Source organism: Saccopteryx bilineata, chromosome 5 (assembly GCF_036850765.1).
Source record: "Saccopteryx bilineata isolate mSacBil1 chromosome 5, mSacBil1_pri_phased_curated, whole genome shotgun sequence".
Classification (NCBI taxonomy): Eukaryota; Metazoa; Chordata; class Mammalia; order Chiroptera; family Emballonuridae; genus Saccopteryx; species Saccopteryx bilineata.
Window position 1 is genome coordinate 34,742,527 of NC_089494.1, and position 68,827 is coordinate 34,811,353.

The window sequence follows — 68,827 nt, forward strand, 5'->3', positions numbered from 1 at the left end:
GGGAGGGGGAAGGGGTCTTAAGTGAATGGGGGGGATTGGGGGGAAGAGTGTAAAGAGGGACAAATATAAGATGACAGAAAATGATTTGATGTTGGGTGATAGGTATACAACATAATCAACAATTCATATACAGTAGAAATATTTACCTGAAATCTATGTACTCTTATTTATCAATGTCACCCTGTTAAAGTTAATTTTCTAAATAAAATTTTTAAAAAAAGATGGATCATATATTTGCACCCAAGTTCTACAGAAGCATCATCATCAATCAAAATTGCATCAGTATGTTAAAAAGTCTCATGAGGAAAGAGGACTTAATTCACCTTCAATGACCTGATCAACTGATTGAAATGCCTCTTCAAGGTTTTCTCATTCTCCTTTTTTTGCAGGTCCTATGAATGATTTGCATTGTATTGCATCTTATGGGAGGTAACAAAGGAAAGTTACTATCAATATAGTGCAATTCAAGAGTTTTGACTTTGGTCTCCTCCACATTCCTCACACTGAGTATGTGATATTAACCATCACTCTTAGAATTCCCTAGGACAGCATAGATTTCAGACACCATATCCTAGTGTCTCAATAGGATGGCTGCCCTTCTCAGATCATGCACCCTGACCTGTTCAGAATAGGTGACCACCATATAATAGAGTCCCTCGCATGCATATCTAATCTATCTCCAACTTTCACTGAAATTGGGACTCCTCTATCTGTTTGAATCTTCACCAGAACAAACAGACCTATTCTAGAGGGTTATTTTAGATTAGTTTAACCCCCGCAAGCAGGCAGGTGCTCTTTAAATTCTCCACACACTCCCAGCCAGAAATTTGGTGGGTATGTTACAGGAGAATGATTTCAATATCCAGATACCTGCATGGCAGCTTAACTTTGGTTCTTTATTTTAGTCAAATTGTGTTCAGACTTTATTGTGCATAAACATTATGGATATGATAATATATATAAAACTCTGTGCTCTAGACTTTATGGACAATTTAAAGGATATTTAAAGGTTTTATGTAATTTTTTTTCAAACTTAGGCAACACAAATGATTTAAAAATAAAACCATTATAATGTATTTGATGAAAGGTCTTCTTCTTATCCCTAACACTCTGTCTAGGGTTAACCCACTCATGCCAAAGGTGGCCACCATGGTTAGTTTCTTGTATGTTCTTTCAGAGTTTCTACATGCAAATACAAGCAAATATAAATATATGTGACCCTTCTTTGCACAAGCATTTTTTCTTTTGTGTATCAGTATAAGTTGGAGATCTTTCTATATGTCTGCACAAAGAATGTCCTCATTCTTTTATATATATATATATTCAGTGGTGTGTGTGTGTGTGTGTGTGTGTATACAGATAAACAGAATTCCATTGTATAAATGGATGGACAGTTATTTCCAATATTTTACTATTGCAAACAATGCTGCAATAAATAATTTTGAAAACACATTACTTTGAATATATTAGAGCTAATATGCAAAATAAATTCTCAGGGCAGGATTGCTGAGCCAGAAGGAAAATGCATTTGGAATTTTGATAGTTCTATATTTCCCTTCATACATTGTTCCGTCAGCAATAGAACACCTATTTTCCCACGGCTTGTCAATTGGTTGTGAAAGTTTTATATTTTTTCCAATTTGATAGGTTAAAAATGGCATTTCATTGTAGCCTTTAATTTGAATTTCTCTTATTAGTAAGAAATTCAAATTATTAGTAAGAAATTTCTCCCAATACACAAAGCCGTTTATATTTTTTCCTCATGAACAGTTTGCATCCTTTGACCAGTTCTTTTAAAAGATTTTATTTATTGATTTTAGAGAGTGGAGAGAAAAAGAGAGAGAGAAGTGGGGGAAGGGCAGGAAGCATCAGATGTGCCTTGACCAGGCAAGCCCAGGGCCTCGAACCAGCAACCTCAACATTCAAGGTTGATGCTCCATCCACAGCACCAGCACAGGTCAGGTCTTTGACCACTTTTCTATTGCCTCTTTTTTTCTTGATTTCCAGATATTTTGAGGGGAGATTTTTATACGCTAAAGAGATTAGCTTGTTGTCTGTAGTATTGCTTGCAACTATTTTTCCCAGTTAATGCTTATTGTATTTTTCTTTAATGTGAAGTGTGGTGTATTATGTAATTAAAATTACTAATCTTAGCCCTGGCCGGTTGGCTCAGCGGTAGAGCGTCGGCTTGGCGTGCAGGGGACCGGGGTTTGATTCCCAACCAGGGCACATAGGAGAAGCGCCCATTTGCTTCTCCACCCCCCACCCTCCTTCCTCTCTGTCTCTCTCTTCCCCTCCTGCAGCCAAGGCTCCATTGGAGCAAAGATGGCCCGGGTGCTGGGGATGGCTCCTTGGCCTCTGCCCCAGGCGCTAGAGTGGCTCCGGTAGCGGCAGAGCATCGCCCCCTGGTGGGCAGAGCGTCGCCCCTGGTGGGCGTACCGGGTAGATCCCGGTCCGGCGCATGCGGGAGTCTGTCTGACTGTCTCTCCCCGTTTCCAGCTTCAGAAAAATACAAAAAAAAAAAATTACTAATCTTTTCTTCTATGGAATTTAGAGTTTGAGTCAAAGATAAAAATAGTATGAAGAAAATCTCTGGTGTACAGAGATGTGTTGTAGAATTTGGCACCTGCAATCTGGGTAATGATGTTAAGTAGTGTCACCCCAATAAAATTCAATTAAAAAAACCTAATAAAATATATCTTTTAAAAAGGTACTTTAAACTTTATTTCTGACATTTTCATTTTTACTCCTTTTCATTTTGGTTTATCTTGATGTAGGGTTTGGTATGTTAAGGTTAATTTTGATCATTCCATAAATATATTTATTTATTTATTTATTTATTTATTTAAATGTTTTAATAAGGACCAGCAGGGGAAAAGGAAGCATCAACTCCCATATGTGTCTTGACCAGGCAAACCCAGGGATTCAAACTGGCAACCTCAGCATTTCCAGGTCGAGGCTCTATCCACTGCGCCACCACAGGTCAGGCTATGTTGATCATTCTTGATTTTCACTTTGAACCTGATGCCAAGTGAGATGCAATTTTACTGTATTCATTTGTGGACAAAGCTTCAGTTTCTGTCCTTAGGGAGAGAAACAGAGGGTCCAACAGGCTACCTGGCATGGCCAGTGTCATTCAAACACTTTCTATCACTGTGACTCCACTAACAGTGCTATTTTCCTCCTCAGTGTAGCAATCAGGAGTGCACAAAACAGCAACAACAACAACAAACCCATTGTAGATGTACTGTGGGACCTGATAAAAAGTGCAGAAAATCCCAGAAAAAAGGACACTCCTCACAGTTAGGGGAGAGTGAGCCGGTTCCATGTGGAACAAGAGAAAACTTGTGGGAGGTGAAGGACCAGGGCAGGTGGAATACGGGACAAGAGCTGAGGGAAACAAACTTCAAATTTAAAAATGTCCCTTTAGTAAGATGACCAACATTTTTACAATGAAAAGGAGGACAAAAATAAATTGAAGAAAATAATATCGTAAATAAAAGAAACATTTTATTCATTGGAACAATAATACAGTATAATATGATAAATGGATTGTTGGTCAAATAAGTTTGCAATATGATGTATATGTTTGCTCGCTTATAGTTTGCATTAGGTGTGGGAGACGGGCTGTAAACTGGCAAGATCCTTATAGCCTAACACTTAGTTTTAAGACTAAGCCTTTCTCTCCCTTTTAATACTAAGATCTTTTCAAAACTAAGCTTTTCCCCACGCCCTTGACTGTTGCATGATGTGGGGTGGTGCACTCTTATGAGGAATCCCATTTATGCCTCAGATAAGTGGCTTTGTATCAGAGACTTTTTTATTTGTATATTGGTTTAAAGGCTTTACTTTCTACACTATTAAATAAGGCAGATGGGGGGCTCTCTTCCTCAGATCCTGCCATCAGCATTGCAGAGGAAAGGCAGCCCAAATGGCAGAGTGCTGAAGGAGAAGCCAGTTTGTGCAGAGTTTGTGCAGAGAGAAAGAGATGGGAAACAAAAGTAAATAAGGCTGGTGGGGCCTTTGATTCTAGGAATAACAGTGGCTTTGGGAGCCCTGAATGGAAAGGGAATTGTTTTCCTACTACTGTGTGTATTTCTCGCCCGCCGGGTGCAAACTAGGGTTAAAGGTAATGGTCCACCAGTTCTTGGCTCTGTTGTTTCATTACTGTCTGAATCAAATGCAAACCTGCGCGGGCCAGGTGGCTGGCTGCAGCTACTGGCCTTACATGCATAATAAAAACATTTGTAATATTTTATATTGTAATTATGCTCACATGCCTACTAATTTTTAATAATAATTGTAAGAAAAAGTACTCATTTAGATACAAATATATCACATCACACACAATGGATCTACTCTGCATCGATCGAATACAGACATTTACAGATTAGTGTTTCAATATCAAAAAGGAAGACATGTAGGAGGACACTTTTTGAGGGAGTGTTGTAAATAACCCGTACCTCAGAGACACCAAGTCCAGATGAATTTTGAAGGGTTTTATTAAAGGAGGAGATGTATTAAACATGTCGGCCTCATATGGCTGACACGGGGCATTGCAGTCCCAAATCATGCGCACCCAATACATCTCAGAGGTTGTTTATATACCCCTGATCACACACAGGTTGGGGGGAGCACAACATTATGTCACAATTGTTAGTAAGCTTACAACATTTGTTTAGGGGGTTCACAAAAACATTAAAACGTTCAAAGTAATACAATCAAAGATATTTACAAATCTTTTAGTATCTATCTCCCCTGCTTTGCCTAGAGGTATGTTACTCTCAGGATTCCAGGAAGGGAGGAGGAGCCAAAATCAATGTAGGGTGGTATGTAAATTTTGTCTCTTATTGAAAGAGAAAAGAAGTTCCTCAGACAACCTTTTTCTATAGTTAAAACTAAATGACCCATTGTCCTTGTAAGTCAGGAAGCTTCTACATTCTTCTTCCTCCCCTCCCCAAAAGAAGATGGGACAGGAAAGCCTGACCTTTCCTCCTAGAATATCAATCTTAATTTTGCAACTTTTTGGTACCTTACCACAGGAGGAAGGAACTTACAAAAGAAAGACTGTCCTCCTTAAAGGAGGACGATTGGTCACCTAACCTTTAGGGAAACTAGAATCATTTCAGGTCTACTTAAGGGCAGTGGGCGTGATTAGGCATACGTGCATATATAGCTGAGAGGATGCATTTCCAGCTAGTAGAAAGAAAAGTAGACCAAAACATTTAGAAGAAAACATGTTTTTCAGTCTGTGTTCTCTGTGGCAGCTGGGAAGTGCCACACAAGATACAGGGATTTTACAAGTATCGTGATAACAACATGCTTTGAAACTTCTAAAAGATTCTTGACCAAAAGACAGATTGGATTCTACTGAATGCCAACAATCACAGCCTTCATGAAAATGTACTCCACAAGGACCCTGTCAGCTGGGGTGATGTGCCTGGGATAAAGTTTCTGGGGTTATGTAAAGCCAGTATCCAGGGCTGCCACTACAGCAGCCTGGCCCATGCAGGTTCGCATTGGATTCAGACAGTCGGTAAAGAAGCAACGGAGCCAAAAACTGATGGGCCATTACTTTTAATCCTAGCTTGCACCCAGTGGGCAAGTAAAACACACACTGGGCTCCAAAACCCACTCACATTCAGTGCTCACAAAGCTACTGACTTATCCGAGTTTCCTAGAATCAAAAGTTTCTAGCTCACCAGACTTATTCACCTCTGTTCTCCATCTCCTTCCTTCACTCTGCACAAACTCTGCACTAACTGGCTTCTCCTTCAACACTCCGCCATCTTGGCTGCTTCTCCTGGCCTCTTCCACGTGGCCTCTCTCCCCTCTCCTCTTTGCTCTCTGCTCTCTCCTCTAATGATAATCTCAGGAACCGAGAGAGCAAGCTCCCAGTCTGCCCCTATTTTATAATGTAGAAATCCAAACCTTTAATCCAATATCCAAAATAGGGAAGTCTCTATTACAAAGTCACTTATCTGGGACATGATGGGATTGTAACACCCCACATCAAAGAAGGGTGGGAAAGGCTTAGCCCTAAAACCAAGCCCCAGGCCACAATGATCCTGCCTGCCCACAGCCCACAGAGACACACATTAATATCACCTGGGCAACGGCCTCCAGGTGGGCAGCACCATCTTTAACAAAGTGAGCATAATATATTTTATCTGCCCAACAAGTTACTTGTATGGTAGAGCCTAAGGCTGGTTTCAGTACCGGCTCTGCCACCACTAGCTCTGTGACATTATAACTATGCAGAAACCTTATTTTCTTTCATCTGGCCTTTTATTTTTATTTGTTCTGCTTTGATTCAAACTGGCCTTGCCCAGCAGCCTGACTCACCCACCTCCCTCTTTCTTGCTTAATCAGTAAGCCCTCAGGACCAGTAGTCTTAAAAACATGGTCCTGAGTCTTTTGACTATAGAGACAGAGTTCTCAATCCAAGAAAAACAATGTCTTAGCCTCAGTTTTGTTTTAGCTCTGCACCCAGGAAAGCAGAACAATCCCACAGAACAAATCCTTGTAAAGTGGTACAGAATAATTTCAGGGCTGAACTCAGGATCAGATGCAAAGATCAATTGCCCTCTGCCCTAGCACCAACCAATAAGTAGAGATCACAACCCTAACTCCTTTAGTCACTATGGTTAATGACCCCACCCACCTACCCACCCACAATCCATTCCCTGGAAGCCATCGGGAGCCAGCTTTGAGCCTTAGCTCCCCTGTGACTCTGGGCAGGGTACCATCTCCTTAATAGATCCTTACTTTTGTAAGAGGTTAAATTAAAATAATTTCTTGTAAGGACTGAGTCACAGAATTTCCTGCAAGGAGTTAAGGCACTGTAGATAAATAGGAGCTTAGTTCACAAACCTAAATCTTTATTTTGTTGTCTAAGAATAAGGGAGTTCTCTTGGAGAAGTTCCCAGAAGCATCAGGACTGGGCTGTTCCTGGGAGATACTGACCCCTGCTGCCTCGAAGATTTACCAAGGACACCAGATAAAACCCTGCGGATTAGGCCTGTGCCAAATCAGAAGAATTTGCAGAGGAGTCGTTCCTGCAAACCAGATCTCCACCTCTCACACACTGCTATGTGACTAACTGCATAGACTTTTCCCTTTTTCTCACTTTTTTTTCCTTTTACCCCTTAGACCATTACTAACAGCCCCTGAACCCTATAAAAACTGGCAGCACCAAGAGAGTAGGGAGGCAGTTCTCTTGGACAGGAGTCACATGCCTTAAATTGCTGCAATTTGAAATTAAAGACACACCTTACACCCACTTGTTCCTCATCTCTTTATTGGGATGACAGGGAATCCTGAGTCCAGCTTTCCTTTTCCCATTTCACTTTCTCGGCTGCAAACCCCTGTTCATATCTCACTGCCCGATTCCACAGGACATATAGGAAAAGGTGTTGTGAAACTCCCTGAAAACTATTCTGCAATGCTGGATAAATGCAGGTTAAGGCTGATAAAATCCATTTCCACTTTCAGTTGAGCTGATCCTAGAACTGACTTCTTTAGGGGCAGCCCAACACAAGTGCCTGAGTGGGCACTCCCTTCATTAGTGGAAGCTGGGGTCTGAGTACTGGGTGAGTGACTAAGAAGGGCCATCAGGTCTGAAATGTGGGGCCCAGAGGAGGGTGGAGGCACCACAGGAAGAAAGGGGTGGCAGCGTGGGAAAGAGCCTGGAGACATCAGGCTGGTGCGGGAGTGTGCGGGACCAGGTGCCCCCTGGAGGCAGGGGGTGTGCGGGACCTGGTGACCCCTGGAGGCAGGGGGTGTGCGGGACCCTGTGCCCCCTGGAGGCAGGGAGTGTGCCGGACCAGGTGCCTCCTGGAGGCAGAGAAGAGAGCTGAATCAGCCAAGGCTTTTGCACTGATCCTCTGATTTTACCTTTCATCCTCCCCTACCACCTTCTCCTCATTTCCAACCCCCAAAACCATGCAGATAGTACGACATGATTGCTGATATTTGCTTAAAAATGCAGTTGAGAATTTCTGACAGTTACCTAGTTTCGTTACTCTCCTTTGCCTAATTTACTGGCTGTTGAAAAAGATTCTCAGTGAAAAAAGCCAGATTTCAGCGCCAGAGCTTTACATGCCAGCTTCCCGCGGAGACGGCTGCCCAACTCAATAACCTAGGAACAGAGGTCCTGCCATCCACTGGGCTCTGATGGTGTGGGATGCCAGGGTGCTGGATTGGAGAGAAGGCCTCAGAGATACCGCCTTCCCAGCGACCCCTGATTACCCACTGTGCCTAAGAAGATGACAAGAACTGATACAACATGTCTTCTTGCTGCACTTCAAAACCTCAAAAACTGCCTCAGAGAAAATTCCGTTTTCCTAACACTGGAATATAAAATCCAGGGACACAGGACAGACGGCCTCTGCTGTCCCCTGTTGGTGGACTAGAGCTAACCCTATATATTTTATTTAAAACATTTAAGAATATATTTTTGTATTTCAGAATTTTTATCCACTTTCTGTCAGTGAAGGGAGTGCCCACCCAGACACTTGTCCTTAAATCCCACTAAAGAAGTCAGTTCTATGCCCAGCTCAGCTGACGCTGGAAATGGATTTTATCAGCCTTAACCTGCGCTCATCCAGCATCAGAAATTAGTTTCCAGGGAACATCACACATTTTTCTACGTGTCTCGTGGAGTTTTGATCCTGGTTCTGCTATCCATTCACTGTAAAGCCATATTGAAATAATTAATTTCTTTGGGCTGCGATCTCTTTACCTATACAATAGTGTATTAGTCTTTGTCAATGATGTGATTTGTGATTCCGAGGATCCTAGGTTTTTTATAGTTTAAAGAAGGATAAGAAAATAATGCACTGTCCTGAAGTATTCACATCAATCAGGTCAACATTAATTCCGCTATTAATGGTTGCATCCAGGAATGTATAAAATATTTGCTGTAAATTCTATTTTTATGATGTTGAATTTCATTCAAGATAAAAATAAAGCAACTAAAATAGAACAGCTGAAAGTAGACATCATACACTTCATAATCTTATACCTTTCTGGAGGCAAGAATGAAAACAAAAACTAGAACTTGTTTTGGTTTAAAGTTGGCATTTGTTGCTCCAGCAAGAAAACGATCACGGCTAACTCATGTACCGTGTCATCTGCTGGTTCTAATGAACTTTCTACTTTGTTGTTACCATCCAAAACACAATCATGAACATCTATGATTTTCGTACAGCTAGTTGTTGGTCTCACAAAGATTTTGCGGTTTAGACAGGACCTTCTCCCATTATCTGAGATTGCAGAGGAGATGTAGAAATAGTCTCTGCTTTGCCTAAATTCAAATCCTAGAGAAAAGGGTGTGAAGACCTGGAATTTTTCAGAATACTTCAGTAATCCATTTGCAGAGTGAGACCGGTTACATTCCCAGTTCTTGAACCCTTTGCAAGTGTGGTCGCAGACACTGTAGCCATCAAAGTTCACCACGCAGAGGACATAACGCTTGGTCTTATTATCCAGGACCGAGTCCTCACAGTGAGGGCAGAGAACGCCCAGGGAGTCACTGAGACAGACGTCCATGTGGTCCTCCCTCTGGAATCCTGGTCACTGCTATTCCGGTAGACAGTGTAGGGATCGGCGGCCTTGGAGCCCGAGTCCCAGCTGAACACACACATTCAGAAACTCAGCGTGAACATCTCCGCGTGGAGCATCACGCACGCTGGGGAGCGGGAGGAGAGCGAGAAATAACGAGACAGTGGAGTGAGGGGAGGGGCTGAATTCAAACTCGGACCTTCCAATGGAGAGTTCAGAAGGAAAAAAGAAATCACAAGATGGAGAGAAGCGTTCGAGTGTGCGGCGGCGGCGGCGCGGGCGGGGTGAAGGGTGCGGGGCTGTGTCTGGGGCGGCGGGCGGGTCGGGCAGGCGGGGCGCACGCTGCACAGTCACGGAGCCCACGCCGCGCCCGCGGGGCGACGCACACTGGCCGCCCCGCCCCGCTCCGTGTGGGCGCCGCGGGCGCACAGGTCTCCGCGCCCAGGGCCCGCGCGGGCGCCTCGCTCCGCCCCGAGTTACTTTGGCGGCTGGTGGGAAACCGGAGGAGAGCTCCGTGGGGTGGAAGGCTTCGCGCCTGGAGCCTCCTCGGGGCGCTAACTGGGCGACCCCCGGACATCTCGGAGGAGTCGTGGTGTTGCGTGGAGTCGGTGCGTGGAGAGGGTGGAAATCCGGAGCCGTAGACCCACCCTCGCCGGCATCCTGGAACTGGTTAAGCGGCCACTGGGCTGGGGAGCAGCGGTCTTGCTTCGTAAACTATAAAGCACAGTTTGGCTCTCGGCGTCTTCCAGCAGGTCCCCCACACACACACACACCGGGTCCCCCGCGGGGTCGGTCTGCGGGGGCGGCGGCGGGAGACAGCACCGCAGACGCTGGCCTCGGGGATTTCTCACGCGTGCTTTTCTCCACCGGGTGTGGATGCAATGGAGGGAATGAAAAGCGATGTCTCAGCCAGCCAGCCAGGAGGACCTGGGATGCCCAAACCTGCGGGACGACGCCAACCCAACAGCTCCGCGGGACGGCGGGAGGGAAACTGTCACTTTCCTAAGGAATCTGTCAACTCCTGGATGGGCTGTCAGTGTCTGATCGCCTCCTGGGAGCAAGAATGAGCCCCAGACACGGTGTCAGGAGCCCTGATTGAGCTCTCAGCAGGGTCAAGAGCCCTGATCGAGCTCTCAAAAGCGTCCCTGTGGCTCCGATGGGTTCTGCCCCAAGACCAGCAACCTGTAGAGAGGCATCAATCAGTTTGAAACGGAGAGAGAGGAAAAAGAGAGAGCCTGCACGAGCGAGAGACGTCTCCTGGATGACTAATTAGAAAACCTTTCCGATCCTCCCGCAGCTGCCCCCCTTTCCCTCCCTGGACACAACAGCAGCAAGAGGTGAAAACCACCAACTGAATCCTAAAACCTCTAGGAGACAGGGACATAAACTTAGCAGCGGCGGCGGCGGCGGCAGCAGCACCGGCAGTCCCGGAGGGTTGCAACGACTGGACAGTAGAGGAAAGGGTTAAGAGTCAGTTTTGCAAGCGTTTACTTGAGGGATGGAGCCAAGAGGGTCATATTTCTGTCCCTTCTGCAGATGTCCCATGTTTATGAAGGATGTGAACCATGACAAGTATGACAGCTCCCTCAAGATTGTCAGCAATGCCTCCTGCACCACCAACTGCTTGGTCTCCTGGCCAAGGCCATTCATGACAACTTTGGCATAGTGGAGGGACTCATGACCACAGTCCCTGCCATCACTACTGCCACCCAGAAGACCATGGATGGCCCCTCTGGGAAGCTGTGGCATGATGCTTGAGGAGCTGCCAGAATATCATCTCTGCTTCCACTGGCGCTGCCAAAGCTGTGGGCAAGGTCATCCCTGATCAACTCTCTGGCTTTCTGTGTCCCCATCCCAAATGTGTCAGTTGTGGATTTGACCTGCTGCCTGAAGAAAACCGCCAAATACAATGACATTAAGAAGGTAGCAGGTTATGGTCAGTTGGCTCAGGGGATAGAGTGTGGGCCTGGTGTATGTATGTCTTGGTCCGGGCACACAACGAAAGCGACCATCTTCCCCTCCTGCAACCAGTGGCTTGATTGGTTCAAACATTGCCCTAGATGCTGAGGATAGCTCCTTTGGTCTGAGCAATAGCCTCAGGCACTAAAAATAGTTTGGTTGATTCAAGCATGGTCCCCAGATAGAGGATGCCTGGTAGATCCTAGTGGGGCACATGCAGGAGCCTGTCTCACTATCTCCACTCCTCTCAAAAAAAAAAAGAAAGAAAGAAAGAAAAAAGAAAAAGAAAAGAAATAAAAAGGAATAAGGTAGTGAAGGCCCTGGCCAAGTGGTTCAGTGGATAGAGCATTGACCCAGCACACATAGGTCACAGTTGGACGGTTGGTCCTCCACTCAGGGCACATGCAATAAAGCAATGAGTGAGTCTACAACTAAATGGAACAACTAAGTGGAATAATGAGTTGATGCTTCTCTCTCTTGCTCTCTCTCCCTTTCTCTCTCTCTCAAATCAATAAAAAAAAATTAAAGAAAGTAGTGAAGCAAGCATCAGAAGGCCCCCTCAAGGGCATCTGAGGCTATACTGAAGACCAGGGTGTCTCCTGCAGTGACACCCACTCTGCCTTTGTTGCTGGAGCTGCATTGTTCTTGACCACTTTGTCAAACTCATTTCCTAATTCAACAATGAATTTGGCTTCAGCAACAGGGTGGTGGATCTTATAGTCCACATGGCCTCCAAGAAGTAAGAGCCTCCTGGACCATCAGCCCCAGTGAGAGGAAAAGAGGTCCTCAGCTGCTGGGGAGTCCTTGTCCCAAATTGATCCCTGAACACAATGAGAAACTCCTAACCTCCACAGTTGCCATCACAGACCCCTGAGGAAGAGGAGAGTCTTAGGGAGTCTTTTCTTGTCATGCCCATCAATAAAGTTCACTGTACTCAGCCTAAAAAACAGAGAGAGAGAGAGAGAGAGAGAGAGAGAGAGAGATGCAACCATTTTAATCTAGGCAGCCCAGAATGTAAACATTACAGGACACAGAACAGGCCAGTAGAAGTGTAAAGCCATAGTAGTAAAAGAAGAGGATTTAGACTGGGCTGCAGACACAATTCCATAATTCTCTTAAACAGAGAAGTTGAGAGTTAACAAGGATAACTCTGCTGTGTTACTTACAGTTTATAGTTATTTATATGAATACTATGTTTTATAGTTAATATTTTATAGTTATTATAATATAGAATTACCCAAGAAATTTTAGTAAATTGTGTGTCTCATTCATATTTGTTACCAGGTCAGTTATCCTTTAAAAATCCATTATCATCTTTGTTAGGTAACAGTTAAAAGAACTTCTTTGGAAGCTGTTAAATATAGACTTTTCTGGACCAGATAGATCCTCATCAGACAATTTCAGACAAGATTTGGGTCATGGATGGGGGCACCAGGAAGGTATTAATGACCCTCCCCCATTAAAGCCTGGTCATTGAAGTTGCTTATGCCACAAGTATCTGAAATTAGGCAATCTATACGATTCAGCCATGTGAAAAACACAGATGGATAGAGCAGGAAACAGAAATACTGGACGATACAATCTTCTCTTACTAAGGTACCCACACCCAGATGTAGGGAAGAGAACATGCCACAGCTTCCTGATCTGTTGTCCAGCTCTCTGATGATTTACGTCAGATTCTTCTCCTTCAGAGTGTTTTGGGGTATCGTCCCCCAGGATGTCCTGCAGTTGGGCTGGCTGAGGCCAGCACTTAGGGACAGTCCTGAGAGGGAGACACCTTCATTAATAGTCTGTAAGCCTGGAAAAGAATAAGACACGTGGGGAAAGAAGGCTAGAGTGGGCATATAATGCAACCTTTCTCTTTCTTAAATGTTGCATATTTTTCTGGTTGTTAAAGTAACACATTTGCTGTAGTAATTACATATTTACTAGTTTGTAATTACAGAAAAGTGGGGTAAAGAGAGTAAAAATAACTTAGAATCCTTGAAAAACTACTGAAACCATTAGGATCCTATATTGCTTCTGGGACAGAGAGAGCGCCCCTCCCCGGGTGCTGTGTGTCCACCTGCCTTCTCTCCTCACTCTCCAGCCTCAGCGCTGTTTTCCATCTCGGCCACTTGGCACACTCTGTGTCCACCATCTTGGCCTGTTTACTGCCACTGACCCTGTGATCTCAGCTGAGAGAAGCCTGCCCTAACCCCCGCTAAAGTCAGGTCATCCCGTTCGCTGCTCCTCTAACTTCATGTACCTCTCCTCTCAGCACTTGTCCCAGGTGCAGTTTTACAGTTTATCTGCGTGATTATTTGTTTGAGATCTGTCTTTGCTATGAGATCATAGGATTCATGAGGGCAGGGTCCCCCCACTAGAACAGATTGTATTTCCAGTGTCTAGTACAATGCTTGTGTTTTTTTGTTTGTTTTGTTTGTATATTTCCAAAGTGAGAAGTGGGGGAGAGGCCGCCAGACAGATTTCCACATGTACCCAAATGGGATCCACCTGGCATACCCACCAGGGGGCAATGCTCTGCCAGTCTGGGCCGTTGCTCCACTGCAATCAAAGCCATTCTAGCGCCTGAAGCAGAGGCCATGGAGCTGTCCTCAGCACCTGGGGCAACTTTGCTCCAATGGAGCCTTGGCTGCTGGAGGAGAAGAGAGAGGTAGAGAGGAAGGAGAGGAGGAGGGGTGGAGAAGCAGATGGGTGCTTCTTCTGTGTGCCCTGGTGGGGAATCAAACCTGTGACTTCCACATGCCAGGCTGATGCTCTACTGCTGAGCCAACTGGCCAGGGCCAATGCTTGTGTTTTGTTGTTGTTGTCGTCCTTGATTTTTGGTCTAACTTGAGTAAACCCACCCTACCTTTAAGCTTGGACTTGAATTCCACACCTCTCCCATCATGCTTTCATTAATTCTCTCCTTTCACTTACTACTAAATTTGTATCCAGTTCCCTATGATTGGTACTGAATCATTCTTTAAATGAATCATAATCTTTCTCTTTTTTTAAGTGAGAGTACAGGAGATAGCCAGACAGACTCCCACATGTGCCCCGACCGGGATCCACCCGGCAAGCCCACATGGGGCTCAATATTTCAGTAATCTGACTCCAAAAAAATTAAGAAATTGTAATTTATTCCTATCTTGAAATTTGCTACAACTTGCTTTTAAATGTTCAAATCCATTAGTCTTTTTAAAAAAATTGTCATGATGTTTTCTAACAAAATCATCTGACAAATCGATGATTTTCTACAGATTTTATATTTTTGAAGGTTTCTGAAGTAATTAATTCATCAGCTTTTTTTTTGTATGGATCCTTTTTTTCCCCAAGCATTTGAAGTGCTTTAATAGATCTTACATGAGTTTTTCAGCCTTTATTATGTCTATATTTTTTGCTTGAAGCACATTTGAAAGAAGAGTAATTTTGTTTAAAATATCAATCATCAATGCCAAATCAGTTATAAAATATATACTTTCAAGACGGGCAGCCATACCTAAGTACTTTTTATTTGAATAAAAATAATGATGTATCCCTGAATAAGCACAGCTAGGCTTGACCTTAAACTATAGGCAGCTCATCTTGGTCCCAAAACTCAGACAATCTTTATAATTTCAATTCCAAGTTATGGATATTTTGGTAAGTTCTATTTAGTTGTCATGAGATTGATGAAAAATAGTATATATTTATTAATAAATATTTTTAAATGATATACTTGCTTTATTCCCATTATTGAATCATCTAAAACAAGATGGAGGCGATGGTTTAAACAGTGCCATGTAACTATGTGTGAAACTCTTTTGCTATCCTGGTGCTCACTCCAGGTCTTCTCCCAAGCGTAACGCTGGCACCATCGGAGCAAAATCCTATTAAACATTTTTCTAGGTAGTTCTTAGTAAGCCCAAGATTATTTAAACTTTCCATAACTGAAGAACATATGGTCTCTGCATCTTGTTTTCCAGTTCAACTAGCTCAACAAAAATTGTTGGTGATGTAACTGAATCCTCAACTTTTAAGAAAAGTATAATAACTGGTTTGCAAGATGTCATTGAGGCTTTTCAATAATCAAACATATTTTCAGATTATTTTCAATAATTTTAGTAAATATTTCCTTTTAAATTTCTTTTGCAATGAAATCAGCTACTTTCACAGCAGCTTTGCGTGAATGTAATCCTATTCCCATATCTAACCCATTTTTAATTTGCACTTCTATCTCATCTTCTGTGTCTAAAAATGGTTCACATCATTTTGCCAGACAGTAAACTGTATTAAGTAGTCTACAAGTAGTACTTAAATATTTTTCATTCATTGTATTTATTGCTTTTGTTATTAAATCCTGCTCACAATTTTTTAAGTTCTCTTTACAAATGTTATAAGATTTTTTTTTTTTCCGAAGCTGGAAACGGGGAGAGACAGTCAGACAGACAGACAGACTCCTGCATGCGCCCGACCGGGATCCACCTGGCACACCCACCAGGGGCGACGCTCTGCCCCTCCGGGGCATCGCTCTGCCGTGACCAGAGCCACTCTAGCGCCTGGGGCAGAGGCCAAGGAGCCATCCCCAGCGCCCGGGCCATCTTTGCTCCAATGGAGCCTTGGCTGCGGGAGGGGAAGAGAGAGACAGAGAGGAAGGAGGGGGCGGGGGTGGAGAAGCAAATGGGCGCTTCTCCTGTGTGCCCTTGCCGGGAATCGAACCTGGGTCCCCCGCACGCCAGGCCGACGCTCTACCGCTGAGCCAACCGGCCAGGGCCATGTTATGAGATTTTAATGGAAACTGTTCTCTCATTTTTTTCTTAGAGAAGCTTGTGCTTGTTGTGCCTCTTTGTTTTTCCCTGATGCCTCAATATGAACACATTTCCATTCTTTTGACACATAAACACTTACTTTCTTCTTTTATAAAGTCATATTTTGCACAATATTTGCAACCTTTTTGTTAGAAATTACCAGTCTGTCATATTTTTCTTTAAAATCGTTATATTGTTGCACTGCCCAGCATTCAGGGAGACTATATTCAGTTTTGGAGTTGTTATCATTTTTTATTTCAATAACTGACATGCTGTTTTCTTCACATCGGAGTGGTTGTGCTTGTGACTGTTTTGTACCATCCAAGGCCAATTCTGATATTATAGATTCTGATTTTCCTTTCTTGTTAAAAAAATCTGTCAAACTCTGTTGCCTTTTCTTCCTGTTAAGGACTACTGCAAATAAATCCATATGTTTTACTTTAATATATTATAATAATAATATTTATTTACAGACAATATCTTTTACTGAAGATTATAAGATATTGTACAAAAACTTATTGAAAAATGCATGCATCAATAACCAAGTAAGGACATGTAATAAAGAACACAAAGTTGTTTTTGTTTTTTTTTATATTTTTCAGTTTTATTAAGATATAAATGACATACAGTATTGTACTCATTTAAGATGTACAACATAATGATTTTCTATATGTACACATTGCAAAATAATTTTTTTTTTATAAATTTTTATTAATGGTAATGGGATGACATTAATAAATCAGGGTACATATATTCAAAGAAAACATGTCTAGGTTATTTTGTCATTAAATTATGTTGCGTACGCCTCGCCCAAAGTCAGATTGTCCTCCGCCACCCTCTATCTAGTTCTCTGTACCCCTCCCCCTCCCCCTAACTCTCTCCCTCCCTCCCTCCCATGTCCTCCCTCCCCCCACCCCTGGTAACCACCACACTCTTGTCCATGTCTCTTAGTCTCATTTTTATGTTCCACCAATGTATGGAATCATGTAGTTCTTGTTTTTTTTCTGATTTACTTATTTCACTCCTTATACTGTTATCAAGATCCCACCATTTTGCTGTAAATGATCTGATGTCATCATTTCTTACGGCTGAGTAGTATTCCATAGTGTATATGTGCCACATCTTCTTTATCCAGTCTTCTATTGAAGGGCTTTTTGGTTGTTTCCATGTCTTGGCCACTGTGAACAGTGCTGCAGTGAACATGGGGCTACATGTGTCTTCACGTATCAATGTTTCTGAGGTTTTGGGGTATATACCCAGTAGAGGGATTGCTGGGTCATAAGGTAGTTCTATTTGCAGTTTTTTGAGGAACCACCATACTTTCCTCCATAATGGTTGTACTACTTTACAGTCCCACCAACAGTGAATGAGGGTTCCTTTTTCTCCACAGCCTCTCCAACATTTGCTATTACCCGTCTTGTTGATAATAGCTAATCTAACAGGGGTGAGGTGGTATCTCATTGTAGTTTTGATTTGCATTTCTCTAATAACTAATGAAGCTGAGCATCTTTTCATATATCTGTTGGCCATTTGTATCTCTTCCTGGGAGAAGTGTCTGTTCATGTCCTCTTCCCATTTTTTTATTGGATTGTTTGCTTGTTTGTTGTTGAGTTTTATGAGTTCTTTGTATATTTTGGAAATTAGGCCCTTATCTGAGCTGTCGTTTGAAAATATCAGTTCCCATATAGTTGGCTGTCTGTTTATTTTGATATCAGTTTCTCTTTTTGAGCAAAAACTTTTTATTCTGATGTAGTCCCATTCATTTATCTTTGCCTTCACTTCTCTTGCCATTGGAGTCAAGTTCATAAAATGTTCTTTAAAACCCAGGTCCATGATTTTAGTACCTATGTCTTCTTCTATGTACTTTATTGTTTCAGGTCTTATATTTAGGTCTTTGATCCATTTTGAATTAATTTTAGTACACGGGGACAGGCTATAGTCGAGTTTCATTCTTTTGCATGTGGCTTTCCAGTTTTCCCAACACCATTTGTTGAAGAGGCTTTCTTTTCTCCATTGTATGTTGTTGGCCCCTTTATCAAAGATTATTTTACCATATATATGTGGTTTTATTTCTGGGCTTTCTATTCTGTTCCATTGGTCTGAGTGTCTATTTTTTTGCCAATACCATGCTGTTTTGATTATCGTGGCCCTATAATATAGTTTAAAGTCAGGTATTGTAATGCCCCCAGCTTCATTCTTTTTCCTTAGGATTGTTTTGGCTATTCGGGGTTTTTTATAGTTCCATATAAATCTGATGATTTTTTGTTCCATTTCTTTAAAAAATCTCATAGGGATTTTGATGGGAATTGCATTAAATTTGTATATTGCTTTGGGTAATATGGCCATTTTGATTATATTTATTCTTCCTATCCAAGAACAAGGAATATTTTTCCATCTCATTGTATCTTTTTCAATTTCCCTTAACAATGCTTTGTAATTTTCATTATATAGGTCCTTTACATTCTTTGTTATGTTTATTCCTAGGTATTTTATTTTTTTTGTTGCAATCGTGAAGGGGATTATTTTTTTGAGTTTGTTTTCTAATATTTTATTGTTGGCATATAGAAAGGCTATGGACTTTTGTATGTTAATTTTGTATCCTGCGACCTTACTGTATTGGTTTATTGTTTCTAATAATCTTTTTGTGGAGTCCTTCGGGTTTTCGATGTATAGGATCATATCATCAGCAAAAAGTGATAGCTTTACTTCTTCTTTTCCGATATGGATGCCTTTTATTTCTTTGTCTTGTCTGATTGCTCTGGCCAGAACTTCTAGCACCACGTTAAATAAGAGTGGAGAGAGTGGACAACCCTGTCTTGTTCCTGATTTAAGGTAGAAAGTCCTCAGTTTTATGCCGTTTAATATGATGTTGGCTGATGGTTTATCATATATGGCCTTTATCATGTTGAGATATTTTCCTTCTATACCCATTTTGTTGAGAGTCTTAAACAGAAAATTGTGTTGTATTTTATCAAAAGCCTTTTCTGCATCTATTGATAAGATCATGTGGTTTTTGTTCTTTGTTTTGTTGATATGGTGTATTACGTTAACCGTTTTGCGTATGTTGAACCATCCTTGAGATTCTGGGATGAATCCCACTTGATCATGATGTATTATTTTTTTAATATGTTGTTGTATTCGGTTTGCCAGTATTTTGTTTAGTATTTTAGCATCCGTATTCATTAGAGATATTGGTCTGTAGTTTTCTTTCTTTGTGCCATCCTTGCCAGGTTTTGGTATGAGGATTATGTTTGCCTCATAAAATGTGTTTGGAAGTATTGCTTCTTCTTCAATTTTTTGGAAGACTTTGAGTAGAATAGGAGCCAAGTCTTCTTTGAATGTTTGATAGAATTCACTAGTATAACCGTCTGGGCCTGGACTTTTATTTTTGGGGAGGTTTTTAATAGTTTTTTCTATTTCCTCCCTGCTGATTGGTCTGTTTAGGCTTTCTGCTTCTTCATGACTCAGTCTAGGAAGGTTGTATTGTTCTAGGAATTTATCCATTTCTTCTAGATTGTTGTATTTGGTGGCATATAATTTTTCATAGTATTCTACAATAATTCTTTGTATATCTATGATGTCTGTGGTGATCTCTCCTCTTTCATTTTGGATTTTATTTATTTGAGTCCTGTGCCTTTTTTCCTTGGTGAGTCTTGCCAAGGGTTTGTCAATTTTGTTGATCTTTTCAAAGAACCAGCTCCTTGTTTTATTGATTTTTTCTATAGTTTTTCTGTTCTCTATTTCATTTATTTCTGCTCTGATTTTTATTATCTCCTTTCTTCGGCTGCTTTTGGGTTGTCTTTGTTCTTCTTTTTCTAGTTCCTTAAGGTGTGAAGTTAAGTGGTTTACTTCGGCTCTCTCTTGTTTGTTCATATAGGCCTGAAGTGATATGAACTTTCCTCTTATTACTGCTTTTGCTGCATTCCAGAGATTCTGATATGTCGTATTTTCATTTTCATTTGTCTGTATATATCTTTTGATCTCTGCGCTTATTTCTTCTTTGACCCTTTCATTTTTTAGAAGTGTGTTGTTTAGTTTCCACATTTTTGTGGGTTTTTCCCCCTCTTTTTTGCAGTTGAATTCTAGTTTCAAGGCTTTATGATCAGAAAATATGCTTGGTATAATTTCAGTTTTTCTAAATTTGCTGATATTGTCTTTGTGGCCCAACATATGGTCAATTCTTGAGAATGTTCCATGTTCACTAGAGAAAAATGTATACTCTGTCGCTTTGGGATGAAGTGTCCTGTAGATGTCTATCATATCCAGGTGTTCTAGTATTTCGTTTAAGGCCACTATATCTTTATTGATTCTCTGTTTGGATGACCGATCTAGAGCCGTCAGCGGTGTATTGAGGTCTCCAAGTATGATTGTATTTTTGTCAGTTTTTGTTTTAAGGTCAATAAGTAGCTGTCTTATATATTTTGGTGCTCCTTGGTTTGGTGCATATATATTAAGGATTGTTATGTCTTCTTGATTCAACTTCCCCTTAATCATCATGAAATGACCATTTTTGTCTCTGAGTACTTTTTCTGTCTTGTAGTCAGCATTATTAGATATGAGTATTGCTACGCCTGCTTTTTTTTGGGTGTTGTTTGCTTGGAGTATTGTTTTCCAGCCTTTCACTTTGAATTTGTTTTTATCCTTGTTGCTTAGATGTGTTTCTTGTAGGCAGCATATAGTTGGATTTTCTTTTTTAATCCCTTCTGCTACTCTGTGTCTTTTTATTGGTAAGTTTAATCCATTTACATTTAGTGTAATTATTGACACTTGTGGGTTCCCTACTGCCATTTTATAAATTGCTTTCTGTTAGTTTTGTATCTAGTTTGATTCTTCTCTTTTGTTTTTCTATCATTTGTTTTTGTTTGTTTGAGAACACAAAGTTTTATAACATATTTCTACAATCACCAGAGGAAATTACAGAATAAAGAGTAGGCAATAATTATAATTGGAAGAAAAAGAAAAAATCATAAAAGATAAGCCAATAGCTGGGACAAGACAAAAATATTACAAAAATAGGCTGGTATTGCTCACATAGAAAAAATATCGTGATTCAAACAATATATATAAACAACATCAGTATCAGTGTTTAGAAATATGTTATTCCAACAATAAAGAAGAAATAAAAAGGGAACAAAAGAATATATAATCACAGACCATGCGAAAAAAATAAAACAAAAATATAAAGTATCAACAATGGAATTTACATGGCAACAGATACATAGAATCACAATAGGAATTAAATTTAAATGAAGGCAATAAAAGAATACAAATTATTAAGACATTACACAGACAATAAAAAGTAATAAACAATAAATATTATAAAAGCTGCATAATGATAAATTATTTATATTGATATCAAGAGGCAGTTTGTTATATTCCCTCATCATTCTCTTTATGGCACTAAAATAACCATAGTTTCTTCTACAGAAACTCATGTTAAAAACTTTTTCTCTTGTTATGACTTTAGGAACATTGAAACACAGGGTCTCAAGGAGAGCAAGACACCCAACAGGATTATTACACAGTTTTTATCTGAAATTTAAGTCAATGATCCTTCTCCTATGCAATAATGTTGTAGGTTAAGTACCTGAATAATATCATCATAAGGTACATCATAAGTAACATGGCCACGTTTATAGAATACCAATTTTAAGAACTTGTGTTGTACTCTTTCGATGCTATTTTGATGATTCTTGTAATATGGGTTCCAAACTCTTGCATTAAATTCCGAGGTAGACCGAATCAAGGTACAGTACAGGATTCTTAGTACATTAATGTTACAAAAATCCTTTGTGAAGTGATAAACAAAACCTAACATTTTGATGCTTTTGTTAACAATGCCTTGAATGTGCAGTGCTTTAGAGCATTTCAGCTTGATCTTTATGGGGTACATTTTGTTTGCAGCTGGTTTACCAGTCGATGACCTGTAATCTCAGATCAGATACATCATCAGAATCGATCTTAGAGAGCAAAAGTTTTACTTGTTCAGTGTCCTCCATTTGATGTGATGATTTCCAAAAATTAAAAATTATTACCTTGTTTGCTCTCAGATGTCTGACTTCAAACTCTTAGGAGAACATTTTATCTATGTGTGGTCATATCATAAACTTTTATAAACAAAGCATTGTGCTTATACTTTTGATAAACATCAATCAGAACATACATTATCTTCATTTTATTGATACAAAACTAAATTTTCTAGGCTGAATTAATAAATGACACAGGCTATGCAAATTAAATAATATCGAATGATGTGTATGATAAACCTGTTTCCTGTACCTGTTTGCTCACGGGAAAGTTGTGAGCATTCATCCATGGCTTCCAAACTGGGTGATAACCCTTGAAATCTATATTTCTATTGGCTCATTGTTTCCTGGCTTTCTATTGATTTCACGATTCAGGGAACACCAGCACACTCATAATATCTCAGGGGAATTTTGAACATAACACAAAGCTGAAACAAATGACAGCTTGTCACCTGCCGGTTGCTTGGCACCTTTTGTCTTTATGTTATATGTTTGTCTACGGAAGTAACAAATATGAGGGAACTAAAATGCAGTATTTCATCAAAGATATAAGGAGTTTTATGAAATGAATAAAAAAATATTACAGGCACAGTTCTATCAGATTTTTTTCACCTATGGACAGAATGAACGTTACTATAGGCACTTAGACTACACTGTCACACAAAAGAATGTTAAAAAAGAGTAAGGAATATAAATTTGTGATTTCCACATTGGGTGTCTGCCCAGGCACCCATCTTAGAGAAAACCCTGATTACAAGTGCCATTTTAACAACCAGTTTGCTGAACTCAACAATACATTAGGTATTGGTTCTGCCCAGCTGGTGCAAACTTGCTAAATCTCACCACTGGGTGTAGGGAGCTCAGGGATGAGGTGATAATGGAAAGTCTTTCCCTTTTTTCAAACAGAGCTGTAGCAGTGATAATGAACTACTTGGAGACCAGATGACATGCTCGAGAGGAGGCAACAGCCCTGGACAGCAGATCCAAGGACTGAAGCCCTGTCCCCAGCCTTACTCAGATATTTATTAGCCAGTACAAATAACTCAAGGAAGCAGACAGCAGAAGTTTTCAGGGGGTAAAGGACAAGCAACATGCTTATTCCTAATCTCTCTTCTGAGAGCCTAAACATTTCTGTTACTGAATCTTATCCTGCTATTTTGCTGTTTCCAGCAGAGGGTCAGGGAGGCCCCTGGATTCTAGCCCACTCTGGGCTTTTTCCCTAGGACACCTTGCTGTCTCTGATTGTTTACCTTAATTCTGCAAGTCTTTACAGCATATTCCTACATATCCCCATTTTTTATTTTGGTAAAGATTAACAGAGAGTAAGGTGGTTAGGTGGTTGCAGTGGAAGGTGAAGGGCAAACATAGAGAGAAACAGGTGTTTAGGGGTTATAGGCATGCGTGTAGTTTGCAAAACTTCTTCAGCAAGCCTGGTTAGAAGTTTTAAAGTATTCCAAGTGATGTCAGGCACACCCTGAGTGCTTGGGAGAGAGTTAGGTCTCCTCCTTTTTTTTAGGTTCATTTCTGGAGGTGGATTCACTATCAACTTCTGGATCTCTGGAACCAGTTTGCCTTCTAGGGGCTGGTACCAATTCATCATAAGGCTTCATGTTTCTCACTGGTATTCAACAAAGACCTATTGATGACAAATTGCAACATTCCCCTCACCCCCAGGTTAGTAATTTGACTGGACTCTGACACTCAGGGCCAACTAATATATCCCAGTCCAACATGAGAGGCTTAGGTTGTTGCTTGGCTGGTACAAAATTTTTCTCAGCTGCAATAAGTCTAGATGAGGAAATGTTCAAAAAATTAGGAGTAAAAAGAGACTTGTACGATTGTTCTTGTGGGGTGAGTCTCTCTCCCTGACCCCAACTTTTTTTGTTTGTGTAGTTGGGGCTTAAGAAGGCTATTGGCTTCTTCTGTAATGCTTGTAAGTTTGAAAGTTTGGGTGAATTTTTCAAGCTGCTAAGGCCCCTAAGAATGTTCTAATGTTCTCTTTTATTTTTCTTTCATGACAATCCTTTTTCTAAATCCTTCCTCTTTTTCTTTTCTCACCTTTGTCTATTTCTCAGTTTCCTCTCTCAGTGTGTGTCATTTTTTGTTTGTTTGTTTGTTTGCACAAACCATTTATAATCTGCACAAACCTTCTGCAATTTACACAAACTTTTTTTTACCATTCGGAAATAACCAACTTTCAGGACAATTTACTTTCTTCCTTTTCTGTTCAAAAGTACCTCCATACCTTATGGTTTTTATCATTAAAACCCTACAATTTCTTTCTAATTAATCAGAATTCTCAACTTCTAATAGCTTTAACTTTCAGTGAGGGCTGAGTTAGTAATTTGCAATTTTAGATTGATACTTTAATGAACATGTTTTATGACCTATAGAAACAAACTATTTTATTGGCAAACTGATATTTTAGAAGACATAACAGAGATAATAGTAACCTTTTTTAACCCTAGGGAAAAGAAACATTTTTTGTTAAGAACTTCAAAAGACATTAATTAAGTTAAACTGGTAATGATATAAAATTTAAAAAAATTTAATAGCTCTATATTTTACAGTATTATTAATAATTGCAGATAAGGCAAGACTATTTGTCTTTGGCAGCTTTCCAAGATGACTGAAGAAAAGGGAGGAGATGGGCTAGAGAGCCACTTGGATTTTAAAAGTGTCCTCATTTATTTTCCTCTTTACATTGAGGTCCTGGCATGACCCCTTCCATTAAGAGGTGTTAATTCTCCTACTGTCTCAGGATTACAGTAGTTTCCAGGTCTCAAGCAGATGGCTTTAAGATATTTAAAGGACCTGGTTTCTCTAGTTTCTTTCTCCTTTAATTACCCTTAGTTATTTTTATTTTTTTCAAACACCCAAATTAAAATGATATTAGTTATAGTATTAAGTCTAGTTTTAACTTGGCCAGGTAATTTGTATAAATGCAAGAATAGTAATTGATCATATTGGTTTTTTACAATCTGATTTGCTGGAACTTTATAAGGAATTTTTAGATTGAGTTTTAATTAGCCTCTCAAGGGACACACAAAAACCAAGCTGCACAGTTGTAATCTTTCTGAAAATGTCCTTCTTTACCACAGTTGTAACAGGTTTATGGCCTTGGTCACAAATTGTCTCCTTTTCCCAACCCTCAGATCCCTCCTGAAGGCTTTGTCTCAAGGACACTTCCCAGAACCTTCCCAGGGTGGGGGGCCTTGCTTAAGGGTAGAAGAGGGTTAGATGAGGGGAAGGTGAGTTTTTAAAGGGGCTCTGGATTTAAAGGAGCCCTGGACCCAAACCAAACATTCCAGCCTTTTATTGTTTAAGGAAAAGTGGTGAAGGTCTCTTCTTCTGTTACTACTACCTGTTGGTTAGGGTCAGTGAAATATATGGAGGGAGGGGCTGTCTTGAGGGTCAGGTAGGTTGTGAGAACAGTTTTTAAAAGCTCTTTCCAATTCCAAGGAGTCATTTCATATCCTATCTCAATTGCTTCAACCACCCCCTTGGTAAAATTGCTTTCCAAATTTTCTAAGTCTAAACTTCCTTCCTTTGGATACCAAGGGCATTGTTTTCAGATCATGAGCAAGAGGGCAGTTAAATTGTGATCCGATATCTTGCAGCTGGGAGGAGTCCCCATAGCTGTAATTTCTGACTCTGCTGCACAGGGGGAAGGGAATTCCCCATGATGAAGGAGAGATGAAGGGAAAGGGCAACCCCCTGGCCTGATCTCTAAAAGTGACCCTGGGACAGACATTCAAGGGCTTTTCCCCTGCTAACTGTGTCCCTTACTAAATGGGATGAGCAGACATCCTTTTCCTTTGCCAGGCTTGGGGAGGTCATTTCATCTGGTTCCCCATGTGGAGAACAACTTCTCACTGTGACAATGAACGAGTTGGAGCAGCGAACCTTACATTTCATTGCAGATCCTCACACAGGGCACCGCTTCTCAGGACGACAATGAACTACTCGGAGACCAGATGAAATGCTCTGAGGGGCTGAGGGGAGGCAACAGTCCCGGACAGCAGATCCAAGGACTAAGACCCCATCCTCAGCCTTACTCAGATATTTATTAACCAGTACAATAACTCAAGGAAGCAGACAGCAGAAGTATTCAGGGGCTGAAATAAGGGGCAAGGAACATGCTGACTCCTAATCTCTGTTCTGAGAGCCTAAACATTTCTGTTATTGAATCCTATTTTGCTGTTTTCCTGTTTCTAGTACAAGGTCAGAGAGGCTCGTGGACTCTCATCTGCTCAGGGCTTTCGCCCCAGGCCACCTCACTGTCTCTGATTGTTTGCCCTAACTTTGCAAGTCTGCACTGCACCGTCCTACACAGAGCTGCTTATTTTCATTTAGTTATTCAAGATTTGATTAAAGTCAGGGTCTGGCGCTAAGGAGAAGTTTGAAAAACATGAGCCAAAGTAATGCCCTGGCCGCAGATGAGGGGAAGGGCTTTCCATCCGAACCTGCTGCTCAAGCTGGTTGTCCAAACTCCCAACCCACCCATTTTGGGGTTTTTTTCTTCCTCTTCTCTCTGCGGGAGCTAAAATAAATTAATACCTTTCCTCCCATCTTTTTAGTTTCTTGAGGCTGGGCTAATAATTAAATTAGCACAGAGAGATTAACAGGAGAAAATCAAGTTAAAATACATGCGTATGGAGAAATCACATAGGTTGGAAAATTCTAAAGACAGAGGCACCATTTTGGACAAAGGAGACAAAGAGTTTTAAAATTTCAGAAGCGAGAATGGGTGACTTACAGGTGGTTGAGGAAAGTGGAACGTACAAGGCAGGAGAGTTCTTTGCTGGGCGACTCAGAAGAAAAGGGGCAGAGGGGTATCTAGCCAACAAACCCCTGTTTGAAACCCTTTATTTACCATACTTAATTCAAATTAGGCTAAGGCGGCATCTTAAGATCTCCTTCCTGAAGCAGGTTTCTGTCTGAATCTCTTGGGCAGAAAAAGGGAGGGTCAAAGGCTCCCTCTGAGTCTGGTTTCTTAATAAACAGCTTAAAATCAATATCCTAAGAAAACAGCTTCAGCAGGGAAAACATTGATTCCCTCATCTCCTTTCTGTCAACACCAAGATTTCAGGTCAATCTAAGCACATTCTCCTCAATTTCTGAGTGGCACTCAGGTGTGCTACTCAGGTGTGCTACCGCATTGATTGTCCGAGGCTGAGCTGGGAGCTGTGGTGCTGAGCAGAACCGGGAAGGGTCCCCTCTCTTGCAGCCGGTGGAGTGAGGCTAGGGCGGGGCAGGCCTGCTGGTCTGCAGCACAGTCCCAGTTTGGCTGATGATGGTTAGAGGCCAGGAAGCTAGGACTCCTGGGTGGCAGTGATGGAGCCAAGGCAGGTCCCCTCCGCTGCCCACCACTGACCCCACAAACACAGTGGCTTGCTTTCAGTTCAGTCACCCTCCCTGTCACCTAAGTTCAGAAAGTCATTGTAATCACTGCATCCCAAATTCAAGATCCAGACCAACTCATTCATTTGTTGTCGTTGTTTTTCCCCAGAGAGGTTATGTGAACGAGTGGAGCGGGCTGGGTGTAACCGGAGAGCTCACGCCACGCTTTACTTAGGGGACTAGGGACAGTCCCCACTCGCCTCTAAGCAGGACTGTAGCCATGCAGGAATGATTATCTTCACATATTTTATGAGAAGCCAGAAATCTTGTTTGTTCGTTTTTTATAATTTGAGATTTCTTAATTTCAAAACACTGACAACTAATGAAAGACCATGTGGGCCTTTAACTAATGCTTGTGTAGGAGACGATTCCTTCATTTCTAATTTCTTTTTTTTTTTTTTAAAGCTGTCTTGAACAATGCATCAGATTTATCAATTGAAATATGTTTGCCATGATGAAGACTTAAATTTCATAATATAAGGCCCTGGCTGGGTGGCTCAGTTGGTTGGAGTGTTGTCCCAACATGCTGAAATTGTGGGTTCCATACCAGGTTAGGGCACACACAAGAGTCAGCCAATGAATGCATGAATAATGAAACAACAGATTGATGTTTCAGTCTCTGTCTCTCTGTCTCTCTCCCTTTCTTTCTCTCTAGAAATCAAATAATTTTAAAAAAATGATTTCCAGAAAAATAGAATTGAGAATATAAAATGGTGGTGGAAAGTCTGCTGTAAGAAAACAGATGTAGGAATAGGCAGTCTTTTTTTAATATGAAGTCTTCCAGAATCTGAAAAATTTGGTTTCTCTTCAGGACAGAGGCCGTGAAACACAAACCTGTATTACATAACTAGTCTCCTGGTGTCTGGAAGGCCCTAAAATGGGTAATTAGTGCTGGAATAAAGAGCTTAGCCTTTCTGGGTAGAAAGTTTCTTACTCCGGTGCCTCTAAGACACCTCTAGTGAGGAGTACGTTTGCTGACATCAGGGATGATGGAGTTGGTGGCAGAAAGGGGAGGTGCAGAGGGCTGAGATCCTGGAAAGGCCCCAGGGTGAGCTGGCATGGCAGAGGAGCTGGAGGTGAACCTTGTTTCCCCAGCTCAGGACCCAGGGCAGCTTTGGTGGAACAAGAGAATTTCGCCCTCCCTCATCTTAAACAGTGGATGTTTAGCACTAAAAGCCATGGAGGGACCTTGCTTGGCAGTTCCTTTCCATTTGCTTATTTGGGGATATTTCCTTTGACTTTGTATTGGGATGTCCTGCAAACACCTCCAGCCATTCTCTTGCACTGGAGGAAAGAAAGATACAGCTAATCATGTTAGGTTCTTCCATTCTCTCCAGAAGAAAAACATAAACTTGTGTAGACCTCAAAGAATAAAACAGTACAGGAAGATGCTTTCAAGTGAAGATATTGAAATTCAACAGCTTTCTGGATCCATAGGGGGATCTTAATCAACACAAGAAGAAGCCCCTCTTTGCCAGCCACCTCAGGTCCTTTAAAAACGTCTACTGACAATATGGTTGGATAATACTTTTATTATCTCTCTGATTCCTATTTGCACTACATACACCTATATTTTCTCCAGTTTCTGACGTATTCATTATTTTAGTTGCAGCCACTTCATTTTGGGCTTATGCTCACAGAGAATACGGAACAGAAAATAGAGGAAGAGAAGGACCTCTGAAGTCTAGGGCAGTGGACAAGTGAGTAAGGCCCAGCGCATAAGTGATCGTTTTGTGGATGTATTGTGGTTTCTGGCTGTGAAGACTGGATTCAGGATAGAGGGTTAGAAAGGGGAATTCTAGGGACATGACCAAATTCCAATCAGGTTTGTGGGAGGGGAAGGCTGAGGGGCCCTGGAGGACAGCGAGTGAGACCCCAGAGAAGCCACCTGCTTTGGGAGCTACAGAATGGTCCCACTGAGAAACAGATAGGGACTCAGGAGAGGAGGGGGCCTGGCAGAGGACAGAGAGTTAACTAGTGGCCTGTGTGGATTGATGGTGAGGACTAGAGGGGAGGATGACAGGGAAACTGACAAAAGGAGACCCCCCTCTCCTTGTCATATAGGTTTCTCTTGAAAATTAACCATAACCCAGGGAAAGAGGGTACTCAAAATGGATGGCAATTACATTTCAACCAATTCTGTATAACAGAGACACAACAGAAAAATTAAGTGGATTAAGAGGAAAAAAAAGAACGCTCTATTTCTTCTCCTTCTGAACTTGAGGATCAAGATATGCTGCTGGAGCCTGACCAGTGGTGGTGTAGTGAATAGAGCATCGACCCGGGAGATTGAGGTCTCAGGTTCGAAACCCAGAGGTTGCCCATCTTCTTTTCCATTAGATCCAGACTTGGATTCTGACCCCCTTGCTCCACAGAGCTCAATCAGAATCCATCCTAATCAAATACAGTTGGAAGCTTCCAACTGTTTTTATAATTCTAATTCTTAAGTGATAGGGGAGCCCAAAAGTTAAAAATTTGGCATCAGTACTAGTAACTTTAATTGTAATGAATAGCAGATATGTAAGCGTTAGAAAATAGTTCATCTGCTTGCTATTCTCTCCCTTAATGGCTTCCTGGCCTTCACTTTGAAATGTAGCAAAAAGTTTACCTTTGTAGGAATGTCAGGAAAAGCTTATATTAGGCAGGGACCTGACAATTAGGGGAGTTTAAATCACAAGAGTTGTTTATAAAAGCCTACCCACAGGATTTACTGTGAAAAGTTAAAGCCTATAAATTAATTAGATACTCAGTGCACCAATCTTAAATATTTGCTTGGTTTCCTAAGAGAACAGGGAGACTTTTCACAGATAATCCCCAGAGGCGGATGGTCTCAGAGGCTTCAGGTCCTGGCTGATCCTGGGAGACGCCTGACACCAACTGTCCTGCAGATTTACCAAGGACACCAGATGGGACCGTGCTGATTGGGTCTGTGCTACATCAGAAGAACTTGCAGAGGAGATGTTTCTGCAAGTGAATCCCCACCTCTTCTTGCATGTTATTATGTGACTAACTGCACGGACTTTTCTCCTTTTTTTCCTGAACCCTTTAAAAGCCACCAGCACCAGGAGAGGGTTAAGGCAGTTCTTTTGGACAGGAGTCACCTGCCTTCTCAAGTTGCTGCAATTTGATGACACACCTTATATCTACTCGGACCTCATCTCTCTTTATTGGCATTAAGGGTAGCAAATAATCCCGAATTTAACTTTGTTTTCTGGTTGCTTAAGTTCTAGGCATACCATCTTTGTGCATCTGTGCAGATGAGTGTTCATATGTGTGCATGTGTTTGTGCATGTATGTGGGTGTTTCATATGTGTTATAATGTTGCTGAATAAATCCACAACAGCGTTATGGGAAGAGAAGCTGGAGATGGTGCTGTGAATAAGCTAGGGCCTCAGGTCAGTGCAGGAATATGCTCTGAAAATATGCAGAGTTAGGATGACAATTAGAAACAGCAAAGTGACTTAGGGCAAAGGCATGAGTGGAAAGAGTCCAGGGGCCCTTCTGACCTGTACTAGAAGCAGTGTGTGCTGGAAACAGCAAACCAGCAGGATAAGATTCAGTAACAGAAATGTTTAGGCTCTCAGAACAGAGATTAGGAGTCAGCATGACTCTTGTCCTTTATTTCACCCCCCGAAAACTTCTGCTATTTCCTTCCTTGAGTTATTTGTACTGGCTAATAAATATCTGAGTAAGGCTAGGGACAAGGCTTCAGTCCTTCAGTCTGCTGACTGGGGCTGTTACCTCCCTTCAGACCCATGAAGTATTTCATCTGGTCTCTGAGTAGTTCATTGTTGCCATGACAGGTTATATATTTTTTAAAGCTATTATTTATAAAAAATCATCCCAGTAGCTCTCTGAGGCCTAGAACATGGGGACCAAATTCTTTGGCTCAGTGTGCAAAGCCCTCCAAAATCTAGGTCTATTTCTCGTCTCTGTTTTGTTCTTCAAAACCAACTCCTGTTCCAGCCAAACTATTCTTCTCATCATTCTTCTGTCTTAATCTGGCATTTCTCCACTGGACACCTTCCACTGGCTTCCCATAACAGAAGACAAACCCATAAGCTTTCCATGGAGGCCCCTTGGGGTCGGCACCACCCCTTCTCTGGGCACATCGTCAGCCACCTTCTCCCTTGCTCACAATCTCTGTCCCACTGACCCTTTCTCTGACTTTTGAACATGCTGATTTTTTTCCTGTCCCAAGGCCTTGGTGCATGTTATGTACCCTGTCTTGACTTTTTTCTCAGACTTTGGCAGGGTTGATGCCTTCTTATTATTTGGGTCTGAGCTCTTCCTTGAAAGTGAAGTCACACCTCCGCCATGCTCTCTTCTTCCACCCTGTCTCACTGTCTTCCTAGCTTTCATAACTGCCTGACATGGTAGTACCTTATTCACCTTATGTGCCTTCTCAACTGGAATGTAAGCTCCATGAGGGCAGGGACATTTCTTTATACCTGAGCCTAGAATGGTGCTTACCACATAGTAAATGCTTAACAGATATTTGTTGAATTACTGAAGAGGCTCTTTCATATCTGCAAGGACAACCTTGTTCTTGTCCTGCTGTGATTGCCCTCCTTCTCTACCTCAAAAAACAGCATCAAATTTCCCTTCTTTCCTTTTCCTCAATGGCAAAAACACCTGAAGATCCAAACAATCACTTCTTTTTTTTTATTTAATAAACCAGGAAACTAGTTCATAATATTTTTAATGTTTCTCATTTTTTCAATTAAGTAATATGCTCCTGGAGATTAGAATAGCTAGTTGTATCTCCCACAGTGGTCCGCATGAATGACAATTTGTTCTTTGCAGGGGTTAATAAATGCTTGACTGATTATCTAAAATACTTTAATGAAGAAGGCATTGCTCCCTCACTCATTCACTCATTCATTCATTCACTCACTCATTCATTCACTCACTAGATATTGAGCACCCACCTTGCACCAGGCGGTATGCTGAGTGATAAGGAAACAGTGGAAACAAGATCTACAAGTTTTTTTCATCCAAGGAGTTAATGGTTAATAAGAGAAAAAATGAACTTTAGATTAAATATTTACCATTGTGAGAGGAATGGACTACAGAGAGGAGATATGTTTTGGGAAAGGAGGTCAGGGAAGACCTGAAGAAGGGACAGCTAGGCCTGAAAGATGAGTAGGAGTTGATTCGGTGAGAACTGGGAATGGAGGAGGGACAGGCCTGGGAAGGAGAGAGTGGAGGTGAAGGCCCTTCTTATAGCTGCTTGTACTTAGGGGAAAACGGATACAGGGACTGCCTTAAAGGATCCACTATCTCCTCACCATCTAATTTTGCCCCTTAACAGAGGGAAACCAGTGAGCACAAAAGCACACACTTCCCACTTACAGTAGCAGGAATGAAGCCAGTGAAGAACATGGATCGTGGTGTCGCAACAGTATTTATAGGAAGAAGTCTTCCAGTGTCAACATAAAATACAAGCTCTTGATGTAGAAGAGTACTTTAGAGTTCTAAAATCAGATTATGGTATTAGAGTTAGAAAATATAAAAGTACTTTAGATTAAGGGGACTAAATATGTTAATTTTTTGGAAACTGAACACTGACCTTGAACTATTTTTAAGAATGTTTTTAAAACCAGAACAAAACAGAGAGACCAGAAATAAAGCCATAGTTACGATCATTAATCTTTGACAAAGAAGGCAGGAACACACAATGAAGTACAGAAAGGTTCAATAAAAGTTTTGGGAAAATTGAACAAGTACATGCAAAAAAGGGAAACTTGACCACCAACTTACACAATACACAAGAGTTCTCAAAATGGATAAAAGACTTAAATGTAAGTCACAAAACCATAAATATCCTAGAAGAAAACATAGGCAGTAAGATCTCAGACATCTCTAATAACAATGTTTTTGCCAATACATTTTCTCAGGCAAGATAAACAAAGGAAAAAATAAACAAATGGGACTACCTCAAACTAAAAAGCTTTTGAACAACAAACAAACTATCAATAAAATGAAAAGACAACCCACTGAATGGGAGAACATATTCACAATGATAATCTGATATGGGGTTAATATCCAAAATCCTAAAGAACGTATAAAACTCAACACTAGGAAGATAAACAATCCAATTAAAAAACAGGCAAAGAACCAGAATAGACGCTTCTCCAAAGAAGACATACAGATGACCAATAGACACATGAAAAAATACTCAATGTTACTAATCATCAGAGACGTACAAATTAAAACCACAATGAGATACCACCTCATGCCTATTAGAAAGCCTATCATCAATAAATCAACAAATAACAAGTGCTGGTGACAATGTGGAGAAAAGAGAACACTCATGCACTATTGGTGGGAATGCAGACTCATGCACCACTGTGAAAAACAATATGGAGTTTCCTCAATAAATGCTTTGTTGCATGGGCTGGAGGTGAGGCCTGAAGTCCTCGGGTTTTCTGTCCTTCAGAAACCCCAGGGTCTAAAAAACTCATGGCAGAACAAGCAAAGGGTTGACTACAGTAAGAAGGTAGGATCCTGTCTCTGCCCAGTGTTTCTCTCAGATCTTATCAGACATTGGAAGCATACAACCATGGCTCTCTTTTTCTCTTTAGTGAAAAGGGAAGACTGAATTTCTTCACTTTTAAATGGATAGTACTGGGGGATGGGAGAAACTCCCATCTATTGACTCAGGAGTTTGTTTATTTGTATAAGAAAGGTCCTCTGAGTTAGTTACATCAAAGAACCTTGTTACTCTACGACAGAATATTTGAAAATGACACTGCCCTCCCCTACAACTCAGTCAAACCTATTTCTGGAGAACACGGTGACAAATCCTGCTTGCTGATGTAAATGGAAAAGTACTGGCCATGACTTCCATGTCCCTGGTTGTGAGTTCTTCAAAAGCTGCACATGAAACACAGGTGAGCAGTCTGAGAGTGGGACAATTTTAAGGCTCTTGGTCTGGTTATTAAATGTCCACTCCAGACACTCCATTCTCAACCTTTTTGACCATGAGCCTCTTCCCTCCCCTCCCAGCTCTAAACGTTCTGCCTCTGCTGAGCCAGGTGGCAGTTGGGCTTATGGGAAGCTGGGTACCAGTGAGGCCTTGAGTCCTCTCCAGTGTCCAGAAATTTGCACCCTGAGAACCGTGAATCTGGAGGAGAGCTTGGCCCTTTGGGGTATCAATGGGGCATGGAGAAAGTTTGACATTTGAGTGTAGAGGAGGGCAGGAGTGCCAAATGAGTTGCTGAACCCTCTCCTGCCCTGGGTCTGGGTGAGTATGAGGAGTGGGCCTGGAGGACAGAACATCTGGACAGAGAAGAATGTCATCAAGCCTTAAGAATTTGAACTTGCTTGAGACCTGCAACCCTTTTTTTCTATTCTATTTCTCCTTTCGGAATACGAATGTGTATCTTATGCTAGTCCTACCATGTATTGTGGAAGCCCATGACATGTTTGATTTTTTTAGGTTCGTAGTTGGAAAGCAATTGGCCTACATATAAGGCCATGAATTTTGGGGGGCAGGGAGTGGAATGTTGTGGTCTGATTGCTTGTGCCCTTCCCATATTCATGTTAACTCTTAACTCCCAACGTGATGGTATCAGGAAGTGGGGCATTGGGGAGGCAATTAGATAGAGAAGACAAAGCCCTCATCTATGAGATCAGTACCCTTATAAAAGAGACCCTAGAGAGCTCCCTTGCCCCTTGCTCCAAATCAGGGCACATCCAGAGCATTGCAGTCTGTGAACCAGGAAGCAGGTTCTCAGCAGACACCAAATCTGCTGGCGACTTGATCTTAGACTTCCTGGTCTTTAGAACTGTGAGAAGTAAATGTTTGGTTTTTTTAATAAGTCACCTAGTCTATGGTATTTTGATATAGTCCTAAATAAACTAAGATGAGACCCCCATGATGCTGTAGATCTTTAATACATTGCAAATGAAAAGAATAATTTTGATTCTTTATTATACCTTTTGGTAAAAATTTACATCCTAAAACATGATCCTGAAGTGACCAAAACCACAGAGAATAATTAAAAGATGCTAAAATTATCCTTGACATTTGAGAGCCAACTTATATATTGCTCTGGTTTGAAAATGTTAAGGTCAATCATTAACTTTCATCTCCTAAGGAAAACATAAGATTAAGACACACGGATGGACCAAGGTGTAAATGTTGATGGATCATCTCTGGGAATCTGAAAAAAATCAAAAGAGGTAAGAGTTTTTAAAAAATGTTGTTATATTGAACAAACAAAATAGACACAGACTCGCAGATGTAGAGAACAAACTGATGGCTTAGATCGAGGAGGTGTGGGGATGGGTGAAGAAGGGGAAGGGATGAAAGTGTACAAATTGGCAGTTACAAAATAGTCATAGGGGTGTAAAGTAGAGCATAGGGACCATAGTCAGTAGTGTTGTAATAACTATGTATGTTCTAGTTATTACATCTAGTTTCATCTGGGGACCACTTTGTAAGTCATAAATGTCTAACCACTGTGCTGTACACTGCGCTGTACACTGATATAATATTGAATGTTAATTGTAACTAAAAAAATTAAACAAAACAAAACAAAAAACTTATTAAATAGGTCAAAGAAGAAAATCTGTTTAATCATTGCAATAAAATGAAAGCTTCTACAATTCAGAGCCATTAAAATTGAGAGCCTTTTGTCCCTGTCCCTTTATCGGGCCTGGAACCCGTTCATGACCCCTGAGGTGCAGCCAGCCTCCTGTAACCATGAGCCGGGAGCCACACTCCAGGGGGAGTGGAGCAGGAACATGGAAGCAGCCTGGGTCCCTCATGGCGTCATTGGGCTGCCCTGGGCTCCAGATCTTCTGCTTCTTTCAGAAAAATAAATTATTTTTTGTTGAAAAAATTGTTGTTATATGAAAAATATTGTAATTCAGAAAAAATTGATTTTTAAAAAGGAAAAAGTCAATGTCCCCTTTATTCTTACCAAAATTATATAATTTTCTTATTTCTTTAAAACCTTGAGTCATAAATCTCCTCATTCTCATAAACTAATGTTTGGGATAAAATGCATCTTATTCAGAAGCCGTGTAACTTCAAAGGCATAGAGTGCAACCTAAATTTATACCAGACTCATCGAAGGCTGCAGTGAGCAGTGAATAGAAGAATATCTCTGGTGGAACTTCTAGACGCATCTTTAGCAGCTGGACAATGGAATTATGTTCTTTCATTGTGTGCATAGTGATATTTTCATTTAAATTATTGTTATTAGTGTGTGTAACAGACACTTTCTGAGTAATTGACCAAATTAGATATCTATTTAATCTAATTTGGTTTTTGAGGTAATTAAATATATCAACCACATTTTGACCAAATGTTTAAAGAAATGGGCCCTGGCCGGTTGGCTCAGCAGTAGAGCGTCGGCCTAGCGTGCGGAGGACCCGGGTTCGATTCCCGGCCAGGGCACACAGGAGAAGCGCTCATTTGCTTCTCCACCCCCGCCCCCTCCTTCCTCTCTGTCTCTCCCTTCCCCTCCCGCAGCCAAGGCTCCACTGGAGCAAAGATGGCCTGGGCGCTGGGGATGGCTCTGTGGCCTCTGCCCCAGGCGCTAGAGTGGCTCTGGTCGCAACATGGCGACGCCCAGGATGGGCAGAGTATCGCCCCCTGGTGGGCAGAAAATCGCCCCTGGTGGGCGTGCCGGGTGGATCCCTGTCGGGCGCATGCGGGAGTCTGTCTGACTGTCTCTCCCTGTTTCCAGCTTCAGAAAAGTAAAAAAAATAAATAAAAAAAAAGAAATGACCTACCAGGCCCATCTGCGATTAGCACTGACCCAAGTGAGTGTGCTTCTCTGTGGGGCTGGAAAGAATCCAACCGTCATTTAAAGAGGTTCCCTCACTTTGCAGTTGCTTTGAGACATACAGGAAGTAGCAAGTGGAGGAAATATGAGATTTTTCACTGGACAAGATGACCCTGCCCTCTAATTTTGTCACAGTTATCCAATTCAGACCAAGAAGTGAAAACCCATGTGAGGGGATTCCAACAGGAGCCTCTCCTCACCACACTTACCATGTCAGTAAACTGATCCCCACAAGCCATCCTAATGGACTCAGCAGTTGCTGGGCTATTTAGGGTGAAGGACTTGGCCAGCCCCCTCTCTCTTCGGGCAGCAGACACTGCATCACGGATGGCGAAAAACACGGAGCATCCCATGAACATTCCAGCCTCGCCCAGTCCCTGAGAGGAGGGCAAAGGCCATCAGAAAGGCATGGTTCATTTCAGAAATGCATGGTTCATTTGGGACTACTAATTTGTGTTCACATGCACACACACACACACTCTCACACACTCTCAAGCACACACTTCTGGCTTTTTAACCCTCAGAATGGAGTGCATCTGAATGGCCAGAATCTGCCCCCACATTGATCTGCGTGCGGGAGTCCTCTTCTCCTCTTCAGAGTAGTTAATGAAAATGCCCGAGGACATCAGAACGGCAGAGTAGCTAGAAATATCTGTACCTCTGACCAGGTCAAAAATATCAAAGGTCTTGGTGCCCTCTAGAGCAGTGGTCCCCAACCTTTTTTGGGCCACGGACCAGTTTAATGTCAGAAAATATTTTCACATACCAGCATTTAGGGTGGGACAGATAAATGTATCATGTGACCGAGACAAGTATCAAGAGTGAGTCTTAGACGGACGTAACAGAGGGAATCTGGTCATTTTTAAAAAACAAAACATTGTTCAGACTTAAATATGAATAAAGCAGAAATAATGTAAGTTATTTATTCTTTCTCTGCGGACTGGTACCAAATGGCCCCCGGACCGGTACCGGTCCGTGGCCTGGGGTTTGGGGACCACTGCTCTAGGGAATCCAACAGCCTCTAGACCAGCAATTTCCAACCAGTGTGCTGCTAGAATTTTTAAAACATGCAATAGCTATGACCAGGCCAGTGCTGCAGTGGATGAAATGTCATCCTGCAGTTCCAGGGTTGCCGGCTCCATTCCTAGGACACAAGCTCGACCCTGAAGGTGCCAGTTGGAGCCCCATCAGGGCACCTGTGAGTAGCAATGAATAGCACAGCTAAATATAACAAAGAGTTGATGCTTTTCTCTCTCTATTTCTCTCTCCTTCTTCTTCCCTTCCTCTCTCTCTCTGAAAAAAAAAATGCAATACCTGACTATTTCACTAACCTCTTGCTGCAGTGTCCCTGAATAAATAGTCAGGTATAGAATGTTTTAAAATTTCTTGTGCCACACCAGTGTGCCATGGCATATTGGTTGAAAATCACTGCTCTAGACCATTAGTGTTTAACCCAAACCACAACAAAAAAGCATCAATTGTTGTAACTGAGCTTGAAAGACAGTGAGGTGGTTGCCTCTGGAGGGTGGGATGTTGAAGTTCTCATACGTGCTCACTTCTCAGACCTGTGTTTGAAGCTTTTGAATGACCAGTGTGGGAGGCATTATATTTTGAAGAGTTCACCAATGCTTCTTGTACTGATTTTTCTTCTTTCTTCCTTTAAAGTATTCTGCTTGGTCTGTGTCTAGGGCCTTTCTAGAGAGATGGGACAAAGGACCCAAAGCAGATAAACTTTTTACCCTGAAGCATATGTGGAGGAAAAGGTGGAGCTGGCAGAAGGCGGGTTCTCCTCTGAGGTGAGGAGGAGGGAGGCAGCAGGGTGGTCTCGTGCCCTGTGTGGAGCAGAACTGGGAGGGAGACAGCTAGACCCCGAGAGGTAGGATTTTGTCAGAACAGTCTTTAGAGAAATCCCTGGACAAAGTCTGGTGCAGAAGTGGAGATGGGGCCATTCATGTGGAAAGTCTCACCTTCCTCCCAACATTGACCCACTCCTGAGAAAGAGAGGTAATTCCCTGAAAACCTGAGGTTAGATTGCCATCTGTCTGGCCAGATGTGGATTCAGAATAGCACTTAAGTTGGAGAAGTTTTGTTTTTTGTAGACTTGTATTTGAGAATCTTCACCATAAGTCTATATGGGCCAGTTTGACCCTCTGGTTTCCAGGGAGCATAAGTCAACACCTTGTATCAGGGGCTATCAGTGGTTACTAACACCTCAGAGAGAATCAATCCTCAGTGAGAAACTAGTCTGAAAGCCCATTTTTGACTTGGGCGGGGTGTGGGGAGAGGCTGCATGAGCAAGAAAGACTTGAGTCTGGAGGACATGCAGGGAGGGCGCAGAGAAGGCGCTGGGTGATGAAATTTGCCTACAGCTTCAGCTTGATCTCACCATGGTACTTAATCTCATGAACCTCATTACTTCTTGTTTGATTTAAATATGTTTCATGATCACTCTCAAGAGTGAAGATTCTACTTGCGCTGCTGAAGGCAGTGAGCACCACTCTATGGTGAGTTTGCTTTTCTTTTCCCATCTCCCTTTGTGAGCTGCAGTTCCAAAGAATAAGCAAATTCAGGGAGCAGTTTCATTATTTCTCGATGGAGTTGGTGGTTATGGGGTAAACTGTGCTCCCCTCCAATTCATCTGTTGAAATCCTAGTCCTGGTACCTCAGTATCTTAGTATTTGGAGGTGTCTTTAGAGAGATAACAGTGAAAATGAAGCCTTTAGGGTTTCTTATAGGAAAAGAAATTAGGACACACAGAGAGACATCAGACGTGTGTGCACAGAGGGTGATCATGTGAGGACACAGCAGGAAGGGGGCCATTGCAAGCCAAAGAGAAGACTCTGCAGAGATAAGACCTTGATCTCCGACTTCCAGCCTCCAGAACTGTGAGCAAATAATCTCTGCTGTTTAAGTCATCCCATCTGGTATTTTGTTATGGTCGCCCTAGCAAACCAATAGAGAGGTCTTGAGTTCTTACCTTGGATGAGTAGATGGCGATGGGATTTCGGGAACGCACAAGGGTGACATAGAACTCTTCTGGTATTTGAGTGACAGTGGGGATTTTGTAGTCATCTGGACTCCGAGAATAAAGCACACCTTCTGGGGAGTATTTCAGTTCTTCTGTGGTATAAAATCCCATGCCTTGGGTAAATGCTCCTTCAACCTACAGGCAATATATATCACAGCATAGTATAAGCATATGATGTTGGTTGAAAAAATACTGCAATGTGATCTAAAATGGAGCTGGGAATCATAATAAGCCATTCTAGAAAGGATTGTGGGGAACTTGACAAAGGGTTCTTCAGGATCTGGCCCTTGTCATCCAGCCTGGCTTCCTCCTTAGCTCTTCTGGCCCAGGTACCCCATGGTCCAGGGATTCAACACTTGTCAAGTTCTGGGTAAGTCTCCAAGCCCCCCAGAGGCATTCAGACCTTAATTTTTTTGTAAAGGCAGCTCCTGTTTTCCCTGCTCCCCACCTCAGTTTGTCCACTTGGCAAACCCCTATCCCTCCTCCAGCTTTCAGCTGAAAAGTAACTGACACTTTGGATGCCCTCTAGGGTACTGCGACAGCCTCTAGACCAGCAATTTTCAACCACTGTGCTGCAAGAATTTTTAAAACATGCAATAGCTATGACTTGGCCAGTCACGGGGGTGAATCTTCCCACTTCCAGCCCCACGTGGATTTAGGGACTGCTTCCTCCGGGCTCACTGCATTTGAACCCCCAACAGGTGGCACTAAAAGGATATTTTCTTAGTTCACATCTTTCTCTCTCTCTCTTGCTCTTGTTTCACTCTCTCTCTCTCACTGGTTGGTAAGCATTCTGATTCCTGGCCTTCTTGTATTCTGTTTTTAGCACGGTGCCTGGTACATAAATTCTCAATAAATGTTCATTGAATTGGATGAAAAAGAAGCTAAACTTAAAGAAATGTGAACTAGAATAAATGGAACCAGGACACTATACTTATAATATCTGGATTTATTTACTTTTTTACATAACTTATGATGAAGATTAGATCAATCTTAACATGGTGGGTTGGAAGAAATATTTTTATTAAAAGCTATGTTGAGTCCTATTTATAGTCTATTTTGCTCTTAGGGAAAAATATTTAAGGTTCCATTTAAAGGGGTACCTGACCAAGCAGTGAAGCAGTGGATAGAGCGTTGGGCCGGGATGTGGAGAGCCCAGGTTCAAAACCCCAAGGTAAACCTGCTTGAGAGCAGACTCACCAGCTTGAGCGAGGGGTCGCTGGCTTGAGCGTGGGTCACAGACATGACCCCATGGTCGCTGGCTTGAGCCCAAGGTTGCTGGCCTGAGTAAGAAGTCACTCACTCTACTGCAGCCCCCAAATCACAAACATATGAGAACACAATCAATGAACTACTAAGGAGACTGAGGAGCCACAACTAAGAATTGATGCTTCTTATATCTCTCCCTTCCTGTCTGTCTGTTCCTATCTGTCTCTCTCTCTGTCTCTGTCACAAAAAAGGGGGTATCTCATAAAGACACATGTAGCCCCATGTTCATTGCAGCACTGTTCACAGTGGCCAAGACATGGAAACAACCAAAAAGCCCTTCAATAGAAGACTGGATAAAGAAGATGTGGCACATATACACTATGGAATTCTACTCAGCCATAAGAAATGATGACATCAGATCATTTACAGCAAAATGGTGGGATCTTGACAACATTATATGGAGTGAAATAAGTAAATCAGAAAAATCAAGAACTACATGATTCCATACATTGGTGGAACATAAAAACGAGACTAAGAGACATGGACAAGAGTGTGGTGGTTACCAGGGGTGGGGGGAGGGAGGATGCAGGAGGGAAGGAGGGAGAGAGTTAGGGGGAGGGGGAGGGGCACAGAGAAAACTAGATAGAGGGTGGCGGAGGACAATCTGACTCTGGGTGAGGGGTATGCAACATAATTTAATGACAAGATAACCTAGACATGTTTTCTTTGAATATATGTACCCTGAATTATTAATGTCATCCCATTAACATTAATAAAAATTTATTTAAAAAAAAGGGGGTATCTGCTTCAAGGTTAAATCATTGAAGGAGAGTTACACTTTGCATTTTATTGAATTGTAAAATTACAGAATAAAATAAACAAATTTAAATGCTAAATTTGGATATTTCCAAATGCTTGTCTCCAAAGGAAAACATCAAGGTTCAGGAGTTCCAGTCTAACACACGTCTGGTTTTCTTTTCTTTCCCAATGGGACAGATGTAGTGTTTTCCTAATTATAACATTCCCCTTGTTGCTTTTACTTAAGCTATAAAGAGGCAGGAACAAGCTGCTAGGAGGGAACAGGAAGGGGAAGGAGAGGTGGGGCTGAGTCTAGCTGTGCTGGTCTCACTTGACAGATTTAAGATGAATGTCAGGTGACGTTCAACGTGCAGATTCTAAGTCCCAGCCCAGCAAACTCATGATGGAGCAGTCTGAGCCTGGGTGAGCACAAGAATCCAGATTTCTGGTAAACATTATAGATGCTTTTGTTGCAAGAGTCTAAGGATCGCATTTTAAGAAACACCGAGGAACCTAATAAACTGTTCTTTAGAAAGCCCATCAGTCAATCCAGGCAAATCAGTTCCTTAGGCCTTGGGAAGGTGGGACGCTGTTGGCAGATGAAACCAACATGTCTGTTGGGTTTGATGCCGAGCTCCTCAACCTGTGCAGCTATGCAGGTCGACTGTGGACCAGCTGCCTCTCCTCACCTGGGAGCTGGTGGGCGGGTGTGGCGTGAGCTGCTGCGGCTGGCCATTGGCCCCACTTTGAGTGACAAAGCTAGGAGGGGAAAAGAAAGCACCAAGAGCTGGAGAGGTTTTAACTTAAAGTTTGAAATTTTGGGTGTGTTAAAAATATATTTACTTATGAGATAAAAATCAGAAATTCAGCCAAAGGGGAAAATTGTTTTTAAGCATTTCTTTTTCCCTTATAATTCTCTCAATTGGTCAGTTTAAATTCAATATTAGTAGAAATATTCATGTAGCTTTATTACTATGTATGTATGTAATATTCCCTAATTATAAGCATTAATTCATTATCACTGAAGAAGAAACAGAAGGCATGGAAAATTATAAAGCAGAACAAACTTTACATATTTCTGCCACATAAATACAACAATTATTAACTTCTCTTTTTTTTCCTTTTTAGCAGAGAGAGAGACAGACACCAGACAGAAAGGAAAGGAGAGAGATGAGAAACATCAACTCTTAGTTGTGGTACCATAGTTGTTTGTTGATTGCTTTTTCATATGTGCCTTAACCAAGGGAGCTCCAGCCAAGCCAGTGACCTTGGGCTCAAACCAGAGACCTTGGTCTTCAAACCAGCGACCGTGGGTAATGTCTAAGATCTTATGTGCAAGCTGGTCAGCCTGCACTCAAGCCTGGTGACCTTGGGGTTTCAAACCTGGGTCCTTAGCATCCCAGGCCAACGTTCTATCCATCACATTATCTACTGGTCAAGCATTAACATTTTCCTGAATTTTCTTTAAAATTTTTATCTTATTTTTCTCTGTGTAATATTTCTCTGTGAAATGTATTGCAGAATACTTGTACCAGGTATAAACATTAGTGGAATTCTGGGACATAGCATTCTGCATGGAATTGACCGACAGTCCCTGTGAAGTTCTCTGATACCACGCACCTGCCCAATGTCCAGGGCTGGGTTTATGCTGAAAGCAGCATCCATGAAGATGTCAGTCCTAAGGAGCTGTGCCAAGAGAAAATATATGATAAAAGATATTATTTATTTAAAGTAGATCTTCACTACAATTATATATATACCTGTCCCTGGTTTTTTCACAGGCAGGATCACATTGATTATTATTTACAGCATAGAAAACGTGCCTATATTTGTATTCTCTGAAAACAATGAACACTGAAGATGGTGAACACCAGTGTGACCCTTACCTTGTGAGCCCCAGTCAGGCAGTCGACCTCAACCTCAGAACAGGATGCTCCAAAAACAAAATAGGGGTTCGGATTACCTTCCTCCTTCTCCCAGTCCATATATGTCTGGTAGCCTCTGAGAAGAGAAATCAGGAGTGAAGGAAAGGCACTTCCCCACTAGTGGTCTGATCACCTGTGGCGCTGTGGGTCCTAGAGATGACCAGAGCTCCCGACCCATGGCTGAAGGACTCTTCCCCTCCCTACAAGGGGGGCACAGTGGTCAGAGTTGTAGGAGTGCCGGTGCTCACACGGGGAGAAGGTCCACTGGTGTCTGAGCGCTGCCCTGCAGCACACAGTTACTGGGAAGGGTCAGAGGTGGTGTCACTCTTGGTTGGTAAATGCCTGTGGCCCCAAGGAGTGCCCGGTCCTCCCCCAGATCTCCTCCCACACCCCAGGACCCACGACTGGAGGGTTAACACAGGGCTCAGCAGAGCTCCAGTGCTCTGCAGGTGTCTGTTCAGATCAACGAGCATATGCCATCCCTGCCCAGTGTACTCTACCCCACAGTGAAAGCGTCCTTTACTTGAAATATCCAGTAGTTGACAGGTTGATGGACTCTTCGTAGGCTGTTGTGATCTGGAAGAGATGATTGGTTACAAAGACAGATAAGTTTAGGGAAAGTGATGAAAAATTCCATGCTGAGCCTGCCCCCTGTTGTTGGCACCACGATCTGCACATTCATCCCGAGCGAGGTTTATGCTTTGTACAAGCCTCAGGTCATGTTCAAGCGCAGTGCTGACGGCAGCTGCTAGCTGTGCTCTGCGCACCTCTACTTTTGGAGTTGCACGGAGTCAAGGTTATTATTTTTAACTTTTTTGGCTTTTTGCATTAAGGAGGAGCCAGGCCATATTCATGTACACAGGTAAGTGTGTATGCACATACAAACACACACATGTGTATGTATATATATGTATGTGTGTGCATGCATGTATGTATGTATATATCTTGACCCTGTCTTTTCCCTCCAAAATTATTCAGTTGGTTTTCTCAGTATATTATATCAGATTCCCTGGGTAGAGCTGGAAATAATAACACTAATGGTAATTGTAATAATAATTATTAAAAACAGAGTAATCCTTTGCTATTAGGACTGCTATTATCTCCATCGCCCTGGTGGGAAACCCAGGCCCTGAGGCGCGGGGGCAGTGCACTCCCACAGCGCAGGGAGCCTCATAGCTGGGCCAGCAGCCCGTGGGCTGTATTCTAGAGCCAATGCTGTTATCATGCTCTGAGAAGTTAAGCTCTAACGAAGCCTCTTAAAAAACACAGACATCTCTGTCGCTCTCATTTGGAAAAGCAGAGGTAAATGCTAAGGCATGCTTTGTGTCTTGAATAGGCACCAACAACCAGATCACACGCCTAGGACTTGTGCCTATCTGATGTATTTGCGTTTCCCTGGCAGGGCTGATGGGAACACTCACCCAGTCCTCCCATGTTCCCTTTGGTTTTTTCCTGATGACTGGCTGAAGACGGTCCCTGAGAATTTGGCAGGCATTCTAAAAATAAATATTTGAAATGATATCAGAAATAAAAGGCACAAGGAATAGCAAATTGTTCAATATTTAAATCAGTTCAAATGTAGGGTTCTTAAACTTGAGCATTGTATGGAACCCGTTTAAGTGAAACAAATATTCCTGTGGGTCTTGCATTGTTAAAAAAATTTTTATATTTATTTAGAAAATTAACTTTAATTTTCTAATTAAATTGAAAATTAATTAGGGTGACATTGATCAATAAGAGTACATAGGCAGCTGCGGAGGTGCTGGGAGCTTGGAACTCTCTGAAGCTCTCTTCGCTCTTGCCGCCGCCGTCTCCGCCAGCTTTCCGCGAGTCCGTGCCGCGCTCCGATCCTTGTGGCCGGCCCGGGGTGCGCTCGGTCTCTCTGGACAGAGTGTCTCCACTGAGGCTCCTCGGTGATGGCCACCAAGATCGACAAAGAGGCTTGCCGAGAGGCGTACAACCTGGTGCGCGACGACGGCTCGGCCGTCATCTGGGTGACTTTTAAATATGACGGCTCCATCATCGTCCCCGGCGAGCAGGGAGCGGAATATCAGGACTTCATCCAACAGTGCACAGATGACATCCGATTGTTCGCCTTTGTACGCTTCACCACCGGCGATGCCATGAGCAAGAGGTCCCAGTTTGCCCTTATCACATGGATCGGTGAGAACGTCAGTGGGCTGCAGCGAGCCAAAACTGGCACAGACAAGACCCTGGTGAAGGAGGTCGTGCAGAATTTTGCTAAAGAGTTTGTGATCAGTGATCGGAAGGAGCTGGAGGAAGATTTCATCAAGAACGAGCTCAAGAAGGCTGGGGGAGCCAATTACGACGCCCAGACGGAATAATCCCAGCCCTCGGCCTGCCCCTTGCCAAAGTCATTTGCCTGCTCTCCAGTGGAGGGGACCATGGCCTCAGCTACCAGCCCACCAGCCCACCAGGGAGAGGAGACGCAATGAGAGGCAACACCCGCCGCCCTGTCTGTCACCCAACTCCCCTCCCCTGCTTCCCTCACACGTCCTATTATGTCCTATCTTGCAAAGCTCATGGCTCATCTTTCTTTTACCTTCTTTTCCTTTTGTCTCCCTCTTTCTTGTTCTGAAGAAAAAAATCATTGTGATGCCAAGATCATGCACATCCTCAGATCGGAGGCACCTCCTGTGGTGGTCCCTTTTCCTGGCATTTCTCTGAGACTGCCTGGCCTCCGCCAGGGCCTCATGTTGCTTCCGGAGCCGGGCCAGTGCTGCCATCTTGGTTGTCCCTGGCTTGCCCGCCTGCTTACCGCCATGGAGGCAGCTGTGTCGGGAGCCAAGCCATTGATGGCGGCCTTCACAAGCACACGCATTCGCCCCACATGTCAGGCTCAGACCTCCTAGAATGTGCTGCAGGGCCCCTCACCCACCTCATTCAATGTTGCCTAAGCTACAGAGATGGATGGTGCTCGGTGGTGAGAAGTTTAGGCCTGACTCAGACCGAAGGAGAAGAGATAAAATTTGCCTTAAAAGTTGCCGGGCATTAGCTTTGCCACAGGGTCTGAAACAGCCTGTTCCCGCCCTTTTGATTGAAGTCTCATTATGGCATGGAGTGGGGGTAGAGGTCTCAGTCCAGATTTGACAGGAGTCTTTCAGGGTTCATTTCAGAGGCTCCCAGAGCAATGAGGACGTTAGGGAGAGAGGTCTGGGATGTGGAACAGGAATTCAGGTAGAATTGGGCACTGATTCTTTACTTTCAGGAAGGTCCTCGGCCGGCAGTCAGGACAGCACAGGCCAGAGCGCCCCTCTGCCACCTCAGCTGTGTGCGCAGCGAAGCCTGGCCTCCGGGAACCGAACACCTGTGGTTTTAATCCTACGTCTGCACCACAGTCAAAGGATTAGCGTTTTGTTTTTTTGTTTGGCTTTGTTTTTCAGAGAAAGATGAGATTGGCTTGGTTCTTCATGAGCATATTTTATATTGTTCTTTTTCCTGTTTTCCTTGCTCATTCCATTCAGGGGGAAGAGTCTGTGCTGTGTTGGGGTTGTGAGAACATCTGCACTCAAACAGTTTACAGAAATAAATGTTTTTCTTTTTCAATGTATTAAAAGAAAAAAAAAAGAGACATAGGTTTCAGGTAAACATTTCTATAGCATTTGAACTTGATTATGTTGTATACCCATCACCCAAAGTCAAATCACTTCCTGTCACCTTGTATTTGTCTCTCTTTACACCCTTCCCCGGACGCCCTCCTCACATCTCTCTCCCTTCCTTCCCCCTCTCCCTGAGAACCATTTCACTTTTATCTATGTCCATGAGTCTCAGTGTTTTTATTATAATGTTTGCATACATGGTAACATAAGACTAGGTAAAGCCTTTTAGAATTATAGCTCTTTTATGACTATAAAACAAAAAAAATCAAAATGACAAAGTGTACAGACCAATCTACATACCAATAAATTCAAAATCACGTTAATTTAGTTGATTGACAATGGTGTTTTCTGCAGCTACACTGCTGCTTGGAATGTGGAACAGTCCTGACCGCTGAGGCACACATACTTCTGTGTGCAGCGTGCCTGTTATGGGCCAGTTAAAGGGTCGTTTTCTCTCCACCTTTGTTGCCATTAGATTTTCATTTGCACTTTATGCCTTGTCACCACTTACTCTTTAAGAAAACATCATTTCTGTGTGAAGTCCTGCTTACTGCCTTGACACAAAGTATACTTCATGGTCCCAAATGCAGACAAGGACAGCTCATGGTAGCACTTCCCTCATAAAGGGGTCATTCTGATATTGCAAACGTGCTAGTCTTTATTGAAATGAAAATAAAAATTCACGATGAAATCTCAATCCCCTGAGATTACATCTGCAGACCGCTGGGTGTCAGTGAGCCCAGCTTGGCTTCCTCTCTTAATTTAAATACAAATCTCATTACATGTGTACCCTTATCTTAATCATCTCAGCTTCTGAACACCCTACATGCCCTCTCTTGTTTCTGTGCCTCCTGTTCTATCATTGCCTCTTTGGGAAATGGCCTGTGGCTTCTCCCACAGGAGGGAGATGCCCGCACCCATAAATCTATCTCTGCTGCTTCATGCAGTCGTCAGTGACTGACCTCATTAGAAATGGGCGCTTTCCCAGACAGTGCCACATCCAGGGCAAACTCAAGTAGCACCGTTCCTGCCTGTCCAGATACCAGATGTTCCTCCTCTTATCACGACCTGACAACATATTCTTGCGCATAACTTCATGCTCAATAGCCTAATGGTCTCCTAAGATATCTTCTCACTTTAGGAGAACATTTGTCGTTCTTTTGTGACATATGAGCTCCTTTTTGTGTGTGGAGTATCTTTCGCCTTATATTCCTTAGAGAGTTGTTTTTCCTTGTTGAAATAAAACTCCAAGTGTCATACACTATTTTTTGTGGCTTTTTCTGCGCTATAGAAAATTGCAAAATACACAGAAGTAGAGAGAATAGGACAATTTCCCGCTATACCTTTTATCCGGCTTCAGCAATGAGCATTTATAGCCCGAGCAGCCTGTGCAACCTCTTCTTCCACCTCCCTCCCTTTTACTCTGTGTGCTCCAGCCACACTGACCCCTTGCAGCTCCTCAAGCACAGGGGGTGAGTTTCTACTACTAAGCACCCACATGAATGGCTCCTTTTTTTGCTGCATTGAGGACCAGGCTCAAGGGTCACCAATCAGTGAGTGGCCTGGTTTCTCTGCTGCCCCAGCAGGCCACGCTAACATTTGCACTTTCTCTTTCCATAGCCTGTATTATTTTGATTCATGACCCCTACCATTATATATTTTTAAAATTTTTCTTTATTATTATTTCATGCCTTATTAGTTATTGATGGGAGATTAAAGGACTCTTTCTGACTTTTATGCTAAGGATGAGATTGGCACAATAGGTGACAAATAGTCCCTTATTCCAATGGGGGTTCTCTACCTTCTAAGCAGATCCTGCAAATAAACCCACAAGCTGTTCCTCACCCACCTCAGTGGTATCAAAGGGTTGAAACTGAGGAGACTGAAAGGTTAGAATTAGGGAGAAGATTCCACCGGAAATGGCTGTTGGTGTGCCGGGATCAACTTCTCAGGGAGGAGTGGCAGGAAGGGCTTTCTCCATCTCAAGCCCAGTGAGAGACACTGCAAAGCCACCCAGAGAGCTTGACAGGAACCCCCTGGAGTTGGGGGACCCTACACACCTGCATCATCTTTTTTTTTTTTTTGTATTTTTCTGAAGCTGGAAACGGAGAGAGACAGTCAGACAGACTCCCGCATGCGCCCGACTGGGATCCACCCAGCACGCCCTCCAGGGGCGACACTCTGCCCACCAGGGGGCGATGCTCTGCCCCTCCGGGGCTTCGCTCTGCTGCGACCAGAGCCACTCTAGCTCCTGGGGCAGAGGCCAAGGAGCCATCCCCAGCGTCCGGGCCCGGGCCATCTTTGCTCCAATGGAGCCTTGGCTGCGGGAGGGGAAGAGAGAGACAGAGAGGAAGGAGGGGGGGCGGGGTGGAGAAGCAAATGGGTGCTTCTCCTATGTGCCCTGGCCGGCAACCGGCCAGGGCCCTGCATCATCTTCTGAACACAGACTATAGGTGAGAGACAGCCTGCAGCAGCCCAGGCTGCTCGAGGACCATCTCTGGGCAGAGGGATGCTGTATTCCCACTGACCAGACGACCTTCAAAGGGGCAGGTGTCTGAGCAGAACCTGTGGTGTGGGTGCTGTGTGGGCTAAATTTTTCTATATTATTGAATCCTCTGTGTTTAACCATTTCAATTTAAGAAAAATTTATGAAGACAAAGCCAAAATGGAATCAGTTTTTTTTTTATTTCCTGCTCTCTTTACTTTGTGGTGTTTAATACTTAGTTTTTAGACATAAACATATTAATGCTTATTGATTTACCTGGTCCATTAAGTGTTACATTTGATTTGGAATTATTTCAGATTTTTCTAAAAGACATTTTTCTTTTATTGACATATCCTGGTCTCTACTCCCATATAAATGACTTAGAATTTAAAAAAATTCTGGGATCTGAAATTAATAGCTTCATCTTCCTCACGTGATGGACAGTCTATGTCAAGGCTACAGCCGCTGTTGTCTTTGCTGTCATCAAGACTTAGCATGTTTCCTTTGAAAATCTGCAGCTATGGTTGACTGACAAAGAATCTAGAGCCTTGGGAAGTCTTATGGAGCCTCAAAAGCTCTTCATAATCAACCCATCACGGAAGCCCATTGAAGAGTTGCAGGCCTGAAGGGCAAACAGAGGACAAGCTGTCGCTCCTTTCCCTACAAGGAGCACTCTCGGAATTTGCTGGACACAGCTTTGTCCAAACCAGACCGTGGAAGGCAGTGTGTGGAAAGGCTTCATTTTGAGATTTTCCACATTTTTAGACTTCAGATGAAGAATTTTATGTCTCACAGGTGGCCTAGTGATATTTACATTTTCCTAAAAATGAAAATATCACTTTCCTAAAAATGAAAATATCACTTTCCAACAAAAAAAGAAATTTTTATGTTGTTAAGTTGAACTTTACCCATTGACTTTGAAACAATCTTATTTTTATACATATTTTTTTTGTTGTGTGCCACTATCACTACTATTTCCAAAACCTTTTTCATTACTCCAAACCGAAACTCTAACAATTAAGTAATAACTCCCCATTTGCCCCTCCTCCTGACTGCTGGCACCCTCTAGTATCCAGGTTTTGAAAGTTCCCCACCGATAAGGGCTTTCTGCAAGGGGTGAGGTGCCTCAATAGAAAGAGGCTGGGAGTGACCTGGGGCTAGGGCAGGGGTGGGCAGGTTACAAGTGGTTAAAGCCATAGGAGAGGCACCACCCACGCCATGGTCATAATGAGAGACTGTCTAAGGAGCTCACAATGGCATCTACAAGGGAAGGCGTCAAATACAACAAGACCAAGTGACACTGAGCCAGCCAAGAAAGTTCTGCCTTTCTTCTGTGCTCTCTTTCCTGGTCTTTAATGATTTTATTTATTAATTTTACAGAGAGAGGAGGGGGAGTGAGAAGTACTAAAGTATAATATTAGTTGCTTCAGGTTAGTTGTTCATTGTTTACTTGTCATCTGTGACTTGACCAGGCAAGCCCAGGGTTTCGTACCAGCGACCTCAGCATTCCAGGTTGGCGCTCTATCCAATGTGCCATCACGGTTCGGGTTATTTCTTGGATTTTACAAGGAGCTTAAATGAAGGCTAAGGAGCTTGTGTGTGTGTGTAGTGGGGGGGATGGTGGAGTGCAAGGAGGGAAATGGAGAGAAGGCTCCCCACCCCCTTTCTACCTGCAGGCCCAAACTGTTAAGTAGTAGAGACACTGCAAGATGAAATACGTTTTGGAATTTAGGACTAGACATTTTAATTATTGAATGAGATATTTATGCAAATAAATGTGATCAGTGGGGTTTTAATTATCTTAGAGTGGTTAGAGGAATGCCAAGTAGATTTTATTTAAAGGGATAGACAAAGAAGCACACACAGGGAGCTTCAAACATCTGAAGTCTCAACCACTTAGTGGAGTGACCTAAAACCAGCCACTTGACCTTTCCTGGCCTCAGTTTCAGTTCCCGTATAAGAAGGAGTGGGATAAGGTTATTTCCATCACTGTCACTGGATGACTGAGACATGAAAGAAAAGTCACCTGCACTGCTCTCCCGAAGATGTCTGTTCCCATGGATGCTGCTGTGAAGGTGGCATTGGGCACCGTGACAGTGCTTGTTTCTGACAGGTGTATATACGACATGGGGATGTTCAGTTCTCGACTAGCCACCTGCCAGAAGCAGAAAAGAAACATTATTGATGTCATTGACTCTGAGTCTCCCTCCCTGCAAATTAAAAACTTTTACATTCTCTGACTTTTTCTCTTTTCGGAAGATAGGGGGTGGGGGAGACAGACATACAGACAAACAGACAGGGACAGATAGACAATAGACAAGGAGAGAGAAAATAAGAAGCATTATTTTCCTTCCGCACCTTAGTTGTTCATTGATTCCTTTCTCACACGTATCTTCACTGGGAGGTTCCAGCTGAGTCAATGACCCCTTGCTCAAGCCAATGACTTTGGGATCAAGCCAGCAATGTCGGGTTCATTCCAGCAAATTTTGGGCTCAACCCGGTGTCCATGATCCTACACTCAAGCCAGTGACCTCAGGGTTTCTACCCTGCTTTATGTAGTGTGCAACTACCTGGTCAGGCTACATTCTTTTCTGAACAGAGTATAAAACCTGCCATTTATTTAGGATAAACATTTAAGGTAGCATCTTGGGTCTTATATGTAGACTATGAGTTTAAAAATTTTAAACGACACTGTGAAAGATACCTTTTCAGAGACAGGTGGCCAACTATGTGTTTACTTTCATACCAGTTTCATAGAAGCCACATGTCAGTACAGTCACTCTGGGACATCTGGTTTAGTATGACACATACAAACCAGGCTGAGGTCCCAGTCTTACTGCTTTACCTTCATCTTCTCCTCATGGTTTAGAGACACTTAGCAGATTAGGTTTTTCATGGGATACTTTGTAGAAACAAGGGTTTTGTTTAAAAGAAGCAAGATCTGGCCCTGGCTAGTGGCTCATTGGATAGAGCACTGGCCCAGCATATGGATGGCTGAGCATATGGATATCCTGGGTTCGATTCCCAGTCAGGGCACACAGGAGAAGCAGTATCTGCTACTCCCCCACCATTCCCCCTTCTCTCCCTAACCCCTCTGGCAGCTAGTGGTTTGATTGCTTTGATTGTGGCCCTGGTTGCTGAGGATAGCTCCATTGGAGCACATCAGCCTAAGTTGCTAAAAATGGTACTCAAACACTGGCTTCAGATGGGTTTGCTGAGTAGATCCTGGTTGGGGCGCCTGTAGACGTCTGCCTCACTATCACCCCTCCTCTCATCTAAAACAAAAAACAAAACAAAACAAAAAGGAAGCAAGATCTGTTCAAAGAAGACTGGATGTTTGCAGTTTCCTAATTTCAAGTACATTATTAAATAATATTATTTCCTTAAAGAAAATATCTTCTGCCTGACCAGGTGGTGGTTCAGTGGATAGAGCATCGGCCTAGGACTCTGAGGATCCAGGTTTAAAACCCATGGTCCCTGGCTTGAGTCCAAAGGTTGCTGACTTAAAACCCAAGGTCATTAGATTAAGCTCCAGGTTGCTGGCATAAGCAAGGTGTCACTGGCTCGGCTGGAGGCTTCTGGTCAGGGCATGTATGAGAAGCCATCAATGAACAATTAAAGTGCCTCAACTATAAGTTGATGCTTCTCATCTCTCTCCCTTGCTGTCTTCCTCTGTCTGCCTCTCTCTCTCCATCTCTCTGGCTAAAAAAATAAATAAATAAGGTAAAGAAATCTTCTATTTCTCATTGAGAAAAAAGCTTTGTTACCACCTACTCATATCTTTTATTCAAATTTCATATTGAACAAATTTTTATATAGTATTAAAAAAAGGGAAACTTTCTTATTGCAAATAATCTCTTGCGCATTCAACAGTATCAGAAAGATTTCATTGAATTAACCCACATAATGGCCCATCATGTGGTGTTTCTAAGAGGTTTATGAATTCTTTTTTTTATATACATAAATTTTTATTAATTTTAATAGGGTGACATCAATAAAGCAGAGTACATATATTCAAAGAAAACATGTCCAGGTTATCTTGTCATTCAACCATGTTGCATACCCATCACCCAAAGTCAGATTGTCCTCCGTCACCTTCTATCTAGTTTTCTTTGTGCCCCTCCCCCTCCCCCTTCCCCTCTCCCTCCTTCCCTCCCCCCCCCCCATAACCACCACACTCTTGTCCATGTCTCTTAGTCTCGTTTTTATGTCCCACCAATGTATGGCATCATGCAGTTCCTGGTTTTTTCTGATCTACTTATTTCGTTCCGTATAATGTTATCAAGATCCCACCATTTTGTTGTAGATGATCCGATGTCATCATCCCTTATGGCTGAGTAGTATACCATAGTATATATGTGCCACATCTTCTTTATCCGGATATATATATATATATATATATATATATTTTTTTTTTTTTTTACTGTGATTAAAGCCTTTAAGCAAACTCTTGGCCAATACAACAAGAATCCATATGAATTCTGAGAACATAATTTCTCATCCTATTAAACACATTTATTTCTAATGAAGATTTGCATTAACATTGTATAGCTTTTAGCGGTTGCCATAAAGATAAAAATAGTTTATCTTTGAAAACTGAAATCACAGTTTTCAGAAGACTTATGGACTTGGTGCTTCAGAGTGCAGGAAGGACACTATAACATATTTTCTCAATTCTAATACCCACTTTCATCAGCCCTCTGCATTCTTATGTTCCTGATATTAAAATGAGTCTTACAATTGACCTGTGCATTTGGTGTAATGGTATTCTACTGCTCAAGAACAACAACAACAAAAGCCGGTAAAATTGACTGTACAGTTATACTCTTCCACAGTAAAGAAAATGGGTACTTATCTCACCTGGGCCATTTTGGTGTAGAGGCCTTGTCCAATTTCACAGCCTCCATGAGTCAACAAGACAGAGCCGTCAGTATAGATGTGGACTAGAGCAGCGGCCTGTTGGGGATAATTGTAATACCAGTGTAGAAACCCATACAGCCAGATGTTGCCGTGCGTTTAACTTAGGTTGCCAGATGAATGGTTTGCTTTACTGAGTCACCCCTTATTGTTTATACTGGAGAATAAAGCCATTATTGTTGGCCATAGGCAACCCTTTTCAATGACCCCAGACTTGAACACCACCACTGTAGATCAAAGTGGTGGCTCACCTCCACTCCCACCATCTCCTGCTACTGGAGGCCTCGTGTGGTTGCCTCAGAAGCTACCTCCCCAAAGCACTACTCATATAATATTTTATTATTCTTTCTCCTTGAACTCAAAAATTAATTTTAAAGCAAATGGAACCTGTATATGTAAATTTCCAGGCAAAGTCTCCACTGGATCCTAAAGGAGCTGGAAGAAATTTGAGATGTTTTAATAGTTTACAAATGCCGCTTGCCTTCAGAACCAAATTCCAGTTTGGTTTAAGGTTGGAGGTGGAACCACAATACCAATTTTTGTGTGTGTGACAGAGACAGAGAGAGGAACAGTTAAAGACAGACAGACAGGAAGGGAGAGAGATAAGAAGCATCAATTCTTTGTTGTAGCACCTTAGTTGTTCATTGATTGTTTTCTCATATGTGCCTTGACCGCTGGACTACAGCAGACTGAGTGACCCCTTGCTCAAGCCAGCAACCTTGGGCTCAAGCTGGTGAACCTTGCCCAACTAGATGAGCCCATGCTCAAGCTGGTGACTTCGGGGTCTCGAACCTAGGTCCTCCAATCCCATTTTGATGCTCTATCCACTGTGCCATTGCCTGGTTGGGCCTAACACCCCCTTTTTTAAGCTCCCAAGTGATTTTGATGATTCACCATGTTTGGAATCAACAGATTTAGTCCCAATTCTTCACATTGTATGTGAGGGAACAGAGGCCTAAAGAAGAAGACGCGTGGCTAAACCCAGTGCCTAGTTCGTGGTAAAGTCAGGAATGGAGCCCGCAAGTCCTAACTTGAGCTCAGAGTCCTCCACATCTACGCTCTGCTGCCTCCTTCAGATTCACGGCTGTTGTCCCTCTCTGCGGCTGGGCGTGAGGCTCCAGCAACCAGACTGATCAGAAAGAGAAGGAGGAGGCTGCACTATGTCCAGTGGTTCTGCAAGTCTTTAGAACTTGTCTTTAGAAATCCTCATCACATGCTCATGCACACGGCCCAGAACCCTGCATCTCCCCTCTGGGAACTTCCATCCTCCTGGTGATGCCTGTGTTCTTACCACTACAAATTCAAAATATCAGCTAGTTTAGCTACACCCATCTCCTGGGTGTGAGACTGTAGTCTCAGGACCAGCAAGGTCCCTACAGGAACTTTTAAACTTGGTATTTTCATATCATGATCACCTAAGAAGAGTAATAAATGAGCATATTTAACGATAATTGCCACATGCTTTCAGAGCCCACATTAGACTTTATGTAGATGATTGTATAAGTACCTAGGAGGACTACTTTCATGGGTGGGGCATATTAGAGACAAGAGCTAGGACAGCGAGTCATCACACCTTACACAAACACTTAAGATTAAGACTTAGAATCACTCGAACTGCAGCAGCAGCCAGCAGCCAGGACCACTATCCTTTGTGAGTGAGGGTTCAGTTTTGGAAAAGTAACATCACCCACCATATTAAGTTAATGTTACTATATTGAAGACTACTGGCATTTTTGTACTACTTCTATTTAATTTCCTAATTCATTAGTGTTTTGTAGAGGTATGAGAGCTAAGAAACTTATTCTTTGTGATTATACATAGCAGTAAAAGAACATTAAAATAAATAATTAAAGTAGTGTTGGGAGTTGTTGGGCGGATAAAATGTATTATGCTCACTTTGTTAAAGTTAACGCTGCCCACGTGGAGGCCATTACCCAGGTGATATTAATGTGTGTCTCTGGGCAGGCAGAATCCTTGTAGCCTGGGGCTTGGTTTTGGGATTAAGCCTTCCCACCCTTTTTTGATGTGGGGCGGTACAATCCAATCATGCCTCAGAGAAGTGACTTTGTATTAGAGACTTCCCTATTTTGTATATTGGATTAAGAGTTTGGATTTCTACACTATAAAATGGGGATGGAGCAGGAGCTTGTGCTCTTGGTTCCTGAGACTATCTTCAGAGGAGAGAGCAGAGCAGAGAGCAGAAGGAGGCCATGTGGAGTAGGACAGGAAAAGCAGCCAAGATGGCGGAGTGCTGAGTGAGATGCCAGTTTGTACAGAGTTTGTATCTGGGATAAGGAAGGAGATGGGGAACTGAGGAGAATAAGGCTGGTGAGCTAGAAGCCTTTGATTCTAGGAAACTCGAATAAGTCAGTGACTTTGTGAGCACTGAATGTGATTGGGTTTTGGAGCCCAGTGTGTGTTTTTACTTGCCCGCCGGGTGCAAGCTAGGATTAAAGACTATGGCCCATCAGTTTGTGGCTCCGTTGTTTCTTTACCGACTGTCCGAATCCAATGCAAACCTGCAAGAGTCGGGCGGCTGTGATAGTGGCCCTGGCCCTGGCCACTGGCTTTACAGGAGTCCACAGAAATTTTCTTTTCAATTGGGATTTGAATGTTATTCTGGCTTCAGAAATATTCCCGGGTGGAGAAGGACTGATTATCTGCTCCAGGCATGAAGCACCTCTGACCTCGCCCATCCTCCGTATCATTTTGCTTTCTACCTGGTTAGTGGAATCCAAGGAGTGACCAGAAGGTAATTTTGATAAGAGACAGCTTAGGCATTTCTCACTGACACCATGAGGGGACCTGTATTTACTCTTTTGTGTAGGTTTATTTATGGGGATATTTCAAAGATTGATGGCACTAGAAATAAGTAAGTAAGTAAGTTAGTAAATGGTAGAATCAGAAACAGGAACTTACAATAAACTGTTTAAGATAAAACTAAAAAGAAGGCACAGTTGTCATGAAGCCTCAGAATTATAATTCCATGTTTTTGCATAAACAGAGAAGCTCTGTAAATAGAAAAGCTCTGTCTTCAAATGACCTTACTATTGTCACTAAGGAATTATGAAAGAGAGAAAGTGATCCTCTTTTCCCCAAAATCCTTTCATGGACCCCATACCTTAATGCTCATGTTTGGGGCCCTCCCCAAGGCCAGACCCCCCTGAGCTGGACTGTATCAGATGATTGCTCTCTGAGGTCCCTGGCACTGTGTCACACCAGGTCTTCCCTGATACTAATGGTCTCTGATGTTTGTCTGAACCCGTTTTGTTTTCTCTCATAAGAAACTCTCCTAGTTTTTTCTTTCTCCAGAGACGAAGACACCTTCATTTTCATGTCTGGTGGTCATGTCTGCTAGTGGCTCATAACAGCCTTTTTCTAACAGCTAACCATGAAGGGAAGAAGAGCTTTTTTTGGGAACTCATCTCTCATAACCTCACCTGATTGTAGTAGGTCTTGAGCATCGCAACAGTAAATTTCATGGGGACCACAGCAAGTCCCCTCTTCTTCCAGAAATTATTTTTGTTAAATTCCTCAGCATCCCTTTTTCTAGCATAGAAGGAAGATTTCTCCAGACACTCTTTCCAGCATCTTCGCAAGGGCTCTGGATTAAATATTTCCTTGTAGGCTGTTTTGCTAATTCTCTTATACATGTTTATTTCTTTAACCTGTAAGAAAAAAAAAGCATTTCATTTCAAGGATATAGGCTATTCCATATGTGAAGCATGTGTTTTTGTTATATACTTGAAATAAAGAAAGTCTTTCTTAAAAAAGAAACAACTATTTAAATGGCTGTAAATATGCAAGTGCAGATGTAACTATGTGAATTGAATGATAACAATAACAAAACTACTACTGAACACTATATATGCTCCAGGTTGTATACTAAGTGTATGATCTCAATCAACCTTATAATTACCCTGAGAAATAGTAGGTATTTTATGAGTGTTGTGAAAAATTTTGTTAGTGTTGAGACAATTTTTTTGAATCAAACGTTTTTTTTTGTTTGATGTTTTTTTTTTAGTGAGTGAGCAAGAGTCACAGACAGAAAGAGGAAGAGACAGGGGCAGACAGATAGAGAGAGAGAGAGAGATGCGAAGCATCAACTCATTGTTGCAGCACTTCAGTTATTCATTAATTGCTTTCTCATCTATGGCTTGACTGTGGGGCTCCAACTGAACCAGTGACCCGTTGCACAAGCCAATAACCTTAAGTTCAAGCCAGAGACCTTGGGCTCAAGCTAGTGACCTTGGACTTCAAGCCAGCAACTTTTGGGCTCAAGCCAAGGGTCATATCTATGATCCCATGATCAAGTCGACAACCCAGGGCTCAAGCTGGTCAGACCATGCTCAAGCCAGATGAGTCTGTGCTCAAGCTGGTGACTTTGGGGTTTCAAACCTGGGTCTTCAGCATCCCAGACCAACACTCTATCCACTGCGTCATTGCCTGGTCAAGCCTGGCTCAAACTTCTACACAATGTTTTTTTATTCTTTAACAGTTTTCACATTGGCTCCTCTTATATCTGAACTGTGGTAGAATGTTTGCACAAATGGCTGTAATAACACCAATCTTCCAATACATGCCCTTGAGTGCTTGCACACTAACTTTGGAATTGGTGCTGTGACTTGCTTTGGCAATAGGACAACACATGCAATGCAGGCGTAGACTTGAAAAGGGCTCATGCACTAGGACTTGCCATGTTCTTTCCATTCCTGGAAAATCTATGAATCACCATGAGAACTAATCTGGGCTGGCCTACTGGAGAATGAGAGACCCTGGGGAGCAGATATTAGCCTTCCTAGCTGAGATATTGCTTACACTAATCAGTCAATGACCATCAGACATGGAAGTGAAACTGTCTTAAACCATAAAACTCTAATTTAGCTGACTCAGACCAGAAGAGCTACCCATTTGCTGACCCAGAGAATCAGAAATAAATACTATTTGTTATTTTAACCACTAAGTTTTGGTTAACTTGTTAGATAGCAAAAGCTTACTGATACATAAATAATCTACTTTATTTCTTTGAACCTTACAATCTGACACAATTCTATATGTAGGTGCTCAAGATATATTTGAACCAATAATGTTAGAGTTTTGTTAGGGGATTTCACCCGATTACCTACCTCTTCAGGGAGTAAGTTCAATTGAGAAGCCACAGCAGTGATGTAAGTTTCAACTACCACTGAAACTTGGGGAAAGCCAAATCCTCGGAAGGCAGTGTTGGATGGCAAATTTGTTTTGCAAGCGCTACCACGGCACCGGTAATTAGGAATATGATATGCATTTTCAGATTTCAGCACGATAAAGTCTATCACCTAAATTAAAACAAAACAAAACAAAATTTCACATCTATCAAATATTCAAAACCACTTATCTAAATTTTATCTCTAATGCAAACCTTTCACAGAATGTATTCAATTTATAAGATCCTGACCAGGCGGTGGCGCAGTGGATAGAGCAGGGGTCCCCAAACTTTTTACACAGGGGGCCAGTTCACTGTCCCTCAGACCGTTGGAGGGCCGGACTATAAAAAAAACTATGCACACTGCACATATCTTATTTTAAAGTAAAAAAACAAAACGGGAACAAATACAATATTTAAAATAAAGAACAAGTAAATTTAAATCAACAAACTGACCAATATTTCAATGGGAACTATGCTCCTCTCACTGACCACCAATGAAAGAGGTGCCCTTCCAGAAGTGCGGCGGGGGCCGGATAAATGGCCTCAGGGTGCCGCATGTGGCCCGCGGGCTTTAGTTTGGGGACCCCTGGGATAGAGCTAGGATGCCGAGGACCCAGGTTCAAGATCCCGAGGTCGCCAGCTTGAGTGTGGGTTTATCTGGCTTGAGCAAAAAAAGTTCACCAGCTTGGACTCAAGGTCGCTGGCTCAAGCAAGGGGTTACTCGGTCCGCTGAAGGCCCACGGTCAAGGCACATATGAGAAAGCAATTAGTGAACAGCTAAGGTGTCGCAACGAAAAACTGATGATTGATGCTTCTCATCTCTTTCCATTCCTGTCTGTCTGTCCCTATCTATCCCTGTTTTTGACTCTCTCTCTGTCTCTGTAAAAAATAATAATAATACAATTTAAAAAATCAATTTAAAAGATAAATATTCATACAAATAAAGTATGGCACACACAACTGGTAACCTACAGGAAGGACATATTTCTTATTTACCGTCTCAGACTCATCAGGAGTGCACCCTCCATTGATATAAAGTTCAAGATCAGCAGCCTTGATTACTCCATTGTTCATGAATCCAATCTGCAAAGTGATATAATAAAACCATTTTCTTAGTAGTCTTTACACCAGACCATGCTGTATACAAATACATCTGATCAGAACTGTCAGTCCGTGCATAGCTAATGAACATGACTGGATGTGACAGTGAACAGAGGAACACTGAGGATGGTACCCAGGCTGACCATATGACCCCAACAGAAAGTTCTAATTAGCTTTAGTAGCATCCAAATATCCTCTTCAATTAGTATGGTAGTTAGTAATTGTCTTTACTATTGGATGGTTATCACTGGACAAGGTTGTAGGCAATTTCCTGGCATTTTTGTTCTCACTCACTTTGTATTTTCCGAGGAGTGGGTGGCGGCCAGCAGTTATCAGCATGTCATCACCACGCTCTAGAACAAACCGGATTGGGCGGCCAGTCCTACAGGAAGTGACTCTGTTAATACATTGATGTTTCATAAAGTTGTAGAAATATGGAGAAGGTGAAAGGGGACTGGAAATAGTCTAGCTTAGTGGTTTTCAGTGGGGGAAGTAACATACCTTAAACATTTTGGAAGTTTGTTGTGACATTAAAATGTAAAAAACAAATAATTACTATTATCATCTAGATTAGTCATGTCTGAGAATTTTGATGTTGAAATAATTCATTTTTTGCTTACAAGTTACTTTACTTTTATTTTTTTATATCACATTAAGGCATTGTTATATTATGATGTCACTTTGGATATTAAAGTGGGCATTAAAATACTGGCCATAGGGGAGTGTGAGGCTGAAAGGATTGAGAACCAATGCTCTGTTGAGCTCTACCCCCTCTCGTTCACACTCCCCTTTCATAAAGCCCATCAGGGACTCCCCTGGCTTCTGCGGGAGTGCTCCCAGGGCCTGCTCTCCTGCACTTACAGCTCAGTCCTTGTCATTGTTGGAAAGCGCCAATGAACTCAGATGCTCATGGGTTTCTTTTCATAGCTATAGCCTAGGATACGTTAAATTTTTCCTGAACATACTTAATGAACTTTGGAATGTAAAAGGTTCACAAAATCATGGCTATTACTATGTCTGGTTATTCTATCCGGATGACGTGGAGGCTAAGTGAACGTTCCCAGGCAGCAGCAGACCCTGCTGTGTTTCATGACAGAATGTGTCCCATGTAAGGCTGGGGTTTTGACTCTCCCTCAATTCAGCCACCTCAGCTTGGTTTATTTTAACAATTTGAAACAGACATTTTAAAGAGTGAAAGCCAATGCAGTTCATGAAGTAATAATACACAGTTATATCTGTGCAACCAGTCAACATTTATAATGATTACATTTGTTCTACACAACTATCTTATGAAATAGGTAGATATTACTTTCTTCACTTGATAGGTGAGAGAACTGAGGCAACTTGCCTGAGGTAACCTTGTGAGTGAGTGGGAACTTGAACACAGGTCCTCTGGCTCCAGGTCCCGTGTTCCTTCACCCACATGCTAACCACACCCTTTGGAATGAAAGGCTATGACCAGTGGAATAAACACTGGGCTGTAGTGCTGGAAGGATGTGAGTGGTCCCCGCCCTGCTAGCACTTCTGACATTGATAGCTGTCACCGCGGCTCTTACTTGTGGGCGGCCACAGCACTGACAGCTCCTAGCAGAGAAGGCTTAGTTGCTTTTCCCCCAAATGCTCCTCCGGTTCTTTTCATGCGGCAGGCGATTCTATTCCTTGGGACGTTAAGTGCTGCAGCCACAAATTCCTGAAAGAGGTAAGTCCGCAAAGCCACGTAAATGCAACTGAACAGTTTACTTCCCCATCCATATACTTCCCTCTCCTAGTAAAGGAAATTCAGTAATTCAACAAATTCAGTATGGACAGACTGTGCAACCATCATCACAATCTAATTTTAGAATAGTTTAAGCATTCTCAAAGAAACCTTGAATTTATTAATCAGTCACTTCTAATCTCCCCCAAACTCAATTTCCACTAATGCCCCAGCACTAAGCAACTTCTAACTTGCTTTGTTTCTCTATATATTTGCCTGTTCTGGACATTTCATATACATGTTATTTAAAATATTGCATTACGTGGTGTTTTGTGACTGGCTTCTTTTACTTAGCATTGTTTCTGAGCTCCATCCTTGCTGTAGCAGTACTCCATTTCATGTATAGCTGAATAGTATCCCATTGTATAGATAGTATCACATTTCTTATCCATTTATTAGTTGATGGACATTTGTTTTGTTTCTACTTTTGGCTACTGTGTATAATACTGTTATAAGATTTCACGAGTACATTTTTTTTGTGGACATATGTTTTCATTTCCTTTACGTAGATACCTAGTCGTGGAAATGCTGGGTTATAAGGTCATTCTGTTTTAACATCCTGAGGAACAGCAATCCATTTTCCGAAGTAACTGTGATATTGTGTATGCCCAAAAGCAACATAGAAAGGTTCTAAATTCCTACATCTTCACCAACACTTGTTATTGTCTGTCCTTTTCATTATAGCTATTCTATGCGGTGTGAAGTGGCATTGCTATGGTTTTGATTTGAATTTCTTAGTAATGATATCGAAGATTTTTCATGTGCTTATTAGATATTCACAGGAAATCTTGGGAGAAATGTCTATTCAAATCCTTTGCTGAGCCTGCTTTTTATATTGCTCCGGGTTCTGGGCTGTGAGCTGTAGGTACCAATGTCCTGATTTCCCCTGGAAAATGCCTGCCGGTATGGCACTGACTGCTTGGGCTCTAAGACATGTTGATGGTCGATATTAATGGTGACCTTAGGACGTACACATTATCTGTCAGAGCCTTGAGACACATACTGTCTACTAAAAGGGACATCAGAGGTGATTTTTGTCAGCTTCCAAAATTTACAGAAAATGATTGGATGTAGACCATGTAGCTGCTTAGGGGCAAAACCCGTATCTCCTTACTCTTCTGTTCAGCTAAGAATTTGCAACTACGGAAGCTGCAGCCACTTCCCTGCTTAACAACAGTCCACTACCCTTTCAGTTTTTCTTTGAATGCCAGTTGCTAATTTCCTCCTCCCACTGAGCTGACCCACTTTTTCAGAACCACATGGTACCAGCTCACTGTGCTCTACCAGAAAACCCCCAGCTTCTCCCTTCAGTGAGGCTTGTCCTCACTCCTCTTCCTGGTGGTAATTATTTAAGTATTTCCCTGCATCTGGCACTAGCCTAGGACCTACCACTCCACATTTCAGGAGGGAATATCAATAGATTTTCTTTTCTTGCCTCAGGGTGACAATACTTTATCATTTCTTTTTTTTTTTTTTTTTTTTTTTTTGAGCAGTTTGGTCTTTATTAGTAAAGGTGACCACATGTGGATGTATTTATGTGCAAAGTCCAAAATGTAAAGCAGTAAGGTATTTGACAAGCTGCACATGAAATTCAGTTTTCAGATTTCCTGGTCATGTAACCTGTACATAACGTAATATAGACATGGTCTTGTATAGTAATGAATTAAGAAGGAATACGTAGAAATGTCTCAACAAAGAGCTACAGGGCTGGACAACATCACAATAGCCAGAGATAAAGTGGGCCATGTCACAGCAGACAGCCAGAAGCCGGCCAATATCACAACAGGCCAGGAAATGTCACAATATGCAGCTAGGGGCCAGCCTGTACCACAACAGGCCCAGAAGTATTGCCAGGCAGCTGTGGTCTGGCTGGTATAGTGACAGACCAGGGGATATGCAATAGGCTCCTAGGGGCCAGCCAGTGTTGTGACCAGCCAGAGAGTGCCAGGATAGCTGGCCTGTATCGTAACAGACTCGGGAGTATCACAATGCTTTGTATGCCAATTACCAGAAAGGCCTGGCATTCACATGCTACTGTGCTGGGATAAAATATCTTAGAAATGTGATGACTTTACAGGTGCATCACATACATATACATGGACACATTCATAGAGAGGAGCAACATAAAGGAACCATGAAGAGAACTTAAACACACATGTACTACCAATTCACAGAGAAAAACAATGCAGATGAACCACAAGGGGAAATGTAGATGTCACACTAGGTGTTGACCTCCCTGAGATTAAGTTTTACATCATCAATTGTTATAGGGTAAGATGAACTTTTTTTTTTTTTTTTTCATTTTTCTGAAGCTGGAAACAGGGAGAGACAGTCAGACAGACTCCCGCATGCGCCCGACCGGGATCCACCCGGCCCGCCCACCAGGGGCGGTGCTCTGCCCCCCAGGGGGCGATGCTCTGCCCATCCTGGGCGTCGCCATATTGCGACCAGAGCCACTCTAGCGCCTGAGGCAGAGGCCACAGGGCCATGCCCAGCGCCCGGGCCATCTTTGCTCCAATGGAGCCTTGGCTGCGGGAGGGGAAGAGAGAGACAGAGAGGAAAGCGCGGCGGAGGGGTGGAGAAGCAAATGGGCGCTTCTCCTATGTGCCCTGGCCGGGAATCGAACCCGGGTCCTCCGCACGCTAGGCCGACGCTCTACCGCTGAGCCAACCGGCCAGGGCAGGGTAAGATGAACTTTGACTTGTATTTGGAAGGGAGCAAAATTTCAGATCTCTTTAAAAAGTCTGCCCTTTTAGGAAAATATTTGCCCACTTTTCTCGTTCTGGAGGTCAGCGAGAGTCAAGTGCGCAGGGAGTGTGAGACGTGGGAGTGGGAGAGATCACAAGGTCCCCGGAGTGCAATGCCTGGCTCTAAGGGCCTCACCCAGCAGAGCCATCTGGAGTCTCACTTTCCAAAACACCCTATTACCTGTACATTGGTTGGATGCTGTGTTCCAACGTGTAACACCATTTCTTTATCTTCTTCTTTTGGGATAGCCAGGATACTTTGTGTTTCCAAGTAAAAATGTTCCTGTCCTTCCACGTGGACCTCGCCTGAAAAGCATAAACAAGGGACAGTGTTTACTTGGAAGTCCCACATTGGAGACTCTCAACGGTGTTTGGTTTATAAAGAGCAAGTTGTTTCAGCTTATGGAGAACTGGACTTTATATCATTTGGCTAAACTTCTTTTCCTAATTAATCCTCACTATGCCAATCAGCTGTGTGATCATGGGTAATTCATCCCCTCCTCTCTGTCAGTTTCTTCCTCTGTCTAGTTGGTGGTGAGATCATGATGTGCTGGACCCGGACAAACAGACAACCTGGCTACATATTCAGGCTCTGTCATCTCCTTGCTCAGGGAGTTTACCAAGTTATTAAAGCCTCGTTTCATCTGTAAAATGTGGGTAATAATAATAGTTACCTCCATTAGGACACATTAGGATCATTGGGTCACACTGAGGATAAGTAGCTTGCTAAAGAACATAAAGGTTTAAAATGGCAGAACTGTTCCCTACCCATTTTATAACTTGTTCTTACTGGTTCATCTGAGGTTTTTGACTCGTTTAAAACAACCTAATCATGTTGCCGGCTGTACCAAGAGAGGTATTTGGACTTAGTTTTAAATACTGGAAGACAATATTTTTTATTTTAAATCTAACCCAAAGATTCCTGTATAGTTAAAATAAGTGAATTGTTTTGCCAGGATTCAAAGGATTTCTTGAAATTATTTCTTGGGTCAATGAATGTGAGTCATGCAAAAAATCCTCAAAAAAACACAACCTTTTGTTGTTAGTAGGTAGATACTGACTTTAAACCCCAACTTATTTAACAATTTCATAGTTTTTACAGTATACTAGGTATTGTTCTAAGGTATAGCACTTAACAGATAATTAATTCATTTTATCCTTATACAAATCCTATGAAGCAGGTATGAGAAAAATGAGACATAGAAAAGTTAAGTAAGCTGCCCAAAACAACAAAAAATAGTATCAAGATTGGAAAACATAAATGAAACTGTTATGATATGCTTGCATACCTAGAAAACTCCTGAGAAGGTATGAGACTATTAAAATAGTTAATAAAGCAAAGTTCTTAGATATATCATAAATATACAAAAGTTGTGTTTATATATATTAGACACAAAGAAGTAGGAAATTAAATAAAAATATCATTTACAGAAGCATCATAAAACATCAAATGCTAGAATAAATACTAAGGAAGATGTGCAAGATCATTATAGTGAAAACTAAAAAATTACTGACAGAAATAAAAGGAAACCTAAATTAAAGGCAGGGTCAGATGTAAAGAAGAACAAAAAATAAAAAATCCCAAGAAAAACAACAAAAAATTAAGGAAAACAAAAGTCAGGTCTATTATGTTCATGGATGATAACTTAATATTGCTAAGATTTAAATTCTCTCAAATTTACGTTTTTTTCAATGCAATTCTAGATAAAACTCCAATGAATTATAATTTGTGGAAATTAATGAACTGATGATAAATGTATATAGAAATGCCAAGGACTGATAATAGCTGAGGTCATATTGAAGAAGACATATCAAAGGGCCCTTACACTATCTGATTTCAAGACTTATAATAAAGTTACAGAAAGTAAGATAGTGTGATATTAGCACGAAGATATATAAAAAGATGAGGGAGATGTAATAGAGTTCAGAAATAGAACAACACATATATAGAGACCTGGAAAACAATAAAAGCTACATTGCAATTCAATAAGGAAAAAAATATGGTCTTAAATAAATGGCTAGGTTAATTGGATATCCATTTGAAAAAAACCTAAATGTTGACTTGGCTTACACAATACAAAAAAATTAATTTGAGGCCCTGGCCAGTTGGCTCAGCAGTAGAGCATTGGCCCAGCGTGTGGAAGTCCCGGGTTCAATTCCCAGCCAGGGCACACAGAAGAAAAGCCCATCTGCTTCTCCACCCTTCCCCCTCTCCTTTTTCTCTATCTCTCTCTACCCCTCCCACAGCCAAGGCTCCACTGGAGCAAAGTGGGCCTGGGCACTGAGGATGGCTCCATGGACTCTGCCTCAGGCACTAGAATGGCTCTGATTGCAGCAGAGCAACAGCCCAGATGAGCAGAGCATCGCCCCCTGGTGGGCATTCCGGGTGGATCCCGGTCCGGTGCATGAGGGAGTCTGTCTGTTTGCCTTTCCTCTGCTTCTCACTTCGGAAAAATACACACACAAAAAAATTAATTTGAGATGGATCATAGACCTCAATGTTAAAGCTAAACATTTTTTCAAGCT

General features: G+C 42.2%; 1 protein-coding gene and 2 pseudogenes across 1 annotated transcript; 1 reads left to right on the top strand and 2 right to left on the bottom strand.

The window, feature by feature from the left end:
- Nucleotides 1-9,054: 9,054 nt before the first annotated feature.
- Nucleotides 9,055-9,683, bottom strand: LOC136337918 (ephrin-A5 pseudogene; annotated as a pseudogene).
- A 26,114-nt stretch (nucleotides 9,684-35,797) lies between these two features.
- LOC136306455 (aldehyde oxidase 4-like) lies at nucleotides 35,798-67,000 on the bottom strand. The gene is made up of 16 exons (XM_066233029.1): nucleotides 66,976-67,000; nucleotides 66,483-66,607; nucleotides 63,355-63,488; nucleotides 62,093-62,180; nucleotides 61,694-61,780; nucleotides 60,636-60,827; nucleotides 58,950-59,177; nucleotides 55,453-55,548; nucleotides 52,619-52,747; nucleotides 45,909-45,983; nucleotides 45,011-45,063; nucleotides 44,449-44,563; nucleotides 44,183-44,248; nucleotides 40,505-40,690; nucleotides 37,737-37,904; nucleotides 35,798-35,895 (listed from the first exon to the last, which is right to left on the bottom strand). Exons 1-16 carry the CDS (start codon nucleotides 66,998-67,000, stop codon nucleotides 35,842-35,844), a joined length of 1,821 nt encoding a protein of 606 aa, XP_066089126.1. The 3' UTR covers nucleotides 35,798-35,841.
- LOC136337563 (coactosin-like protein pseudogene) lies at nucleotides 46,241-48,054 on the top strand (annotated as a pseudogene).
- Nucleotides 67,001-68,827: the final 1,827 nt, after the last annotated feature.

Coding starts and splice junctions, on each gene's coding strand:
- LOC136306455 (XM_066233029.1), bottom strand. CDS start 67,000: ATGATCCTAATGTGTCCTAATGGAG. Junction 55,549..58,949: donor TCAAGACCTACTACAATCAG/GTGAGGTTATGA, acceptor TATCCCCAACAG/GCCGCTGCTCTAGTCCACAT. Junction 45,064..45,908: donor AGGGAACATGGGAGGACTGG/GTGAGTGTTCCC, acceptor CATCTCTTCCAG/ATCACAACAGCCTACGAAGA.